Raw genomic sequence first — 72,089 nt, 5'->3', positions numbered from 1 at the left:
CACAAAAAAGAGGCGTGGCCTAAGCGCTCCTTGTTGGCACCGGAAACGCTCATGTAGTTATCACTCTAGGGGGAGATAACTCTATGATCCTACCTAACCCCCTAACTGTATGCTGATGATACAACTCTGTTCTTGGGTTCAAAAAACTTGAATGAGACTATTCATAAAGTGATATTTGATCTGAATAAACTAAGTGTTTGGTGCCACAATAACAAATTAACTATCAACACAGAAAAAACGTATTACACCATTTTTAAAACCTATCAAAACAAATCAACTTTCAATCTGAATATCACTTTAAATAACATGCCAATTAAAGCAGTAGATAAAATCAAATTCCTTGGAATCACAATTGATAAGAACTTGAGCTGGTCCTCCCACATTCGTAAACTTTTATAAAATTTTCGACCTATCTCAGGAATTTTTTATCATTTGAGTGGGTACGTCCCAAAAAGAATTTTAGTTATGCTCTATTATTAATTTATTCATTCAAAATTATGTTACTCAATTGAAACGTGGGGGAATGTACCGCAGATATATCTAAAAAGATTAACCATATTTCAAAAGTAACTATTGCGTATAATTAACCTTAAGCCTTTCGGGTTTCGAACAAAAGACCTATTTGTCAATTTAGATATCTTCACTGTAGATAAACTTTATAAGTATAAATTACTAATTTAAGCTCATAAACTGTTTCACACTAGTAGCTCTGTATCACTATCACATTACCGTACTCGTCATCAATTACTATCACTTCCTGTTCCCAAACATCTAACATCTGCTGGTCAAAGATCCTATAATTTTGCTACACCTGCGCTGTGGAATAAGCTGCCAACGGTTTTAAGGCAAATAAAATCCCTAGGAAAATTTAAGGTGGAGCTGAGGCTCTATCTTCACTCTGTCGGGTGATCGTTGTTGTCTTGTTTTGTGCTGCGAACTCGGGCTCGTGGACTGCTAGCTTTGCCATTTCGCAATGGGCCCCATCATCATCTCTTCGGGTTATCTCTTTTTACACACCTGACTATATGTTTTCTGCTCTTTATTATTATAACTTTAATCTGTGAATATTTTTTGTCTGCTTGATGAAATACACACACACACACGCATGCACGCATGCGCGCACACACACACACACTTTTGAAACAAAATTTTTTTAATAATAATCAAACCAGCTGAAAGAAAGTCACCGGATAGTAATTATAAGTATTAAAATTATAATTAAAGTCTTTTTTTGTATTCCACCTAATGAACTTCAAACAGTGCATAGATGATTAGTCCTGTGAGAGCATTTGGTTACTCGAAAACTTTGTGATGTCTATTGTTAAACAACATAGATGAAAGCTTCTAAAATAGCAACCTGTTAGATGCAACATATAAGTTTATTATTGATGGTTGGCTAGTACAACCCAATATAATAGCAACATGATAAATGTAAATCATATTATTTTGCATCATGACAAAAAATTTCAGATTAGCGAACTGTTATGTTTTCATTTTTTGCAACTGAGTAGCATCCTGTTACATGTAAATCATATGTATCTATTTAGCAGCACCAATAAAAAAACACTTAAGAAGAGCAAACGCTAATTAAAAAAAGTTGCATTAAGAGCTGTAAAGGTATAAAACAAGTTGTGGTAAATGTCTAAAATAAACCCAGTTAGTTACAGCCACAAATAATTATACAAGGAAAAAAGTTGGTGAAGAGATTTATACTGTTTTAGAGACCAGTTCTCTGTGCTCAACCTTATCACGTATCACAGCAATAATAATTGCTTTAAAATATGTTCTAGGCACAAGCAATCAACACGCCTAAGAGGTTCATAACATTTCAAACTTCATTATTTGTGTACGCATATCAACTCACCTTAATCAGATTTCAATAACAATTTTAGTTATGCTAACACATAATGTTGTGAGAGCATTTTATACTGTAAGCTTTTATAAGCCTGTAGCTTGTCAAAAGCTTTCATTTTGGCTTACAACTGGCTATATTGATTTATCAGTTGTTTGTATATAATAATTCTATGTGAGACCAATATTTGGTTCTTCTAGGTCAAGCTTTTAAATCATGTCTTTCAAGTTTAGCATAAAAAAGTAGAAAATGTCTCATAATAGCTGTCAGGCATGCTCAGGTCTCCCAAAGAGCTAACAAAAGTTGTATGGCATCATAGAAAGAACGAAAAAAAATATTATGATCTAAATAAAAGTTCTGGTCTTAGTTAAATCGCTGTGGGCTCCTTGACTAATTGGAAACGTGATAGCTACAAGGTGTTTGAGGTAACCCGACTCTACCATTGTATATAAGCAGCAAATAAAACGTTTATAAGAGGTTTCTAAACATGATATTGTTGATGTTTACTATGGATGTTCAGTTGTGGACATTTTTTGAAACATCAGCTCTCATTGTTTCAGATCACACCTTAGCAGAACTGCAAAAACTAGATCACATAATACCAGTTCTTATAATGTCAGTTTTATAATTTGACTCTAATTAGAGCTGTGTCTACCTCTCTGTCTAAAGACACTCACAACATTTTGGTGAGATATTGTACCATACAAGGATTAAACCAAGAAATTCAGATTTGCTGTTAAGCACATTACCAACTGTGCTACTACACTACCTTGCACCATCACAGAATAATTTTGGAGATAACAGTTACACATGACCAAGATATCACGGCACACGAGACTGCCAGCATACTAGTATCATATAATAAAATATCATCATTCGTAATATCAAAATAGTTTACAAAATACTAGATCTCATATTATCAAATCAAAAAAATCAGATCACAGAATATTACTTCACAGAATATCAGATCGCAGATTATGTGATCACATAGTATCAGATCACAAAATATCGAATTGCAGAATATGGGATCACATAGTATCAGATCGCAAAATATCAGGTCACAGAAAATTGCTTCACAGACAATCAGATGAAAAATTATCAGATCACAAAGTACCAAATTACAGAATATCAGATCACAAAATATCTGATCCTATAGTGTCAGATCACGGAATATCAGATCGGAGAATATCTGATCACATAGTATCAGATCACAGAATATCAGGTCCCAGAGTATTAGATCACAAAAAGATCAGATCACAGAATATCAGATCACAAAATGTCAGGTCCCAGAGTACCAGATCACAGAATATCAGTTCACAGAGTATCAGATTACTGAATACCAGCTTATAGAATATCAGCACACATAATGTCAGCTCTGGTTATACACTCTCTGATAAGCTTAACTCTCTTATTAATTGTCATTGTATGACAGTTTTAAGCATATCCTACACCTACCTCTTTCCCAGAATTCATTATTGTATGTTATCTCAGTATTCTTCAACTTTTATACCCTGTTGTCACAAATAACTAACTTAAATCAGATAATGTCAAGTAAAGTGCAGTACATGTCAAATAATCGTTATACAATCATGAAACCTTTATCAAACCACAGCTAAATCTTTCGGTTCTACAAACAAAGAAGTTAACCTTATATCATAGCGCCAAGTCTATTATTTTCTCCTGTTTATGAAGCCATTAAAGTCTATATTTGCAAAATGCTTTTTCCTCAACTATCAACTCACCTAGCTGGTTGCTTAGTATTTTACTTACTCAAGTTTCTAAATTTTGTAACTAATTTTAATTTTTAGTGAAGGCAGAACCAACAGCTTACATTAAGTTTGCATAATTTAACTTTAATAAATCAAGGTTACTAAACCGAGCAAATCCTCAGTTTCACTTATTAAATCTTAATTTGAAAGGCTATTTGCAGAGCTTGATTTAGATGAAAAACTAAACAACTCACGAAATAAAATATGTGAACTTCTACCTGGTAGATAAGCCATTGTAGTAAACCTAATAGAATCGCTAACTATTCTAGCGAGCAAATTATAAAATGGGTGATCATCTTACAAAGAGCCATAAGAACACAACTCTAAAATACTTTAGTTATAATAGATGGAAGAAAAGACGATAGACGTCATTCACAGGATTTGTAGAAAGTTTGTACGCAATGAACATTTACCAAATTTATTTTTTTAATGTTTACATATTTGAAGGATTTATTTTAGTTCATAATTGTCTATGAGAATAATCTTTTTGTTCCAATCAAGCACTAGCGGTTAAAATCAGTAAAGTAATACTTTTTCATTTCGTTGTTACTTTTTCATGAGATAACCTTTTGTATTTAGTCTTTTTTGTTATTAACATGTGTCTTACTGTTTCTCAAGAATATGATTTTTACATAGTGTATGGAGAATTTTATTAGAGTTTAAATTTTGGACTGCAATGACTAGTTTTCCATCAATATTAGTTTTCACAACAATCGATGTGATTGGGGAGTTTGAATGATAATGTAATGTTGAGCCATTCTGCTAAGAAGGGGTACTAGTAGATTTTGGTTGAAGAAGTCAGTCGGTGTTTTGCTCTTAAAAGCGACATAATATTATTACTGTTATAAAATTATTTATTCGTTGGAGGAAAATCAATTCTAATGAATATTAAAAGACTAGCAGCAAGCTCAGAGAAGACTTCAACAAATAATTACATGTAGATAACAAGTGAGTTGGTTTCAGCTTTTTCCTGTTGAGTTCAGCAGGCTGTATTGTTGTCAGTTTTTTTGTAAAATTGATTAAAATCAACAAACCATATTTGCCAGTCAGTTGCACACACAATTTCCAAGCATTTTAAACGTTTCCATAAACAATTTTCTCCTTTTGCGTGGCTAGAAGCCTATTGCTTTTTAGCCTTCTTTTGTGCACTACTATCTTTTCTTTGTTATTTAGGTTTTTCAGTTTATTCTGATTACTAAGATCAATCTCCAGATGCCATCATTATTAATAATAATTTAACGGACAAGCACAAACAAGCACGCCTTAAGCATCGATTGTTTATGCTAACTAAGCAACATTAAACAATGCAAGTTTAAACACTGTTTGATTGGTTAGCTGATGGACTTAGATGATCTTTCCATATTACGGCTTAGACATCTCCTGTTTATTCATTTGAACATACAATTTAAAACCAGATTTCCATTAGAAAATACTGGTTTCTACAATTCTACAGTGCCAAAACTACAGGTAGGTAGCAATAACTCCAAAAAACCCAATATATGAGAACAATGGTTTTTCCATTGTAGTCTTCATATATATATTAGTACCCAGGCAATCTAGTTCGCAGTTAGTGATCGTCAGCTGTGACGAAAATATACAGAAAATAACCAATGGCAGCAATTCAGCACTTAATTGCATTGAAATTGGTTGCAGACAATATCTTAGTAATCATGATACAAATATAGTACATATAACGTCTGGCCATAATTCAGCATGCATTGAACAATACGAAACTCTGAAGTGACTGTATGAAACTAGTTTGAACTAAAGGTTTGATGCAAACTCGTCATATCAACGCCAGATAATTGCTGAGCTGAAAGTCACATGTTATACATCCGTCTAAAGAGACAAAAAAAAATTGGCATAATGTAGAAGTTGTGTCGTACCCATAAAACAATCACAGTACAGTACTGAACAAACTCCATAATACAAAAACCACGACGTTGTCAGCAGAGGTTAGTTCATGATCTAAAAGATCAATTTTTCATCAATTTCTTGGTGAACGCGCCACAATTTCAGCTTTGTTTACCTGCCCTATTAGCCAAGTCAGAGTCATTTAAAGGTCATTTTTGACAATGTAAAACACTGGTACATCATAAGCAAATATGGAACAAAATGGTGTTAATTGTTGAAATTCATTGCTAGCTGCTAATATGGTATTAGGAAAGCAATCAGTAGGTATAACAAAATTGAACAAATTTTTCGTAAACAAATGTTTTTTTACTGGTCGTGATTAAATAATCTGTTAAATATTTACAATGGAAAAAACCATCCCCATTCATGTGTTACTATAGAAAATCTTACTAACTTATAGAAAAGGGCATATGAATTACCAGATACATATTGCGTACAAAAGTAATATATCAAAATAACAGCGAATAACAACTGATGGCAATTTTTTCAAATACAAAAATATACAACCAGAGCATTTATTCATGGTATGGCAAAATGGTATAACAACTGCTTCGACAGGTAAACAACAAATCTGCAAAAACAATACAAAACACCCTCATTTAATTAATAATTTAGTTATGGGTACTCTCATTTATTTGTCTCAGATCAAGGAAGTTTGAAAATCGGAAGCACATGACTTATATTTGTAAAAAATTTAGCTTCTGATAAGCATAACAATTGAAAATTAGTAATTCCCACATTATGCTTTATTTAGTTTGAGAGCTATGAATGCCTTAATCTAAATAGAAATACTCTAGTTTTTCTTTGAGATGAAATTACCCAAATTTTCAGTAAATTTTATCCTAAATTATCGGTATTTTTTATGATTTCTGATTGTTTTTGATGTTTGAGGTGATATGACTGCCAGGATGTTTCAAGATTCAACTCGATGGCGGTTAAAACACTCAGATCAAGTGAAAATGCGATTATAATATCTATAGTTGCAAATATAGCGACAGAATAGAGACACGGCATGCTGCAACTTGAATGCAATAGCTAATATCAACTAGAGCAATAGCAATTTGTAGCTACGTCATTTCACACGTTTTTCTTCTGAGCATTTAAAATCACGATGAAGTTTTGTAGAATTTAGTCTTGAAACATCCTGACTGTCAGATTACCTCAAGCATCAAAACAAATCGTAAATGTACGTGATAGAAAAACACCAATGCTTTCTGATAAAATCAGCTAAAATTTTTTGGAAGTTTACTTTCAAGCGTGTGTCTAAGTTCATAACACAGCACAGAAAAACCTAAAGACAGACGTTTCACGGCTTGACTCACGCAAAGCTGTGATCTAGGTTCAATATATGAAATGCTAAAATAGGCCCCTTCTTCCTTTAGTGTTAGCTTCTTTTTGACAGCATCGAATAGCTTTTTACCAGTAGCACTTTTCTAGAATATAACGAAAGGAGACAATTTTCCTTGGCAGAAAGCATACCAAGCATGTCAACAAAGGTTTTGTGACATTTCCTCAACCTACAGAGCAAAGCTTTAGACTAAATTTTCCTTGGACAGAGAGGACTGTATAACTGAAAGGGGTTTACGTGGATGGAAATAACATATTGATCGGAGTGAATATTCCATGTGAAGTCACTTTGTGTCATAGGTTATTTGTAGGTTATGAAAGAGCACAGTAATGTGCTTTCGTACACAGACTGGCCATGATAAATCAACAAGCAAAATGTTTCTATGCTAGTTGGTTACTTATTCTTCATGCATTTTGGCTACCCACCTAGTCATAGCTATCGAATCAGTCATAAATTCATAGAAACATAGCAACGGGCAGCACTAAGTTCTACATTGTCAGTTTATTTCCTTGACTGGATTAATTCATAACCCGATGCAACGGCAGCGTTTAGGATTCGAGGTCATCAAAACACACATAACTAAGGCTTGTGACTACAGATCAGCACAAGCCATTAAACACAAAAGAAAATAGCAAAGCAAATAATAACTTAACCAGATCTGCTCAAATGTGTACCATGACTAGAAAGAATACTTGGGAGGGAAAACCAGCAGACTTGCAACTGAGCCATTGTTATCCCTTTGAACCCTACTCGTTATTCTCAATGCTGGTCAGTAACACTGGGCAACTTGTCCAATGATCTGAAGTTTTAAATTTTTAATAAATATATCTAAATATGCTTATAATACAGTGATATTCATTGAAAAACTAGTGAAGTAGTTCGGTAACCCACAGCAAATCTCATCAAACAGAAGAAAACAGTACTTCACCATTATTCATGCTAAAATTAAACAAATTTGTCTGACTTTAAAACCTCATAAAACATTAACAGTCATATCATATTCATCACGCACATGTTCATCGTCATTTCGCAACTCAACATTTACTAAAAAATTGCACATGTACCTAGTATTATAATTTTTTTATTTCTTCACAATCATTAATAACATACCAACAAACAACCTGCATCAAATTTTTGTGATATTGTTCTAATACAAATTTGTTATTACAACGGAGGAAGTAGATAAAGATATATGAGAGCTGTTAAGAATGAAAGTGAAACTTCTGGTCTAACGTTCTGTGCAAGATTTAATTCGATTGGACTAGGCTGCTACTTATAATCTGTTTTTGTAAACAGAGTCGTGTGAATGCTGGAACTCCGGCTGTTAGAGATTCTGACACACCTTACGCGATGCCAGAAAACTGGCCGTTAGGGTTCAAAGGATAAATAAACACCAATATAGCGTGAGCAAGGCTTGCAGGGTTCACTCAAACAAAGGATCTCAAAGATTTGAGTTGCCGACATACGGAAATGAGTAGGTGTGTCAAACTTCCATTGGTCTGATGTATTGCATTATCCTTCATTTCTGGTACATGGGTGAACCACTGTTTTGATCTACTAGTCCCAACAGAATCACAACACTTTGGGTCTGTATAGGACTCTCATAGAGAGAGAAGCATAAAGGAATCAAATACTACGCGCCATGTGAGAAATACTGAAAATACTAAAACAATAAAATGATAATTGAAGAATCTGCTTTGATTAGGATGCCGTTGTTATAATAGTTAAAACATATAATGTTAGCACAAGATCGTTCTCTAGTAGTTGTCCACTATTAGTGATAAACAGACATGATGTTTGCAAAATATTTTCCTCTCTGTAGTAATGCAGTTTTATGCAAATAATTAGCAAACTTGCTAAAAACGTTTATGCGAAACATTGTAAGAAACAGTTAACAAAATGCACAGCATGATTGAGTAAAAACATATCAGGTAAAGCTATTGGACCCTGCCAATGAAAACTGGCAAAATTGCCCGTTCTTAGCCTAGTGTAAACAAAAAGATCTGGCAGATAGCTCCTATAAAACCGTTCAGAGGTTGGCCATAAAAACTCAGTTTGCAAATCTGCTGCTGTAAATGCAGCTTGAGACAAATAAAGCGCTTGTCTCCATTCAGAAACAAAATTGATAAGAAGTCCTGAATTTATTTAACAACAAGTGAAATAAGTCAAATTCCAACTATTGACAGAAACTACATCTGCAGCTTTTTATCACCTGCACGATTGAAAAGTAAAAACTTTAGATGTAATGCAACCCACTTCACTTGTATAGCTCAATATGAGTATAGCTAACCTCACATATAACCGAATTAAACTACTCCCTGTCAGTCAATCATATTGGCATCTATTTCAGGCTGTGCTAACTCTCGCCCAAATAGAAGGGCAAAAGATAGGAGATAAGAGCAAATATATCAACCCAATTGCGACTGATCTAATAGTTAACTAAGCCATCACCAAAGGTCTGACTCAGATGATAATAAACCGAGTAAGGCAAAGTGGCCTTTTGCTACTTGAGATGGCAACTTAAAACAAATAGTTTGTTTGAATACTGACCATAATAGATAAAGTCCACCCATCAGTGACAACCTGCTCTAAAATGCAAGATATTTGGCGATCGACTGCCTTAAAACAAGGAAAATGCAACATACTTTATAAATGTTGCAACTGAATTGCACAATTATAAAATCTCACGCTTACTTGACCAACACTACATCTATAAAATGTGTTTGTTACGACAAACTTTGCTAAAACTTCACAAGACGATGTAGGACAGAAATTATATGAAAATTATTTGAGAAACCAGAAATAGGAAGAACCTACCCACACTAAAATTGCCTGCATGAGTTAAATTAGGATGAATTTCGGGTTTATGGGTTTAATTAAGTGTGGAATATTGATTAATATCTAGTTTGATTGGTTTTGGTATTTTTAAAGTATTAACTTACTTTTATTTTTAAAATAGATTTGATAATCAGGAAAATGTAATTTTAATATTACATTTGGTTAAAAGAAGCAAGGAAGTTGTATCCAACCACACCAATTTTTCTCAATTAGTTGACTAACCTTGTGATCACGGTTTTTACTTGCTTACCACCTCCATGGTCATGAAATGAAGTGGTGAACAAGGTATAGAATTTCATGATCAGGAGCTAACAATGGGAAGTTAAAGAAATCCTCATCATGGACATGGTGTAGTGCTATGTTTAACCATCAGTAAAATGTTATTTTGTAATTACAGATTGTGCAATTTACTCCAAGTAATAAGGTCATGCAGTTTCAGAGTGATACAATGATGTAGTGAGTGCCATAATTAAAATATTTTTACTGTATAACATTTTGTCTCCACTTAGCAAAATATCATATCAAAAACATGCTATTGGTCAATGAATTGGTAGACTATAGTTTAAAAAGGACATTTGCCATATGCTGCAAACAAGCTTTATAATGCATACACTTGATTTGTAAATGTGAATAACTAAAAAAATGTCATGAGTAAAAGCAGTGTATCCCCACATTGATACCACTTATAAAGCGGTATGAATAATATGGCTTGTCCAGTGGTGTGAGGGTGATCATTTTAAAAACACTCATGCAGTGGTCTTAATTAGCACCCCTGGTAGTGTGAAATTAGCTAATACCACAGTATGAGTGGTAAAAAATAAATATTTGCATTTTGGACAAATACCGGTGATTGGCCGACAGATATTCATATTACCCAATATTCATAACACTTGTGGAGTGATAGAAGGTACTACCACATTATGAGTGGTATAAAAAGCTATGAACAAAAATTTATTTCCTTCATAAGCAGCCGACAGTCTCCACAAGCAGCCTTATTGAGTGGATAGAAAATCTCATTATGTAGAGCTTTTGTCTGAGAAATCCGGTCTACTCATGATAGTGTGTTATTATTGGCTAATGGTCATAGCTGTAGTGTTGACAAGTAGCATTAACTCTTTCGCAGGCGAGCTTTTTGGGCTATTTGAGACCCCCTGGCCAAATTAATTTTTCAAATCAATTTAAAAAAAAATCTTTGAGACACTCTTATTTACAATATTGTATATGTGTATTATATTCTATGATGCATGTAATTACTAATAGACATTTTCAATTCAATTCCTCATATAACTGTTTCTCTAGCTATGGTACTTTGGAGGCATTTGCCCTTGCAGAGGTCTACACCAGTCTTGACACCATGTGCTTATGCTTGTTCCTCTATAGCCTTGCCTTTGCCTATAGCCTTTAGAGGATGCCATGACAGTAAAAGAAAGTTGTTGCACACTGGGAAAGCATTCACAAAGCAGAAAAAGCTACACTCAAAATTCCTAATTTTATTTTAATACGTTTTTATTTCGAAAATTTATTCATATAGTATTGCAAAGGGGATAGTTTTTTCTTCTTCAAACGACATATTTTTTGTTGCTAGCAGATTGCTAGCATGTTGCTATCTATTGTAGTTTGTTATTGGCAAAAAGGTTTTTTAAAAAGCAGTTTAACCTAACCAAAAATAAAATTATATGTGGCTATGCCTACCAAAAGGGTTAACATTTTGGCCAGCAGAGCAACATGGGCAGCCAATAAGTAAGTAAACTTGTTTTAACTTTTTACAGACATTTCATAACACCTACCAAGCAAATGTATGCATTGTACCACAATTATAGCCCCGTCATGGCTTTTTCCGGTGACAATAAGATCGTTTTGATGATGATGTTGCTCCGTTTAGCTAGATCAAGTTATTTTTTTCTGCGCACTGTGCCTGTTCGGTCTATCAAATCAAAGTGAGAATGATATGATGCTTTATTTCATGTAGACCTTTGCTCTCACGCACCAAAAAGTTTACAAACACAAAATGTATCAGGCTCCAATGATTCTGGAGTAAAGATGATGGAAAATCATTGGAATGGTGGTCAGTTAGTCATTTTGTACAGCTTACCCCTCAATTTTTCAATTTTTCTTTGGCTGAGATTTTACAGAGAAATGTGTTGTTTGTAAGAATAGTTTCATGACATCAAAAGAGAAAAAGTTTTCATGCTGTGGTAGGTTTATTCAATAATGAATGCAAAGCAAAATTTGCAAAGCACCAGCATAACTCGACATCCTGATCAAATTGAAAGCTGCCGATCGTGGTGACCCATGTTCCACCCTGTGATCTGCTAATGACATGAGTTCTATTTTCATCTTTCTTGCTTACTTATTCACTTACATGTAGTTACCTACTTCATTGACATCACCAACTGATATCAATGGTATATTGATTGTTGATATTCTAATAATTAAGGTGGAGTGGCAATCAATCATTTCGATTTCATAGTAAATTTTGATAACTTTAGTCAATGACCGAGATTAATACCATTGCTTCAGTGCAAAATAAATGACCTAATATCATAAATAGTGTTCAGTAAAGGGGTATCTTTGATCAATTTTGATCAATTATTTTGTTTTTTAGCATCATGAGCACAATGCATTCGCTGATTAGGCACATGATTAGCCTTGATTGATTAGTTAGGAGCTTACCTAAAGTTTAAGTGGTTACTTGGTTAAACAAGTCTGCAAAGAAATGCAAGACCTTGATCACAATGAGTAAGCAATCATTCTGAATTTATCCACAGCATGGCAAGTGCATTGCTTGTTTGAAAAAACTAGTAGTAATACCTGCAAAATGACCAATTTTGCAGGTATTACAGGTATTGTGATACAGGTAATTCCTGGTGATACAGGTATTACCTGTATCACCAGGTATTACCAATACCTGGTGATTATCAATATTGCAATATTTATATTGCAATATTATTATTGCAATATTATTATAAATATTGCAATAATAATATTGCAAATTGATAATAATTATTATAGCAATATTGCAATATTATTATCGATATTGCAGGTGATACCAGCAATATTGATTCAGGTATTACCTGTATCAATATTGCAGGTATTTTTGGTGCTCTGAGATATGGTTTAATATAGTTTCATATTTTAGAACCCATCTATTTAAATATGGTATAGATTAATTTGGTGTGTTAATTTATTCATTTATTGTGGTGCAGGCTTTAAAAAAGCAGTGCCAAGGTTGCTGTAATCTGGTTGGCATAGCAACCAAAGTTTGTAGGACATGCAGTAAGTTCATACACTACTTTAATTCCTTGCCAACAATAGTTATTAGCCCGCAATATTCTTGACCTTTGAAATGAATAAGTGAAACCCCACATGCTTTGCCAGAATTACACACACACGCACGCACACACACACACATTCACGCACACGCACACACAGGTGCACATGCACACTCAACCCTTTTCCTTTCCTTTGCTAACTGGGATTGCTAGTTGACTAATGGCATGCCAACCTTTGGGAATAATAAGAGCTTATATGATTTATCATGACTGACACCGGTGAGCCATCTCCTTGCCACCGGGATCACTTGTTGACTCAAGTCAGCACTACTGCAATAATCATTAGACAAACACCTAACATTCATTTCTTATTATTTTAGCTCATAAATTCCCTTCAAGTAAAGAAATTGAAAAAAAAGATAAGAAGAGCGGAAAGTTTATCACGGAGAAAATAACAACTTTAGATGAGGCCCTTAGACACCTCCAAGAGGCGGCTAGTTAGTTGTCATTATTTACTTTCTATCCAAAGTCAAACATGACAATATTTTGGAGCAATAATAGCTTTTGCTTATTATTACTGATACCCTAAAATAGAAAAAAAGCCTAGGCATGTTTCAACAGTAAATACCTCACTAAGGAAATAATACTCGTCTAGTAGAAAAGATTCTTTGTGCATGTCAATGATTTATCAAATGACTGACTACAATTTTCTTTTATAGGAGTTTTTAGTGCCATGTCTGCAATTTATCTTGTGCAATTTTGTTTACTGATGGCTTTCTACTCATAGTTGATACTTGCTCATGGTTCTGGCCTGGTGGTAAGCCTCTGTGTGTTCAAGACAGGGGAAAAAGGTCAGAGACTCAAAGCCAAGTCCCTGAAGAAGGGGAATTAAAAGCACCATTCAATGGGAAGCCCATGATAAGTTGGTTCAGTCTACAATACGTAAGTCACGTTTTAGCCAATGCTAAACTGAGTTGGTTTTTGATATCAGACTTGCCACAATTTTCACTAGCTGCTGACATAGCATGGTTTATCACTGCTCAACTCAATGATATAATAATGAACCATGTAATGTGTGATCTTATCTGAGACTGCCAATAGGCAATATTTAGCCTGATTGTAAATGAACAGAATTCATGCGACTAAATAACATACAGTGACACGGATACACATACTAGTCAATTCAATCCCTCATTTTATCTCAGGCCTGCATTGGTAGTATGTGAAAGAGTCAGCTGTTCAGGAAGTCTTCACTAGATCCATCAGGATATGAAGATTCACGAGCAGATAACTCTTTCACATGAAGGTGTAAGTGAGCTTTATAAGAGAAAGAGAAAAAAGCAGAGTTAAGGCTAGCCGGAAATGTGTGTTATGATTGACACAATAGTTTAATAGTGCTACAAAACATACTATCAAGTATTTCATTGTTTCAGTATTTATGGCTCACACGTATCATCTTTTCATATTTACTCTCAACAAACACACTTATTTTTTGTAAAATTTTCATTTAGATAGGTGTTGTAGTGAGTGATCAGGTGTATAGATTTGAGTAGGCTTTTGTGGTTGCTATCTAACACCTAACTTATGATTTTTAATACTTGAACTACTGTGTTACTACATTGCAGTTATTCTTCGGGTAACATTCATAGATATAAATTCATGTATAAAATTGAGGCATATGAAATGAAAGTGTTTCATCAAGCTATCATGGTCTTTGGTATACTCTAATTGTTGCTTGTGGTTAGGATAAATTGTTTTACATTACATATTGCAAATTCAATCCAGCCTCTGCCTTCATAATACAGCGGTTCACAGCAGAACAACTCCACTGCTTAACATCAACTAGTGTTTGATTTATTTACTTGAGTTTTCTTTTAAATTAACTTTCCAACTTGCTATCATTCGTATTTGCTTGGATATTTTTGTTTTAAACGCAAATCGTGCCTCTTATCTTCCACTAGCTGAAGAAATTATTCTAAAGAATTTTGAAACAATATCTGCCCCACCACCAAAAACTCAAACTCCTGCCACCACATTCACCACTGCCCCTTCCTCCCTGCCTCAGCTTCGGTTGCTGCCCATGTAAACCGTCATGCTGCCTTTACCAATTCTTTTGCGTCGACGCTAATTGCTGACCCTTCCCATTTCTATGCTACCATTTCAAATGCTGCCCCTTCCTTCTCTACTACTGCCATGCAGTTTGTGACTGCTCCTGCCACCAAATACTCAATGCCCGTAACCCAGCAAAAGCCTCTGATGGCATCTGAACCATCAACTTCTAATGATCTGAGCCCACCCATAACACAGGGATGTAATTTTGAAGGTAAGCAATTATTATATTCTACACTTAATTTTGAGAAATAATTTATAAGAGTTGAGTTTCTGTGGTCAAAATATTGATTTGAAATGTAGGTGGTCTATTTTAAGTTTAATATCACAAATAGTATCTAATTATAATTAGTTTTTTCATTCTTATAGAACTATTCAACGTTGTCAGGATAAGGAAACAATAGCAGGTATGTGAAGCATAGAGTTATCTCTTTGATGTGAAGTCACTAAAATTTTTCTTTCTGGTCATTCCCCTTTGTGATCAAAATAGTTCAGCTAGTGTTGTTTCTTAATGATCTCTTCATCAAATAATCAATGCTCTTAATGCTACAATGTTCTCTTTGCTTCTGTTTCTTTGAGTTTCATTACAGGCATAGCTCGAATGGGAGGGAAAACATCAGAAGTAAATGTGACATGTATATAATCATGCATACATATTGCAATGATTTCCAATTTATTACAGTGAAAGAAGATATGGTATGTGGAGGTGAAGTTGGAGGGAGGAGAGGTCGATGAACAGCCGCTGGACCAAATTAAGCATACTACATGTATTACTTACAAGAGGTGGAAAGAAGAACAGGTAAGATGACACAGAATAGTGTCTGCATAAGTTGCCTAGAACTTATTTCAACACTGAGCAACTTACATGTAGATTTAAACAGACCTAACAAAACATAATGGTGTAGAAGCGATGTCTCAAACAACTCAAATAATTTTTAACCACAATATTGTATATCTATGACTTCATTAAACCAATTTTTTTAGTTTTTCATAGACAAAAATCCTTCATGAGAGTTGCTTATATAGCCTTCTGTTAAATGCTGACTTCTGCTGTGCTGTCATAGACAATATCCCCTATGGTTTAAGGCATTTCACAAGTAGCATAGTGAGTGTATTCAGTGACACGTTAAGTCCAGCCCAGTCAAAGTGTGCAGCTGACAGCAATTACTTTTGCCAATTCACATATTACATAATGATTTAAAGTTTTGGTAGCTGGTATGCTAGGGGTAAAAGTAGTGAACTCGTGAAAAAATGTTCAATATTTTGTTATGTATTTGCTGCAATCTGATGTGAACAACATCCTAAATTTCCAAAGAGTTTTGCTTTCAACTTTCCTCTCTAAAGGATAGACGAAAAAGGTTTTAGTGGTGTTTTGGTGGCCTGAAACTCTAGAGTGTTTTCATAATAAAAGGGTATGTTTTTTTAGCTTGGTACATGAATACCCATTTCCACACATTGGAAAGGAATATTCATGAACAAAAAAAGGGGCAACTAGTCTGTGATGATGATATGATAAGGGGTAGTTTTCTATTAATGTGTAAATCAGTGGAAAGGGTGCATTTTATAACATCTCAGACTAGCCCTTGGGGATGAATAGACGAGAGCGACCCCTTAGGCCTAAATCCTTAAAACAATTTCCGCGATAGCTAAGCTTTCAGTGCTGAGAAGACACCCTCACATGTTATTGTTTAAATTCACTCGTTTCAATTTAGAGGCGAGCAAAAGAGTTTGGTATGGGGTGACACATGAATTTTGTTTTGATTGGCAACCATCGATTGAGTTTAGTCAGCATTTTAGTGATATTCTAAAAGTTATTCTTTCAGCACCCAATTCAAGTTACCTTTATCGATGTCTTTTAAGTGGAATATTTTGTGGTGAGCTGTTATAACCAACAATGATAAAGGATTATTTAAATTTTATTTATTTTATTTGGTAATAAATAACACTCCGCCAAACGACACTTTTATGGGGATTAGAAAAAAACTAGCTAAAAATAAACGACATTTAAGTTCAAGAATTTAACAAATACAAAATAATGCAAAACTTCTAATTCAAATGACAAAATACTAAATCATGCTGTCAAGCAAATTGCCCCACTTTGTGTTTTGAAGTTGTCTTGTATGTAAAAGCTACTCCCGTTTTCAGTTTTATTGCCTTTAGGAAGTTAGCAGAATTCCGAAAGTGTACAATTTGCTGTCAGTTAACTAATACCTTCCGACATCAGCTAAACGCTGTGCCTAAATTCCTACTTTTTTGCTGGTAGCCTATGTGATCATTTATTTCACACCTTTGCATCTACATGTAGTATCAAAATTGATCACCAAGCAAATACCGCTATACAATCAAGTGAGTGATTTGTTCAGTTGATCTCATCGCACCACTGTTGCTTATAATGCTTATATATTTATCTAATTATAGTTACTGTAGGTTTAATTTTGTTAGTTTGTGTAACATGGACAATGCAGCCTCAATTTGATATAGCAGTTATATCTTACTAGTCATGTAGATGACAAATATATTCTTAAATTACATTAACAACTACGATGCCAACCATTGAACAACGCCCTGTACTATTATCGTTTTCTCAGTCAGTATCAGTAAAATTAGTTACCAGTAGTTGCATCTACATGTATTTTGAATTGACCTCTGTTTAGAATTTATAGTATTATTTTAATATAGGCTATGACATTTCCTGCCAGACCCGCCATGTTCAAGGAAGTCCTGGCACTAATGAAAAGTTATGGCAGACTAGTTCATGTACTGACATACTTAAGCAATCATACATGGCAACACCACAGTTATATACATCTAGCTACTTTTTGTTTTGCAATTATGTAGTGCCATATCGTTTACTTGCATACACCGGAGCAATAAAAAGCACTGTTACTAGTCTACAAGCAAGTTCGATAGTTGTTGAAACTGGCGTTTTTTTTGGAGGCTCTACTTTTACTCATGACATTTTTGAATTATCCACATTTACAAATCAAATTTATATTACATTGTACATGCATTAACTTACATGCATTAACTTGTATAACTTACATGCACTATAAAGCTTGTTTGCAGCATATGGCAAATGTCCTTTTTAGGCTATAGGCTACCATTTCATTGACCAATAGCATGTTTGTGATATGACACTTTGCTAAATGGAAACAAAATACTATACACTGAAAATATTTTGATTATGGCACTCACTACATCGTTGTGTAACTCTGAAACTGCATGACCTTATTAATTGGAGTAACTTGCGAAATCTGGAAATACAAAATTGCATTTCACTGATGCTTAAGCCGAGCACTACGCCATGTCCTTGACGAGGATTGTTTTAACTTCACATTGTTAACCCTGATCATGAAATTTTATACCTTGTTTACCACTTCTTTTCATGACCGTGAAGTCGGTAAGCAAGTAAAAACAGTAATCACAAGCTTAGTCAACTACTTGAGCATAATTGTTGTGGTTGGATACAAATTCCTTGATTCTTTGATCCAAATGTAATATTACTAGAAATTCCAGTCATACAGCCCACGACCAAAGAGATATTGGAAAAAAAGAAAGGGTACTGATGATTGAGAAATGCAATATTAACAGTCAAATGGCACTGCAGTGCAATAGGATAACTGCAATGGTACCTGTAATGTAATGGGTGTGGGTGTTATTATATACAACAAATAGCAATAATGAAAGGAAAATATTATGTTTATATATCTCCCCCTGAAATAGGAGAAACGCAATATTGGCCAATATTAGAAGTAAAATGCACTGATATTATTAGATTAACCTGTATTAATAATATAGTAATAATATGAAACTAATACACAATTTTGTTTACATTTAAAAACGTCATAGTTTTAATAATCTCATAAGTATAATCTCATAATCTTAAAATCTCATATGAATGGTTAGAAAAAATATCATCGTCATTTTCTTTACTTACACTGCGTTGTACATCAGTTAGAATACCGCAGCACTCAAGAGTCTAAAATGTCAGTTACTTTGAAATCGGCAAAAAGAAATGATTTCAGTACTCCTACGTTAATATAGAAACCTTTGACAATGCTATAGACTGGTGAACTTTGCACGTTATTTTTTCGCGAAATGCGCACGACTTTATCGTTCTATTCACTGTTGCTCGGCATTTCAATTTCCAGTCTTAACTTTTATTAAACTGAGCTTTTCAAGCGTTTTGTGGCGATTTTCATCCAAATTAATCTGTTTATTTGTGAATAATCCGATCAGATGGGTAAGTTTTAAAATAATCCCGACGGTTTACAAAGACTTGGTAACATATTTAAATAGGCTTAAATGTGTTTTGCATCGTTATTATACTTTAATGACTCTACAAAACGATGGTGGAATTTTTTGATGAAATTTTTAGACAAGGGTTCATCTCATTGTTGATGATTAATTTCTGTAAGTTGTGTGCACATGCATTTATCATAAAAACTCTCATACTTTGCTTCCGCTATTTTGTTCGTGGGAAAATTGCATTTTCTCGATTGTCAAATATATTTTAAATACAAATGTAGGTTCATTTTTGAGAAATGCCAAAACCAATCAGACTAAATATCAATCAATGTTCCAGACTCAATTAAACCTATGAACCCAAAACGCCTCCTATTTAACTCATGCAGGCAATTTTACGGTAGGTAGATTCTTCCTATTTATTGTTCATTAAGGATTTTTTATATACTTTCTGTCCTACATTGTCTTGTGAAGTTTTAGCAAAGTTTGTCGTGACAAACAAAACACATTTCATAAATGTAGTGGTGGTTGAGTAAGCGTGAGATTCTCTAATTGTGCAATTCACTGTGCAGCATTTATGAAGTATGTTGCATTTTCTTTGTTTTATGGCGATCAATCGCCAAATATCTTGCATAATGAAGCAGGTTGTCACTGATGTGTGGACTTTATCTATTATGGTCAGTATTCAAACAAACTATTGGTTCTAAGTTGCCATCTCAACTAGCAAATGGGCACTTTGCCTTATCCAGTTTATTATCATCTGAGTCAGGCCTTTGGTGATGACCTAGTTAACTATTAGATCAGTCGCAAATGGATTGATATCTTTGCTTTTAACTCCTATCTTTTGCCATTATATTTGGGCTAGAGTTAGTACAGACTGTAAAATTTGCCAATATGATTGACTGAAAGGGAGTAGTTTAATTTGGTTATGTGTGAAGCTAGCTATACTCATATTGAGCTATACAAGTGAAGCGGGTTGCATTACATCTAAAGCTTCTACTTTTCAATCATGCAGGTGATAAAAAGCTGCAGATTTGGTTTCTGTCGATAGTTAGAATTTGACTTATTTCACTTGTTGTTAAGTAAATTCAGGACTTCTTATCTATTTTGTTTCTGAATGGAGACAAGCGCTTTATTAGTCTCAAGCTGCATTTACACCAGCGGATTTGCAAACTGAGTTTTTGTGGCCAAACTCTGAACGGTTTCATAGAAGCTATCTGCCAGATCTTTTTGTTTACGCTAGGCTGAGAACGAGCAATTTTGCCAGTTTTCATTGGCAGGGTCCAATAGCTTTAGCTGATATGTTTTTACTCAATCATGATGTGCATTTTGTTAACTGTTTCTTACCATGTTTCGCATAAACGTTTTTAGCAAGTTTGCTAATTATTCTGCTTAAAACTGCATTACTATAAAGAGGAAAATATTTTGCTAACATCATGTCTGTTCATCACTAATAGTGGACAACTACTGGAGAAGGATCTTGCGCTAACATTATATGTTTTAACTATTATAGCAACGGCATCATAATCAAAGCAGATGCTTCAATTATCATGCTGTTGCTATAGTATTATAGCCTGAGCAATTATTCTGTTGATAACACCTTTCAGTGGTGCTATCAATGGAATTATTACCTGATGGTAACAATATGACAAAAACATGCTCAAATGTGAAGAAAAATTTTGTGTTCATTTTTAATGACAATGTGTGACTTGGTCTGCAAATGATTTTATTGGTAACTCAAATTCGAAATCAGCCATCGATCGGGCACTGCCAAATAAAATTTATTTCTGTGCAAAACCGGGCTTATTTGCTCTGTTCACACAATGCGATTCTTAGTCAGTGGGAAAATCGGACTGACATCGACTGGTTTAAACAGAGTTTTATGGTTCCAAGTAGCTGAGATTCTGACATTTGCTTGTACTTTACTCAATTATTATGCCGAAGGCCTAAGTAGTGCATAATTTAGATGAAAAACGCAATCTAATATGTTGTAATCTGTTCGTCTTTCTCTTGTGTCAGAGAAAACTGTGTTGTATTTAATTGCATAAGGTCTATGCTCTCAATAGTGGCTGTGGATTGTTCTTTATGGCTATGCGTGTTTCCGTTAGCTTAATACAAGTTGTCTGTCCTTTGGTTGCCTCGGAAAGTGTTTAATCAGTCAGTCATGTATACTTAAGCACCTTAAAACGCATAGTTGATAGCGGAGAGGGGAGGAATTTCAATGATATACTTGTTACATTATTTATGAGCGGAAGGTGCTTGCTAGCTAAAAAAGGGTTTATATATGGAGTCGCTTCACTTCACATCTAGTCTTCTACTGTCGCTGTATAGTTCTCGATTCTTTCACAAATCTACAAACGCTATTTTCATGGTTACCACACATTTTAAGAGGTATTTTGGTCTACTGCTGTTGCAGCCAAAGCGTGTAACTGCGCTATTGCGACATGATTGTGTGCTAGATCTTTTAATTGCAGTTTACTATTTTGACATGATACGATCTGTGCCCCTTGCATCTTTACCTCTTTAGCCTGTCTGTAATAGTATACTTATATGGCTATTTCTTGAATCTAGACATCAACACAGCAGAGAAAGACATGGTGAAACTTTTGGTACCAAATAACTGTAATCTGAATTTTGTTGCAACTTTGAAAGAAAAATGGGTGCGACATAAACATTTACCTCGGTGGAGGGAGAAACGTATAAAATTTAATTGTTGGCAAATTTTTGTTTGCAATTCATAACATTGTTTTGAACTGATACTAGGGGAACAATTGTTTCACTGCAACACCCTTTAGAACAATTTAAAACAAATAGGTTACCAAGGAAGCTGTAGTTGGCAGGTCTGCTATTTTATGTAACTAATCAGTTTCAACAAATACCAAAGGATTTTAGTATCCTTCCAACTGATTATATCCCTTATAGTTGACTAGGACTATGAGTATATGACAGAACAGATTCTAAGTTGTTGCAACCAGCCTGAAATTGTAGTCTGCATGGAGGAGTACGTTCTATATTTTACACCAAGTAATGGAGCAAGTCATAGTTTGTAGTCCAAAGGATGGAGCAAGTCCTGATTGGTACTTCAAATGACAAAAATAGTTCTACTTTGTTTAAAATGAGGGAAATAATCCTAAGTTGTTGAAAAGTACGTGAAAAAGGCCTATAATGTAGCTAAAGAGAAGGAACTGTGTCTAGTTGCTCTTATGTAGGCATTTTATGTGATTATACATTAATATCAGATTCATCTAGCAAGCATGGTTAACAGATGAGCCGCCCCATTACAAACAAGTTGTTTATGATTTCATTTCACTTTGGATCATGGCACCAGCCGTATGAATCAAACATGAGAGTTGAAACATATCAGTCTGTTTGCTTTATGGCCAGGGACCCTATTTGAATAGGGTAGCAGGATTGGAATACCCTTGCTCTAATTACGTCTTGTAGCACATGATCACGGGCGGCGCTTGTTATGCCAGAATCAAATAGGATTGGTTGTTTTTACTGCTTGATTGAGTTTGTGTAGCCAAGTTTTCAACTTGTCCTGCAGTTTGGAATGCATTGTTTAGCTTCAGTTAGTTCACAATGCTTGCTCATGGTTGAGACACCAATTTTGTGAGTTTAACGAATTTTGTTGCAGCTTAGGATAGGGTTGATTACTTAATATGGTTGTCAATCAGTTTGCCAGAGAGTGACACGCATCTCGAGAGTACATGTATATTCAAGTTTTCACTACTTTCTCTCTGGCCTAAATCCTTATAGCTGGCTCAAATGTTTATTGAGGCCAAGAGTAGCACTACTATTTCCTTGTGATTAATGATTAATCACTAGATTAGCACAATCTAGTGATTGTGCTACTACTAGTTAGTACTGCCACTAGTTAGTTCTACTAGCGTGAAAATTCTTAATGTTGGAAGTAGGGTTCATTTTTGTTCTGTTCCCTAATTTTTCTCACTGAAAGCATACTGGAACTTTCTTTATTATAAACATTTTGTAACCTTGAAGTTGTCACACTATAAAGGCTTGTTTGGTTACTTACATGCATTTCAGTATAAAATTGCTTACCGCTTTGAGTCGTGGCTCCAATCCTATTTACAAACGCATAAATTATATACTGAATGCTGGTTCACATGTGTCTTAACCCAAAGCTCATGAATATGTTTATTTATGAGCTGACCCAATTTATTTACAATACCCAATTTATTTACAATTTGAAAAACCTGAAATTGAACGCTTTACAAAACCCCCATATTCAAACAGGTGACTATCGAAGTGTTACTAAAATAGGTATTACTGCAGGAATTCATACTACCATCGCGATACTTAAAGTTATTCCGTTCATACTGTTCCAATATAACTAGTCTATACCTAGTGTCATAAACATGTTTGCATCTATTGACTTGTTTACTATAGAGTTGAAATCATTCTTTTGGTTTAAGTCATATTGTAGAGTTCCCTTTAATAGATAGCTTAAGCAATTTAATAATTTAGGAAATATACAGAAGTAGATATGTAGAAGATGAGGTAGTGATTTCAAACCGCATTTAGAATTTGGCTAAATTTTATGTAACCTTTATAAAAACTGCCTTTCCATCAATAAAATTATTGGGAGACCTAACTTAACAGCTTTAGATCAATTTTTTACACGTTATAAATTCAACATTGTATACCAAGAATTATGCAACTCAACACTTTAGAAATTGTTAAGAGGCTATGAGAATTGTTACATGAATTGCCTGAAGTTATCCAGATTAGAGCGAGCCATCGTGTTCTATGTGTAAGAAGCAACTTTTTTGGAATGTTTTATGAGTCACCTGCTAGCTCATTTGCCTATGTGAGATAGTTAGAATGTCCTGCTGCTATTTAAATGATAAGAAATTCTTGACTATCGACCTTCATCTGATTTTTTTTGTATGGCCAATTTTAATTGACTAAAATGCATCATGTTTTCAATTAGCAGCATTGCCTCACACTTAATTTTGGTGAATCCTCATTGTGGAACAATCATGGAGTTAACACTATTTTTGCTGATAGTGTCGTAATATAACATGAATAAGCTATTTAATTAATTAACCGACTCAAACTATCTGGAATATAAATTTCCTTTTAGTTTATTGATGTCGCTTTCAGCACCAACTTGAATCCAAACCTATGATGGAAAGTTGAAACATTTAATTAGTTTGTGAGCCAAATAATAAAATTAGCATCTAGTGATAAAAAGTTATCTTCCAAAGATTCACTCCTGCAACTGTAAATTTATCATGCCCATTCGAAAATTCTTAATCGACACTCGATATAAATTTCACCGTCGGTCTTGGGATGAAACATTAACAATTCTAATCAATTTAAGTAGAGGTGGAACGAGTCACGAGACATCTCGAGTATCGACCTGTCTTGTCTCGTATCGGTCTCGTCTTGACCTAACTATTTCCAAACTCAAGACAGGAAATAGAACTAAAGCACCTGCACATGGCTGTTAAAACATGGCTTCTCGCGGTAACAACAACTCCATATATTGTAAAGCATTGCGGGCAACTGCCTTTAAAGTTAGACCCGGTCCGTTACTACTTGTCGTTATTGATTATGTTGGCCACCTGTCTAATCCTGTAGTTCGGACCATTGAACTCAAAACCCCTGGAATGGCAGAGGTCATTCGCGCGTACAGAAATCCGGCCGACACCATGTTCAATTAGCGTTTGAGTTAATTTTATTGTGTTCAATGTGAGAAAGAAATCTAATTTCAGATTTAAAAGTTATGGAAGATCACGAATACATTGCTAAATCAAAGGAACAGACTACTGAAATTACCACTAATAATGTATGTAAGAGACAGACGGGTGTTGGTGCACAGTGCTATTGCTATTCCATGAACTACAAAAACCGCAGGAATGAACTTTCAAAGAACAGGGCATGACATTTCACAAGGGAGTCACTTCTACTACTAGTTCTATTACTATTGCTAAAGTCTACAACTACTACTAGTTGTGCTACTACTAGTTAGTACTGCCACTAGTTAGTTCTACTACACTAGTCACAGGGTGGGTGAGAGTCGATCAGTGTCACTACTGAGTGTACGAGTTTGACTGTAGGTTGTCGGTAATTAGATAAATTTATAAGCTAGTGAGTGACATTTTTCATCCTTCAGAACAAAGGTTTTTTACTATTTAACTTTGAAATTTTTTATTATATTAATATTTTGGAACTAAAAACCATTAGGTTATTTCTTTATATAGATATTTGAAAAAATGTTTGTAGTGCCTATAATATTATTTATTGTTGTACCTGGATATAGCTAGCAGTAAGGAGATAAGAGTAATGATGCTATTGTTATTACTACTGATGCTAACTAACTACTACAGTTTCATTTTCATTTTTAGATTTCCAAGCAAAGCAACTGATAACTCTCGTGGTTTACAATGGTATCGCAACTGCAGAAGAGTGAATGAGCCTGAACTTTGGGCACTTATCTGCAACGAACATTTCAATGATCCATTTTTTGACAGAACAGGTTAAAATGTTCGACTGACATCATTTAAAGGTTTTATTTTTCAATGTTGAATGGTGCTTTTTTATGATTGAGTTCAAAACAATATTGTCAAGCACAGTGCTGCAAGGTTGTCCAACTTAAAGTAGATATATCTAAAAAAATTCAGAGACCTCAAACACCACGCAAAACGGAGACAGCTGCCACAGCAAGTGCTTATGAATATGTCTGCAGTTTAAAAGATGTATGTGAATTTCTTTAGTAATGCATTTGTGGCAATGGTTAGTACATCTTTGCAGTATTTTTGCAATTTATTTTTTGTCATTTCTATTGAAATAATCTCATGGATGCAAAGCATTTTTGAGTCATGCTTGATTAAAACATTTCCATTAAGCTTTATGTCTAAGATGTGTGTGAATGACTTCCCGTGAAAATTGCCACCTTTTCATTTTACATAGCGATATAGTAGCATTTTGACCTGTTTTACTCTCGGTTATTTTATTAGTTGTACTGTTGTGTCGTAAGGGTACTATGTTTATGCGAATAAGACATTCATTGTTGATTTTATGTAATTGTTATAATTGATGCTTTTGTTTAGGTGGTTGGAACAATAAAACTACTGTTGTTCAGTTTAAAGCTACCTTTTGCAAACTTATCAGGAAATGTGGTGCAAAATCAGATGCTGGTAGACAGGTAATGTTACTGCACAAAACGAGATTCTCATCATACAGGCTACTCCGGAAGTTGATCAGTTTGTGGAGCTCACAATGATTTCAGATGTCAAATTTCAGTTATAGGTAAAATTATAGTCTATATAGCTGGCTACATTGTGCATAAGCTACCTAAAATGCTGTCGCAATTTCTAATTTGATTTAGTTCTAAGAAACTCTGATGCACCTTGGCTCAATATTCCGTGGTATACAAATCTCCTTAAACACATTTTCTGTAGTGTGTATGTTTAAGTTTAATCATCTGATTACACTAATGCTTGTATTTCCTTGTTTGCATTATTTTGATTATCTTCTATAACAACTGTTTTTAATTTCAGTTTAGTTCTTGCAGTGGTTTATTCCATCTTTTGCAGATACTGTATTATACATATCATACATTCATAAGCTATTATCACTTGAATCTTAAAAACGGTTTCTGTTTTGGCAACATATGTGTTGTTTTTATCAAAATACTTCACGTGCTAAGTTTCTCCATTATGGTTTATGCATATGTAATATAATACTTAATATAATGGAACAGTTGTTATTTGCCTGAATAAATCATTTGCTGGGTTTATGCATCCGTAATACAACAGTTTGTATGACTAAAATGGTTCCCGAAAATCTATTTAACATCTACTTATCATTTATGATATCCCACTCCATATGTTATAAATAGGTTTTCTTTTATCAGGGCACTCTAAACCTTGTGTAAGAAGAGTTTTTGTTAGGAAGAGTTTCCCAGCTAGAAAATAACTATTCAACATGTATGTTTCTCTCATTTTTTACCGTTTGTTCACAAACGGAACTAGTTTATGATTAGCTCTCCAATATGGCGCATGCATTACGTATCACTATCAATGTCAACGTCATGTGATTTCCATTCCAAGAGTTTTAAGTTCAATGGTCCAAACCTTTGAACTCAAAACCCCTGTAATGGCAGAGGTCATTCGCGAGTACGGAAATCCAGCCGACGCCATGTTCAGTGAGCGTTTGAGTTAATTTCCTTGTGTTCAATGTGAGAAAGAAATCTAATTTCAGATTTACCAGCTATGGAAAAACACTAATGCACCGCTAAATCAAAGGCACAGATTACTGAGAATACTACTAACAGTTTATGTAAGAGACAAAAAGCTGTAGGTGCACAGTGCTATTGCTATTCCATAAACTGCAAAAACCGCAGAAATGGACTTTCAAAGGAAAGGGCATGACATTTCACTAGTGGGTCACTTCTACCATTAGTTCTATTACTATTGCTAAGGTCTACGACTACTACCAGTTGTGCTACTACTAGTTAGTACTGCCACTAGTTAGTTCTGCTACACAAGTCACTGGGTGAGTGAGAGTTGATCAGTGTCACCAATGATATACAGCCCCTACATACAGGCCCCCTTAGGGGTGTATATAATTGGTGTCACTATACTGAGTGTACGAGATTGACTTTATGTTGTCGGTGATTACATAAATTTATAAGCTAGTGAGTGAACTTTTTCTTCCTTCAGAATGAAGGCTTTTTAATATTCAAGTTTGAAATTTTTTATTAGATTAATATTTAGGAACTACAATCCATTACGTTATTTTACATAGCGATATGGTAGCATTTTGATCTAATTTTTCTCACTTATGTTATTAGTTGTATTGTTGTATTTTAAGGTTACTATGTTTATGTGACTAAGACATTAAGTTTTGTTGATATTATGTAATTGTTATAACTGATGCTTTTGTTTAGGTGGTTGGAACAGTAATCCTACTGTTACTCAGTTTAAGGCTACCTTTCGCAAACTTATCAGCAAATGTGGTGCAAAATCAGATGCTGATAAGACAGTTAATGTTACTGCTCAAAACAATATTCTCATCATACAGGCTACTCCAGAAGTTGAACAGTTTGTGGAGCTCACATTGATTTCAGATGTCAAATTTCAGTTATAGGTAACAGTAAAGTCTATATAGCTGGCTGCATTGTGCAAAGGCTAATTAAAGTGCCTTCGTGACATTGGTCATCAGCTGCAGGTTACCACTAAGTCAAGTATCCAGTGCTGACATCTCTATACTCTACTCGAGCTATAAAACAATGAAGGATTGTTGCGCCCATCAGACGGTGTCATCAGGATCTTGTTAGTTGCAGATCGATACTTTTGTATTAATGCAAAGCCAAATCCACTTCATTGTGTGGTGTATGTTATCAGTAGTGAAGGATCTAGTGATGTGCTATGCCTTGGGAAACACTTTACGGACACAGCAGATGGCATATCTAACCACTGCGTCATTGATGAAAAACCTTATTCCATCGTTTTATGATCTCCGACAGCATTATTATGCTAAAATCCTACATTCAAACTACAATGTGCATCTTTGTGGCATACAATACTAAAGCAGTACTTATCAAAGGCCAGTAACAATGTAGTCACTGTAATATTCATTTGTAGCTATTTTTGTGTCGTGATTTTTAATCTGATTCAGTTCTAAAAAACTCTGATGCACCTTGGCTCAATATTCAGTGGTATAAAAATCTCCTTTCACACAGTTTCTGTAACGTGTATGTTTAAGTTTAATCATCTGATTACACTAATTTCTGCATTTCCTTATTTGCATTATTTTGATTATCCTCTATTACAACTGATTTTAATTTCCGTTTAGTGTTTGCAGTAGTTTTTTCCATCGTTTACAGATACTGTATTATACATATCATACATTCATGAGCTATTAGCACTTAAATCTTAAAAACGGTTTCTGTTTTGGCAGCATGTGTTGTTTTTATGGATATACTTCATGTGCTAAGTTTATCCATTATGGTTTATGCATATGTGATATAATTTTTATATAAAGGAAAAGTTGTTCTTTGCCTGAATATATCATTTCCTGAGTTTATGCATCTGTAATACAACAGTTTGTATGACTAATATGGTCTACGAAAATCTATTTTACATCTACTAATCATTTATTATATCCCACTCCATATGTTATAAATAGGTTTTCTTCTATCAGGGCACGCTAAACGTTGTGTAGGAGGAGTTTTCATTAACACTCAGCTGAAAAATAACTATTCAACATGTATGTTTCTGTCATTTTTTACTGTTTGTTTACCAACGGAACTAGTATACGATTAGCTCTCCAATATGGCGCATGCATTTCGTATCACAATAAATGTTATAGTCACGTGATTGCCATTCCAGGGGTTTTAAATTCAATGGTCTGGACGCGAGAGGAGATTAGCTCCCCCAAAAACTCTCGCGGGAGAAGTGAAGAAAGCGTGATTGTGCCGCGATATATGACATTATCACAACCAAAGCAGTATAGCTTCAGAACCCTGCTTTCAGAACTGGAAACAGCAATGCTGTTTCCAAACAAACCCGATCGACATACTGATCTCTAATGGAATATTCTTACCTCGCTCTCAACATCTCATTGTTGCATTTAATTCATTTCTTTACAAAAAAAGTAGTTTCTTGTAGAAAATTTTGTCCTTTCAAATGGTGTATGATACAACAATCAACTTTAAAGCAACTGCCAATGAGATTAATACTTGTTGGTTAATGTTGCAGCCTCTCCATTATAAATTATATAAAAATAGAGCTCCCATAAATGCTTCCGCTGGCCACAACACTCTGTGAAACTATACGGCTATGATCAAAACAAAGAAGTAGCTTTGTTGATATTTGGTACTCTGTCTTCCAAGCTTCAGTCCATGATTGAGCAGTTGTTTACAGACAAATGCAATCTCGCTGCAGATTATGTAAATTTTGGGAACTGATCATCTTTTTTCTCAACGCCAAGAACAAAAGTTAACTCAGTTTTTGTGTGTTCACTACCATTGAATAGAGTGAACTTATACTCTCACTTTGGGTGGTAAGCTATAAAAACTCATTTGGCTTTTCTGAACTAATAAGGATTTATTTACAGTGATGAATAGCACTGCTGCTACACAACTGGTGCATTATTTTAACATGCCACAACTCACTTACACATCCGCATTTCACCATGTGACTTGAAACAGATCAGTTGTAATAGTAAGTAACAATATCAAACCAATTATTCTTGATCAAATCGAGTCAGCTGTGACCTATATAGACAATTCTTAGCGCAAATGCAGGCATCAACTCATCAAGAGGCTCAGTTTTATCATCAAGCTGTATTAATAAATGTAAGTAGGACAATTGGTCAGGCTGTGCCTTTATATCTTTTTACAAATCCCAAAAGTGTTGTAATCCTCAGTATTACTACAGCGTAAATTAGTAGAGTTTGATTAACAATGTCTGGTGTTAACCATTAAAAAGACTCATGTTTGTGCCTCATCCAGGAATCATGTCCGCTTTATGATGTGGCGGATTAGGTGATAAAATGTGAGATTAAGTTTGAAAATACTTACAATGTATATCCAGAATGTTCATTGTATTCTTTCAATAAGTTTTAATATATAAAGACCTCATTTGGAAATACTCAGTAAGATGCTATTCAAACTGTACGAGGATGAAGTCTCACACCTAACACACCTAAAATAATAAAACAAAATAATGCAAAGGGGTGAGCTTCCATGTCATATATGGGAGATGCTGGAACATTTTCCGATGTAGTAATGGTATCTTCTTGAGCCACTGGCAACTGATCATCATTCAGTGTGTCATAAGATTTACTACAATAATAACAAAAGAAAGTGTTACTAACAGAAAGTATCTAAAAGTGTTAACTAACAAATGAGACTTGAGATGTACTCACATGCATTTTATCAACAATAATGAAAAGTAATTCCAAAAACTGATCAATAAAATTGATTGAATGATAAAAGATTTAAGGAGATGGTTTTTTAGATTTATAATATTTTACACCTATGTTCCATTCAAACATGTGGATCGGACAGCTGTGAATAAAAATGCATGGCCTGCTGACATTCTCACAGAGCTTTAGACGTGTAAACAAGAAACCATTATCATTCATAAGACATCATTTATAAATTTTGGTGTGTACAGTTAATTAAAATCGCAAGTCGCAGCCATAGACTATTATATACCTATAAACATACCAGTATCATGTCTTGGAGTGAGTTTTGCCTAAAGAAATGGTTCTTTCCACACAGAATGATAAACTATGTGGGGCAGGATAGTTCTTCTTGGTTTTTTTTCCATAGGCATGTTCAGCAGCCTTCCTACGGAAACCTCTACGTTGGCTCTTTGTTGTGTTGAGTGGCCTTTTTCTTCTGGCCACTGCTGAAGGCTGCACTCCAAATTTAGTCCTGTAATTATTATGGTATTTGTTCTTTTTCATGTGAAATATGTTTTGCGTTATGTCTTACATGGTATAAATCTGATGATAACTCGATTAATCACAAAAATTTATCCAAAATATCTGATGAGGAGTGTCTGACACCAGCCAAAGTATTAGTCCCAAAACCGCTGGGGGGTGGGCCTAATAGTTAGGCATGTATCAAACAGCTATCAATATTAAATACCATGTGAGGCATGCTTGTACATTAATGTATAATTGACTGACTTGTTACCCAAACTATGGTAATACTACACCCTGCCAATTCACCCTAAAATTCACCTCTTTTGCGTAAAACTATCTTTCTCCTAAAGACAATGGCGTGTTCAGGAGGGTGATTTTCTGACTCGCTGTATGGGCCTTTCACCGTTCAACGAAGGTCTCAAAGGCCGAACCATACATAGCCGCCTTATAGTAGTTTTCAAGTTTATCCGACATGTCCTTGTGGAATGCATCAATAGCCTCTTGCCTTAAAAAAACTCCATAATATATACATGATGTGCATATTATAAACAGCAATATCTCCCAGTGTTATGTAATCTTGTCTTTTAACTATTGAATCACCATTGTTCACACAGAGGATGTACTTCGGCATGAATCATAAAACGTACAATCATTTGAGAAGCAAAAATCATTACTGAATAAACTGAGCAGGAGAGTAAACACAACACTGGAGTAATGAAGCAAGAAGCTGAAGGTGGTAAGTTTGTTGAACAGAGAACATAGGACAAGGGGCTTCTGACGAGATTTTATCAAATCAATCCCCACAGTGGCAAATAATAACCATCAGGTATGTTATGCCATGATGATTGCTGACATGTCATAACAGGCATGTGTGACAAAATAGCTTATACATGAAAAACATGAATAAATATGATGATCAAGTGCCTTGTCTCGAGACCTACCATTTCTGGTGCTGTAGTTCAGAAACCATTGGTATCACTTCCACTTCTGAATAACTGTTCTCGCTATAATGATAAAAGCAAAACATTTGTTCACAAAATGTAACATATCAAGCCACCTAAAGAATTTTAGTGTTTGAGTAATCATACTCACATATGACCAAACTTTATATTGTATAACACAAGTAGGTTCTAGTTGAAAAAGATTATTTATACTTTCGTACTGCAAATGGTTCGAATGAATTCTTGGTCTCAAAAAATTCCAATCTTTAGTAATAGTAAGCTTTATGGCTGGCTTTTGTTAGTCATACATGACCACTCCATTTTACGAAGCGTTGATGGTTAATACTAGGCCAGTACCTTTTAACAATCTCTTCATATTCAAGATGTTCTTCTACTTTTCCTTCTGTATTAATCGTTTTATTATCTACAAATGTATTGTGGTGGAGTGGCTCCAACCGCCTTTTCTGTGCTTTCTGACCTGTAAAATAGTTTAGGATGTTTTATGAGAGTTCACTGTGAATAGTCAAACTTTGCATCTAACAAGGCTAAGTAAACTAGTTGACTTCTTATCATTTTAAACAGTAATTAGTCCTATGGTATTACCTGTTGAAAGCCAAAACAAATCCTCCCCTTGGTGCTGGAGTGGCTTGTAGGGGTGTTCATTTGTTCCACGTTCAAATGCACTCACCACCACAGCCTACAGGTGCTTACAGAGGTTTCCTGTGTTGCCATAAGTGCAGCTACACAAACCTAGGTCAGCTTGGACGAGTCTCTTGGTCTTCCCTATGACAACCTCATACTGGTCACCCAACTTCTGCAAAGACCAAGTAAGTTATAAATACATAAAAAACCGTAAGGTCCTTATTGCAGAACTTACTATACTTGAGGAACGTTTAATGGGAATATCTGGATTTAAAATTGCACTCCAGTTATTCTGGGAGGCTTCAATTGTGATCTACTGCCCACTGCCTCAGACTAAAGCAAGAGTAAAAAGATGTTGCAACTTTTAGAATGACTGAATTTAAGACAAATTATCCCAAGCCCCACGAGGATAGCCCTCACTGGCAAAAATCTCTTGACACCATCATCACACGTAAGAACCTGTCCCCACTGAAGGCAGATGTTATCCCAAACAGCATCAGCGATCACGACATAGTTTTTATAGAGATAAACTTATCCCTGCATTGCTCCACGAAAAACTTCAACCAAGAGAATTTCTTGAATGATCTCTATCTAAGCAATAGGACTGCATGCCTTCAAGAAATCCGACACAAGACATCTCCCATGCAACTCAACTTACCCTACTTTAAAATTACGTCCAATAAATGAAATTGAACTACTCCACCTATACCTGCCAACTCTCACGCATTGGGCGTAAGACTCACGCAATCACCCCAAAGAAAAAATGAGAATGCGTGAGAAATGCGTGAGATTTTTGCCCCAATTTCCACAATTTTATACATACCATTATTGATACATCAATTGCCCCACAACCAAATCTCACGCATAGCCCCACTCTTGGGTTGGCAGGTCTGACTCCACCTCATGTACCACTTGCTACTCACATGCTTTATTATTGCTGATGAAGTTGCAGGTCGTTTCCTTCTGTGTTCTAATTCAATCTCGCTGAAAGAATATTTTCTCCAAGATGGGGAAGATCCAAGTTTAGTGAACTAGTTTAGAACGCGTAGTTTAGAGCGCGATAACTAGCGTACTTGGCAGGTAAACCAAACAACCCATTATTCTTACCTCCGGCGCGCGTTCTCATTTGGGGTGCTGATTTCCTCTCACGGTCCAGACCACGGCCCTGTTAATATATTTTAGTCCGGTTCGGGGTCTTTAAAACAGATACCAGATCGTATTCAGTTACGCTCCGGATAATCCGATTTAAAAAATAAGACTGTTGCGTGTAAGACTTCCGTATTTTATCGTTTCGTGCCCAAACACCAACTAACCTTCATAAAATTCGGGCCTTTTTTTAGATATCACCAATTGCGAGTAAAACTTGCCCGGGCACGGAGAAACGAACTAAAGGCTGTGTCGACCATTGTCCGTGTTCGGATAACAATTATACTTTTGTTAATTCAATATAAGAATATACGTGGTGCAGTGATTCATCTATTTTCATGAGTATAATTTATATATAATTCACATACTACAGCTAATACACAAACAAAACCTAATATAAATGAAACAATAAGCATGAAAGTGTTATCGTGAGTTCTTTTAGTTTCGGTACTTCTTTGTTGATCGATGGCTATCGGTTTCAATACTATGGCGCCTTACAGTACCTCACGTTGCGTGTTCACACCTGAGTTGCACAACTCGAGTTGTGAACAGACTTGCCAACCCAAGAGTGGAGCAATGCGTGAGATTTGGTTTTGGGGCAGTTGATGTATCAATGATAGTATTGTCAGGGTTGGAAAGTTTGAAAGCTTGCAGAAAGCAGCAATCACGCTACAATTGGCATTGTGGATATTTTAATGCTAAAACAAACGGTGATAATCTGCCAAGTTGGGACTGCATCAGCATTGGAAGCTCTGACAAGTCAGCATGTCAGACTGCAGAGATAGGATTGCATCAGTGAAAGAAGTGATGACAGGGCGGCATGAAAAATCTGCATCCGTGTTGAAAGCCTTGCTATGTACAACACCCGTTGCTTGGCAAAACAATTTATAAGTAAATTGTTTGACAGGTAACGCCGGCATAGGAAACTTGGAAAAACTAAGACTAACGGCAATCTCTCTCCACTGCTACAAACAGTGTAATAATTGGTGCTTTACCCCTATGCTCTCATTATCAAGCATATTACCGTCTAACCATTACAGTTAAATGAAGAGATATTTACAAGCCTGACTATATATGATGTCACCACTACACATGAAGAAGATGTATAGCCATACGCTAATCAATTACAGGGACAAGCACAAACAAGGACATACATACATCGAACCGTCGACCAGTCGTAAACGAAATTGAACATTTACAACACTTTTATAGATATAGCTTATAATAGCATTCATTATAGATAGTATGACTTTGTAAAAATATAGCTATGCATGAATTTTAATGTTTAAAAAAAATAGAATTGATGTAATGAATGTAGAAAAGCACGAAATATGAATATACCTTTTACTTTATGTAAGATAAATTATTATAACTGTCTCAGAATGAATATTATAGCAAAATCCATTTCATATGAATCAGCTATTGATGGTTTTTCAGGTTATGGCCAATTTTGTAAAAGTTATAGACTTAGTTTATTTCACGAATGTATCGCAGCGTCATGGAATCCCATAAAGTGCCAACTGTCAAGACATCAGATATCAAATGTCAGAAAAAAAGAATGTTGGCTGACATGGAAGACAAGCCTTGTACAAATTATTAGTTTAATTCACGGGGTATCACATCGTCATGGAATCCCATAAAATGTCAACTGTCAAGGCGTCAGATACCAAATGTCAGAAAGGACTGCTGGCTGACATCGGAGACACTAGAAACAGACATTACAAAGTTGTAAGAATCCAGTGACATTTGACACTTATCCGAGAATAAGTATATAAGGAGGAGCTGGCAACAAGCCAAGGCAGATGATCTGGCAGCGAGCCAGAGCGCATCTGGCAGCGAGCCAGAGCGCATCTGGCAGCGAGCCAGAGCGCATCTGGCAGCGAGCCAGAGCGCATCTGGCAGCGAGCCAGAGAAGAGTAGAGATCATCTGGCAGCGAGCCAGAGACAGTAACTTGGCAGCGAGCCAAGCAGCAAAAGAGGGCGCAGAGAGAGGCTAATATAAGCCATAACCTGCAGCAGATAGCCTGCAGAGGAGCATCCCATTGAGGAGGAAACATACAGCAGATACAATCTACCCAAAGGGCCAGGAAGCCACAAAGCCCTGAGAGAATAGAATTCGTTCAGCCCCCTGCCAGCAGAAGGAGCCGTCATTACATGCCTCGTCACTTCACGCCTCGTCACTACACGCCTCGTCACTACACGCCTCGTCACTACACGCCTCGTCACTACACACCTCGTCACTACACGCCTCGCAGACACACGTAACTATTAAACCTAGAAAGGTCATAACCAATAGGGCTAATCACATATATACAAGCGTATTGTTATTTTTGCTTGCTTTGGCTAGTAGCATTGACAGAATTACTGTTATTTTTTTGTTCTTCTAAAGGAAATAGATTTACAGACACTTGAAAAACAAACCACTGGTGCATTCTTGTTGTCTATTACAATAATTGCCAACAAGTACTAGTAGGCCTATCAGTACTACTTGCTGTGAACTTTGATACTTAGGCTCATCATTGCAATAACGAGCTGCTGTCAAACAAGTTGCAAGGAGAATTATAGGCGTGCCCATATCCATTGATTGAGTTGTTATTTCAATGTGGGCTTATAGCAGCAGTCGGATTTTGTGGGCAGAAGTGCCACTTTGTCTGCAGTCAAAATTTGTTTTGGGAGAAATTGAACTCAAGGTCCAGAGGCTAACCATTACACATAGAACCATAGAAACATAGAACCATAGAACCATGGAACCATAATATTATTACACTCAGAGAAAACACAAAAACAATACACTTTTCATTATTATTTCTAAAATTAGAAATTTAAAATATTCAAATATTATCAACTATTATTATTACTACTGCTAACAATTAAAAATATTATTAATTATTATTAAATATTATAACAATCTTATATTTCTTAAATTTCTCCCTTGACAGTATGTATAAAATTGTGGAAATTGGGGCAAAAATCTCACGCATTTCTCACGCATTCTCATTTTTTCTTTGGGGGGACTGCGTGAGTCTCACGCCCAATGCGTGAGAGTTGGCAGGTATGGTTGTGAACAGGCAAAAAGACTTTGTAAAAGTAAGGTGCAATATATTGGTATTACGGTAGCATAACCGGTAGCATAACCGTAACTGTTTATATCAACAATGGTACACAGACCTGCCAACCCAAGAGTGGGGCAATGCGTAAGATTTGGTTGTGGGGCAATTGATGTATCAATAATAGTATATATAAATTTGTGGAAATTGGTGCAAAAATCTCACGCATTTCTCACACATTTTCATTTTTTCTTTGGGGCGATTGCGTGAGTCTCACGCCCAATGCGTGAGTCTCACGCCCAATGCATGAGAGTTGGCAGGTATGATGGTACATCATTAGGCACCCGTTGGTTAATAGAAATTAAACTATGTATGTGCTGTAAAACTAGAGCTAAGGCGAATTATAGTGTGCCAAGTTTGCAACTCGAGTTATACAACTCGAGTTATATTTACCAACTCGAATTTGTAAACTTAACTCGAGTTTGTAAACATAACTCGAGTTGTACAACTCGAGTTACACAACTCGAGTTCATCAAAAATCCAGGCCTACTTCTTTTAACAGCAACTCGAGTTCAACAACTCGGCTTGAGAACATGGAATGCGAAGCACTGTAAGGCACCATACTAAACAACTCATCATTTCATTTTTTCTAGCTATATTTTCTATATGGAATTTATTTTGGGGCATCATTAAATGCCGTTGAAATTATTTCTATGTTCATTTTCGGTGTTCATTCAGTTTCTTGTCAGGTTCTAGAGAGATAACTCTTTTTCCATTTGAAAAAGAAGTGGCCCGGCTCCCACATAGATTGTTTTTTAGTATGTTTTTTTACATTCTACAATTGTTTTTGTTTTGTTATATTTATAGAAATAAATATGGGCAAGTATCGCCAATATATATAATTTGAATGTGTATATATTTAAATAATTATTATTCAATTTCTGTTAATGTTTTGTAAATGAAACACCCGGCCAAGTTGTACAACTCGGCAACTCGAGTTGTATAACTCGAGTTGCAAACACGCAACACGAGACACTGTACGGCGCCATACATTACACATTTTATTACATGAAAAAGTAAGACCTATTCAATAGATGGTAAAAATACACACGTACAAAGCAATATGTTAATAATAATTACTATCAATCAAGCTTGAATTTCTTAGAAATAGATAACTTAGCTATTTTAGAGCTGTTTGCATCACTTTTGTTTACAAAAAATACATGCATATCGCTATTGAAATGTTGTATTTAAATTGTTTATAACAGGTGAAAGTTCAATTTAAAAAACGATTTATCAATGTTATATATCAAGTACGCTAGTTCTTGTGTAGTGAAATCATCACCAAATACTCATTACTTTACTGTCTCGTGTCTCGAGTCTCGAATTTTTACAAGACAGTGTCTCGAGTCTTGTCTTGAACTTAATAAAAAACCTGTCTCGTTCCACTTCTAAATTTGAGGGGCTTCACTGTGGAGCAGTGAAACCAGAAATCAATCTATAATGTGCCAGCCTGCTAAATATGATATTAGCTATATGCATTATTTTATTGCTGTTTTATTGTTATTTCCTTTTAATCACATGAAGCGCCCCATGTTAGATTTTACTAATTTTGTGGACCACTCATGATGGGCTTCCTTAACTGGTACAAGCAAACATTGTATTTTCTGTTTGCTTATGAATAAACCTCTCTGGTTGCCATAAATATTGTTATTGTTAGTTGGATATAAATATAACTATCTCTACAAACTACATTACTTGGCTTGCTCATTCATCATTAAACATCTAGCATATACTATAGTTTTTTTTAGATATTCCCTCAATTGGCTCACTCTGCTCTGAATAATTCTCTAATTCAACCACAGTAGGTGATTTTACTAGTGTTTAAACCTCAATTGTTAAGTGTTCTGCAAGTGAAAACAAAAATAATACCAGGTCAATTTAATGAGTATAAAATATATTTAATATCATAATCCTTCAGAAAAACGGTTGCCAACCCTGTTTAATAATATCTACAGAGATTTTAAGTGAATTTGGCATTTATTTTCAATGGCATGGTTAATGCCTAATCTAGTACTTTGACAAGCGATCTGACGATTTATCTGATGTTTTTCTGCTAACAATTCCTAGTTAAAGGCTGGCTAACACTATATCACCGTATCTTGGTGTTGATGCCACAATACTTTGATGATCGTCGATAGTCACATAGTTAACATTATCACAAACCCATCCGCGTTTGCATCAGTGATGTAGTGCTCTCATTTTTTTTAGCAAAGAAACCTGTTTGTTTTCACGTTACTGAAATTTAATACTAGTCCTGCAGCAACAATCATAAACGGAAATAAAGAAATCATGAAAATGGCGACCACGAGTTATCATCACATTTGAAAGGTGATCGTCGATGCTCGGCGAAAGATCGAGAAAGTTTGACAGCTGCAAACTTCCCGGAAGTGTCCGCGTAGCTTCATTGATGCCATTGGTTTATGGTTGATATAATTAACACCAAAAAGAAAATGCTGACATACGATGATATAGTGTAAATCAGTCTTTAGTAGTATGCATTATTTAGTATGTAGTATTAGTCTTCAGTCTTTACTCTTTAGTAGTATGCAATTAATTAATTTGTCAAACACGCATGATATAAATTTAGGCCACATATCTTTAGATCACAGCTTCCACACTTCTTTTTTGCATTTTTGTTGAGTAGAATAATAATGTGGCTTTCATATCACCTTCACAGAATCCATACATAAACATAGTCAATATATATTCCTCAGTAGTGCAGATAACTGCAGTTTTGTAAGTATTCAATGGATAAAATTTCTCTGAGAGGGTTTGTTAATATCAAGTATTGAATACCATCATTATGACATTAGGAAAACACTGGCTCATGGAAAAGCATTGTTTACGACTGAGGGTCAATGTTATGTTCTATTACCACGTTGGCAGTCAATTGGGCAGTGAGAGATTGTCAGGTGTGTGGATAAAGCTCAGAGAATAGTTGTGTGCACAATTATTCAGCTACATATAATTCAGCCAACTGTCGGGGATGTTACTGTATTGGGCTATTAGTTGCTATTGGCTAATTTGAGTAAGCTAGTATCCGTTTAGCTAAACTTACTAATAAGAATTGTGCGAGCAAATTTTAGTGACGCTCCGTGTAACGCTATATCTCTATGCGTATTTTAATCCACACAATGACCCACATGGTTCAATAAATCTATTGTATTCTGTGTAACTTAATGGGGTAGCTTGTCGTCTTGTATTCAGGAGATTTTGAGATCAAAACTTTCGCGATACAGATTTTTCATTGCTAAATTTTATTCGCTATAGCTGACCAGATACCGTAAGACAGCAGACGATGACAAACTTTGAGATTTATATATATAAATGTAGATTGGCAAAAAATTCTACAGATATACATTGATCAAATGGTCCACAGCTATACATTGAATAAATTGGTTAATAGTTAGAAGCAATTAAAGTTAAACTTCTGAAACTATTTTTCATTTAGTAATTTTGTATCAATTCAAAAAATTTTGGTAATTGATGTGGACTGTTCACTTTTAAAAAGAATCAGCATTGTGTATGGACTGCTCTAGACATACGTAGGGTAGCGATATTTACCAGTTTGATAAAAGCTTGTGCTACCATTGTAGAGAGACGAAAACTGGCATAACCACAGGGTGTCCATGGCAAAGCAATGGTGGAGTGTCTGGTACATCTCCTCGATGGAGAAAAATTTTAGGCACAAGTATGAGTGAGGATCAATGAATCTTAGCAGGTCATCATTCTTAGCCATCTGTGAATTAGAAAGCTTGGGTAAGTGCAGAAATTATTGACTTACAAGTCAGCCGAGTGTAGAAAATGGAGGCATTTCGCCTATGCAGCTGGTGATCCAATGCTGGTAATAGCTTGAAAAACCTTTCTTGCAGCCACTCTAATGCATATTAACACTGAATAGTGTCTCCATCTGAATCGTTTATGATGTGAAATTGCTTGACCCAATGTGAAATTGCTTGACCCGTGTAGAGTTATATTTTGACCAGCCTTTGAGGATAGCTATGGATCACTACAACTAGATTTCATGCGCTATATATTCATAACTAGCTGCATTACCCGCCTACAGTAACAGATTCACATGCAGCATAAGGTTTATTGAGAGTTGGCTTTCATACTGTAAAACAACTCCAAATATGCAGTTACATCTCCATCTCTCCCTCTTTCCCCTCTCTCCCTCTCTCCGTCTCTCCCCTCTCCCTCTCTCCCTCCCTCTCCCTCCCTCTCCCTCTTCCTCTCCCTCTCTCTCCTTCTGTCTCTCCCCCTCTCCCTCTCTCTCCCCTTCTTTCCCTCCCTCTCCCTTCATCTCTCTCTCTCCCTCTCCCCTCTCTCCTCTCTCCCCCTCTCCCTCCCTCTTCCCCCTCTCCCTCCCTCTTCCCCCTCTTTCTCTCCCTCTCTCTCCGTCTCTCCCCTTTCTCTCTCTCCCTCTTTCCATCTCTCCCCTCTCTCTCCCTCTCACCCCTCTCTCTCTCCCTCTCTCTCCCCCCTCTCCTCCTCGCTCTCCCTCTCTCTCCCCCCTCTCCTCCTCGCTCTCCCTTTCTCTCCCCTTCTCTTTCTCCCTCCCCCCTCTCTCTCTCCCCCTCTCCTCCTCGCTCTCCCTTTCTCTCTCTCTCCCTTAGTTCAACGCAACACTTGTGGATAGGCAACATTTTTGGTTTTTCTGTCGGGCGTATGAAGGAATAGTTTTCGGCGTGTGCCTACTTTTGAGCAGGCGACGTATAGCTGGTCATGGCTGATGCAGGGTGACAGTAAGCCGATAGCAGCTGCTCTCTTTCTTTTCACATTTGCGTATCGCAACCCTCGGAGTACTCGTGAAAGTTCTGTAATAGTAAGTTACAGTAGGCCTACTTGTAGCTGGAAAAAATTAGTAACTCGGCTGCTGAAAGAAATGAACATGACCCACTATCACGAACAGCGGCAAATCCAACGTTATTAAGTAGTAGAGATGTGGCAATTCATAGACAATACAACATCGTATAAGAAACACTTACCTTTTTGATGTGGAAATTTAGTAGGTGAGAACTGCGTTTTTCTAGTGGCTCCAAGAAACAAACGTTTACGTGACCTTCTCGGTACACGTTGGCAGTAAATATTAATTGCATGTAAATAACTACTCGTTAATTTATTTTATTTAAAGAATAGTACATTTGTATAGCTGTATAGACACCTTTGTATAGGCCGCAGAACTCAGGAAAGGTGCTTTTTAACACGGCAAAAAATTTGCCGTTTAAAAAGCGTGTTAACCGGGGATTTCGGTTAATGCGCCCGAGCGGTGAAAGAAAAACAACAGAATCGCCACACCTTTATATAAGCCGTTTGGCTCAAATCGTCAGAGAAAAGTAGCGGCTAATAGTCCATATTACGAAATTACGATAATTAGTACTCATATTAATTCAGTTGGCTTCGTTCGACCGAAAGGAAAAAGAAAGACCGCTCTATAATTTATTTACCGTTACTACACATATTAATTCAGTTCGCTTCGTACGACCAAAATTCGTACGACGATTATACTGCTCATATTTGGGAGTTATCGGTCACTCAATATATCGAGAAGACAACTCATGCTATTAGCATATCAGTATTTATCGTCCATCCCTACGATGAATAGCAGGTTACGTATTATAATAGAGGCGTGTACTAACCGGAGATTCCCGTTAATGCGCCCTAGCGGTGAAAAAACCACAGAATAGACACGCCCTTATATAAAAGTAGCGGTTAATAGTCCGAAAAGTACGGTACTCTATAAAGCGGACAGACAGATACACAGATAGATATATAGACAGACAACGATTGCCGTTTATATAGTAAATATACTGATTGCTATTCATATCATGTGTGGGAACTACTGTAGTTAGACCATTTTGAACTGTCACTTTTACAAAGAAACGAAGCAATTGACGGATTGCTTTGCTTCAAAGATACTGGTGTAGTTAAACAAGTCTATTTTCTGTAGTAGTCGAACTAATCATGTTGTTGTCTTCATTTAAATGTTGGTTTTTTGTCCTGACCTTTCATCCCAAAGCCTGTTATCACAGGTTATGCGTAAATGACTTAGCTCTTGGCTAGTAGACTTGCGATTGACCAAGGTAGTGTGTAAACATTGCTGACTGCCGCAAGCTATGGATAGATAATCTTGCAATCTAGATTGTATAACGTAGTTGTGTAGGCTATCTGTTATGTATCTCAGGACTTTGCTACACGCTGGCAAAGTTCATAGCTACATTTACGTTATCTAGCATGTAGTCACAGTAGTTGCATACTGATACTACTAGATGTGTCGTGTTAACAAACAGATTAACTAACGAAAACAGGCTTCATCATTGTCAGAAGGTCATGGTGTCTCTGCCAGATTTTGCATACCATTATTGAAGTATCATCAGCAATGGTGAAGTGTCTGGTACATCTCCTCGATGGAGAAAGCTTTGAGACGCAAGTACGGGTAAGGATCAATTAATCTTAGCTTGCCATCATTCTCAGCCATCTGTGAGTTGGAGAGCTTGTGTAAGCGCAGAAGTTATTGACCTACATGTCAGCTGAGTGTAGATAATGGTGAAATCAGTCAATAAATCAATTATGAAAATAAGTCACGAGTACAAAATAATTTTGGTCCGTAGAAATGTCATAATAGAGTGAAACCTTGGGTGGCCGCTGATTTAATTATTATATGGTTGACTTGCAACAAAATCCATATTACAGTTATTTAGTATGAAAGGATTCACCATGTCTCACTCAGCTGTGTTGTAGGTACAAAATATGTGGAAATGTGATTATAAGCTCTTAAAAGCTCAAAAGCGAATTGCTCCGTAGATTGGAATCAGTTTATTTCTCTGACGTGGTTATTAAATTTGGTAATTGTTTTGTCATGTGATGTTCTCACATGAATTGACAGGCCAATAAAAGGCTCAATATAAAACTTCTTGTAGCACTAGTTTATGACAATCACTTTGGGTTTTACTGAAGACCCCGTATGAACTATAGATGCTCGCTACTTTACAGCTTTGTTTAGACTCGGTCTAATCGTCTAGTGGTAATCTGATCTTGTGACCTATACTTTGTGAATAATTTCTGCAGCATTTTTTGATTATCACAAGTGACCAACAGGCTCATCATCTATATCAGGCAATGATATGTACTCCTTCGAGCTAAAGTTAAAATATTAAACAAATTTTCACAGTAGGTTATAAGGTGTCAGTGCTGAAAGTTACAGCATTACAATGACAATAGAATATACATGTAAGAAAAATAGACATAGTTTAATTGCATGCAGGAACTGTATTTGTGAAAATATTTCGATGAATGAGGTGGCATGAAACTGTAAACAAAAGCCATCTTGTACAACTACGTTCCATTTGAGCTGTTTGGGAAAAAGATTCCAATCTACAGCGGATTTGTGTTGGCTGCGATTAATTGTTCATTTTTTTAGCTTTTAGGCACTTGGAATCACATTTCCACAAATTTTGCATCTACAAGACAGCAGAGTAAGACATGGTGAATCTTTTGATACCAAATAACTATAATGTGAAGTTTGCTGGAAGTCAACCTTTAAGGAATCATCTATAAAGTTTCATGTCCAGTTCCATATTATACCAGCTGCCTTTATATGCCTGTTAAAAGTAAAAATATATGCGTCTGTGCGATGCCCTGTTGTCATTGTTCAGGAGTGACTCAAATGAAATCAGCTTGTGTTAAAATCAATACAGTGGACCCTTTCCATATGAATTTAGTTTGGTCCAGCGTTAGCATCGTAAGACGAAAATGTTGTATGGAGTGGTATAGAAACCCATAGTAAATATCTAATGCTAAAATTGGTGAAAATGTAAGCATTAGATAATTTACATAATTTTTCACCCTTGTGAAAATCATCCAAATTTTATCTACCTACTGCACATATTGAAATTTAGTAACAAAATATTATATTAATCTTAGTAATTATAGTTAACTACAGTAACTTTAATGTATTTAGTGGTCATGATTTGCATTAAAAGGTAACATTACAATGTAATATGTGCAGTACATAGGGAGTTCATACCTTCAATACAGACATATACATGTACATGTAACATAAACGTTGATTTTAACTTTAATGAATTTATCATACTAAAACACCCTTGAAGCTAAGTTTTATTAGATATTTTACAAAACTTCAACTTTGTCATTGGCTTAAATGTCATCACCAATCTTTTCCGGTTTAGTTTTCACAATAACTTTATAACAAATAACGCTGAACTTAGAGACAGCCAGCATTGTATATCTTTTATGCGTTAGCGGGGGATTTGCGCTAATAGCATATCAGCATCTTCATTATTCCAATGTATTCAGCATACCGAATGTCAAATTTGAATTTTGAGAAAAACTTTTTGTGGAAAATGACGTAAAGTTTTTGTATGGAAAAGCAAAAAAACATTTTGTTCAACGTCGTAAGGCAAAAAAATCTAACATTTTGTTTAACGTTGCAAGGCAAGAAAATCATATAACCATCATCGCAACCCTAGGGCACAATGTATAATGGACTGGAGATGGTTGGTTATTAAGAATTTTTTTCAGTTAATCACAGGTATATTGATCTCTTCACTACTGGCTGAAAGCACGACAGTGGTTTAGAATTGCAACTTCAACTATGCAAATGCTACACTTTGCCAGCTTTATCACACCATTAGGGCTACTAGAAATAGTACTGAGTAGGCCTATTACTAGTCATAATTTGTCATAACTTGTCATAACTTAGTCATAATAATTATGATTTACTGATGTTGCCTTGTCAATGAGGAGAATGTTCACTGTATTACCAGCAGGATACCCAAACTAGCATCGAATGCTTTATGAGGATATCTACTCTCTTAGTCTCCAGTGGTAATAAAAATAGCATCCAAAGATCATCGATAAGTAGAAGAAGTACAGCTTACTTAGTTTAGAAATCCGTCAGATATAAATGACGAAAAGACGAGTCTGCATTCTTGTTTTTACTTTTTTTTATCTTGCAAGACTATCTCTATTTATCTCTAAATACTTCTTTATGCCTTGATGACTTTAAACGGTGCTGACACTTGATTTTCACAAAGAAAATTTGTTTCCTTTGAACTTGGTCAGCAAAATAAGCAGTTTGACACCCACTGCCCCGTATAACTTAGAATGCAATTATAGATGTCTGGTAGAGAAGACATCTGCAACCTAGTATCATAGAGCGTACTAACATGTTACCAAATAACAGTTTCAGAGTTCCTATATTGATCTAAGAAACAACTTTTCAGAATGTAGGAACAAGGACCTTTGGTTTGATCACCAAACAAGCCTATTATTTGATATGTTCATATCATTTAAACACTGTATTGACTGTGTGCCATATTGTACCTTTTTGAACAGATTAGTAAGTTTTTGTGAGTAGTATGCTAGAGATCTTCAAAAATTGTGCCCATTTATTTGGTATGCTTGAAAAGTTTGATACTGTTGGAGGAGCTATGCAGTTACTGTCATAAGGTAGAATGTTCCTTGCTTGACTTTATCACGATTTAGTAAGTATATCACCGGTTACTAAAAAGAATTAAGCAATTTTGTTTCGCTAAAGAATCAGCTATGATGCATCGACTCACAAGACCGAAAATCTGCGCTAAAATTATGCTGATGATACATTAACATCAGATTCATCTAGAGAAGCATGGTCAACAGATGAGCCGCCCAATCACAAACAAGTTGTTGATGATTTCATTTTACTTTGACTCATTGCGCCAGCCGTATGAATCAAACATGAGAGTGGAGGCATATCAGTCTGTTTGCTTTATAGCCAGTGACCCTATTTGAATAGGGTAGCTAGAAAAAAATCCCTTGGTTTTAATTATGTCTTGTAGCACATGATCACACACTTGTTATGCCGTAGTCAGATAGGATGGTTTGCTTTTACTGCTTGATTGAGTTTGTGTAGCCAAGTTTTCAACTTTTCCTGTAGTTGGAATGCGTTGTTTGACTTCAGTTAGTTCACAACGCTTGCTTATGGTTGAGACCGTTTGCCGATTTTGTGAGTTTAAGGAATTTTGTTGCAGCCTAAGATTAGGTTGATTACTTGTTATGGTTGTCGATCGATTTGCCAGAGAGTGACATACATCTCGGGAGTATATTCAAGTTTGCATTACTTTCCCTTTGACATAAATCTTTATGACTGGCTCAAATATCTATTGAGGCCAAGCGTGAAAGTTCTGAATGTTGGAAGTAGGGTTCATTTTTGTTTTGTTCCCTAATTTGTCTCACCAAAAGCATGCTGGTACTTTCGGTATTACAAGCATTTTGTAACCTTGAAGTTGTCCTGTCATAAATGCTTGTTTGGTTACTTACATTTATTTCACAGTACAATTGTTTACCGCCTTGAGTCGGGGTTCCAATCCTTTTTACATACGTACACATTATATACAGAATGCTGGTTCACATGTGTCTAAACCCCAAGCTCATAAATATGCAATCACGCCCAATTTATTTACACTTTGAAAAACCTCAAATTGAATGCTTTACAAAAACCCCATATACAAACAGGTGTCTATCGGAGTGTTACTAAAATAAGTATTACTGCATACTTATTTTAGCCAGACTAATAGAGTACTAATTTCCTTTTAGGCGATAAAATTAAATAATAAGTGATTTATTCGAATCAGTAAAATTGTGGAATCAATTTCCAGACTCAATGTTTGCTGACATATACTGTCAAAGCTGTCCACTATAGATTGGTCTACTATTCCCTGAGTAAACTTGATATTAATATATCAGATGTTGTCGGTAATTCTCACATGGCACGCAGTATATGCCTCCATTTATGGCTCGCTATCTATGAAAGTCCATTACAGACCCAAAATATTGTGATTCTGTTGGGACTAGTAGATCAAAACGGTGGTTCACCCATGTACCAGAATTGAAGGATAATGCAAGACATCAGACCAATGGTAGTTTGACACACCAACTCATTTCTGTATGTCAGCAAACCAAATCTTAGAGATCCGTCGTTTGACTGAAACCTGCAAGCCTTGCTCACGTCATGTTGGTCTTTATTAATCCTTTGAATCCCAACGGCTGGTTTTCCGGTTTTGCGTAAGGTGGGTCAGAATCCCTAACAGCCGGAGTTCCGCCATTCACACGGCTATGTTTACAAAAGCTGTTTATAAGTAGCAGAATAAACCAATCGAATTAAATTTTGCACAGGATTTTATATTAGAAATTTCACTTTCATTTCTAACAGTTCTCATATATCTTTATCTACTTCCTTCGTTATAATAACAAATTTTATTAGAACAATATTTCAAAAAATCGATACAATTCGTTTGTAGGTATGTTATAAATGATTGTGAAGCAAATAAAAAGTTTTATGATACTAACTACATGTATAATTTTTCAATACACTCTGAGTCATGAAATGACGATGAACATGTGCTTGAAGAATATGATGCTACTGTAAATGTTTTTACGAGTTTTAAAATCAGAAAAACTTTTTTAGTTTTAGCCTGAAAATGGTGAAGTACTGTTTTTTTTCTGTTTGATGAGATTTGCTGTGGGTTGCCCGACTATTTCACTAAAGTTTCACTAAATATTACCATATTATGAGCACATTTGAATATATTTCATAAAAATTTTAAAACACCTTAAAATCTTTGGACAAGTTGACCAGGGTTACTGACACACATTGAGAATAACGGGTAGGGTTCAAAGGGATAACAATGGCTCAGTCGCAAGTCTGCTAGTTTTCCCTCCCGAGCATTCTTTCTAGTCATGGTACACATTTGAGCGAATCTGGTTAAGTTATTAATAGCCTTGTGGTTTTCTATGTTGTTTAATGGATTGCGCGGATCTGTAGTCACAAGCTTTGGTTATGTGTGTTTTGATGACCTACAATCCTAGACGCTGGCGTTGCATCTGGTTTATGAATCAATCCAGCCAATGAAATAAACTGAAAATATAAAACTTAGTACTGCCCGCTTCTATGCTTCCATAAATGTATGAATGATTTGGTAGCTTCGACTATGTGGCTAGTCAAAATGTGTGAAGAATAGGTCACCGAGAAGCATCAAAAAATCTCGTTTGTCAATTTATCGTAGTCAGTCTGTATACAAAAGCAAGGTATTGAGCTTTTTCATAATCTCCAAATAACCTATGACACAAAGTGACTTTACATAGAATATTCACTCCGATTAATATGTGATTTCCTTCCTCGTAAATTCCTCTTTCAGTTATACTATTCTCCCTGTCCAAACAATCTTTAGTCTGAAGCTTTGCCCTGTAGCTTGAAGCATCGTCCAAAAACCTTTGTTGACACGCTTTTGATGCTTTCTGCCAAAGAACATTGTCTCCTGTCGTTGTATTCTAGAAAGGTACCACTGGTAAAGAGTTATTCAATGCTGTCAAAGATAAACTAGGACTAAAGGAGGAAGGGGACTATTTTAGCATTTCATATATTGAACCAAGATCACAGCTTCGGGTGAGTGAAACCGTGAAACGTCTTTCTTTGGGTTTTTCTGTGCTGTGTTATGAATTTGGACACACACTTAAAAGTAAACTTCCAAAAATTTTAGTTGATTTCATCAGAAAGTATCCGTATTTTTTTACCATTTACGATTGTTTTTGATGTTTGAGGTGATCTGACTGTCAGGATGTTTCAAGACTAAATTCTGCAAAACGCTCAAAACGCTCAGAAGAAAAATGTGTGGAATGACATCACTACAATTTGCTATTGCTCTTGTTGATATTAGCTATTGCATTCAAGTTGCAGCATGCTGTGTCTTTATTCTGTCGCTATATTTGCAACTATAGTTATTATAATCGAATTTTCACTTGATCTGAATGTTTTAACTACTATCGAGTTTAATCTTGAAACATCTTGGTAGTCAGATCACCTCAAACATCTATAACAATCAGAAATGATTGAAAATTACCGATACTTTCAGATGAAAATGACTGAAATTTTGAGTAAGTTCATCTCAAAGACAAACTAAAGTATTTCTATGTATATTAAGGCATTCGAAGCTCCCAAACTAAATAAAGCATAATGTCAGGATTACCAACTTTGAATTTTTATGCCTATCAGAAGCTAAATTTTAACAAATGAAAGTCATATGCTTCCGATTTTCAAATCCACTTGATCTGAGAAAGTAAATGGGAGGAATCACAACTAAAAGATGCACCTGAGACCATCCAGCACATCATCAGTGGATGCAAGCAGCTAGCAGGAAACGCATACACTGAGCGGCATAATCATGTCACAGGTGTTGTATATAGAAGTCTATGTGATGAGTATGGCCTTAATAAACCACAACACTGGTGGGAAGCTCCTGGTAATGTCAATGAAAATGACCATGCTAAGATCCTCTGGGACTTCTACAACTGAACTGACATGCATGTCCTAGCAAACCAACCAGATATAGTGGTGGTAGACAAGGAGAACAAGAGGGCTATTATAATAGATATAGCAGTACCCAATGACTACAATATAGCCAGCAAAGAAAAAGAAAAGGTAGAGAAATATCTCCCTCTTGGAGAAGAGATTGAAAAATGCTGGAATGTAAGAACAACTGTAATCCCAGTAGTCATTGGAACACTGGGCGCAATAACACCGACGCATAAAATGTGACTTGCCCAAATACCAACAACAATCAACTCAGGTGAGTTGCAGAAAAGTGCGCTATTGGGAACAGCTAAGATCTTGAGGCGAGTTCTCAAACTCCCAGGTCTTTGGTAGGAGACCCGAGTTAGAGCAGATTTTACCACCCATACGGGGTATCCGGGGTGAGGAAACAATTTTATATATATATATATATATGTATATATATACAGAACTATCTATATATATATATATATATATATATATCTATATTTTATATATATAATGTATATATATTGTATGTATTACAGAGAGCCCTATACAATATATATAATCTTTTAAAGGCGGCGAAAGATATCAATATTTTTAAGGCTAACTATAGAGATTCTCGCTATTCAAATTGAATTTGACAATTTGCACTGAGTTGACTCATACATTATATATAGAATTATTTACCTCGCATAAGCACAAACTTGACATAAACTCTTTGTTATGTGGAATTAGGAGCATATACGACTACTGTATAGTAAATCATTTATTTCCGCACTCTTTCAAAGATGTAATGTTTTAGGGGTTTTCAGAAAACATAATGGTTGGTGTAAACTGAACCAGATAGAGTGTGTACGAATAGAAAAATGAATAGTTTTAGTGTAAAACTCTCGTTGCTGAAAAGAAGCTTTTAAGTTTGCTTTTTAGATAGCTTGCTTATTTGGTATCTTCATTGCTAAAAAACTGTCATTAGAAACTAATGTCCTGTCGGCAGCAATTTATCATTTATTTGCTGGTTAGAAGCGACTTTCGTATTTCAGCACTTTTTTCAGAACTATATAATCTAATCGGCTTAAAACTTGAATTATGTTAACAATATATATTATATATATATTATACATATATATATATATAACAAATATATAATATATGCCTCATGAAGCGACCAAAATTTGGTAATACTATGTGAACAGCAAGTACAAAGAGAACTCATGTTCTGTCAGCTGGGCTGCCATGTCTCATTTCTTGGTTCAGGAAACTCCTTTCTTATTTTGGCAATATCTCCAAGAATACTCATCCAACAACCTGAAACCCTTGAATTTTGCTGAAAAAATTTGCTGCACAAAGCGATCAAAGTTTCGTAACTCTACATAAACCGGAAGTCTCGAAGTGCAAACATAACTAATGTTCTGCCAACAGTCATTTTTCATTTCTTATTCAGATAGAAGTGTTTTCGGTGTTTTGGCTATATTTGAAGAACTAGTACTCCTATCGACTTGCAAACTCAGAATTATACAGAAATCTTATACCGCACAAAGCCACCATAATTTTGCAACGTTTCGTACACTGGAAGTACAACACGGAACTAACATATGATCAGGTAGAACGGGCATATGATCAGTTGGAACAGGCATATTATCAGGTGAAAAGGGCATATGATCAGGTTAAAAGGAAATATGATCAGGTGAAAAAGGCATATGATCAGGTGAAAAGGGCATATGATCAGGTGAAAAAATATTTCTTGGTTATCCCATGGTCATGCTTTAAAGTGTTAACATGTACAAATCTATATAAATATAATTTTACTACAATTCTGATGAAATTACAACTTTTTATAACATATTCAAGTATTTCAATGGCCATTTCAACAGCGTCCCATAAATTTAGGGCACAACCATTGTACCTAATTCACAGAATTAGGTAAAACAGAGTTTAAAAGTTTAAATTAGATAGTTAATGTTCTTCTTGAAACAGTTCAAATACTTGTTCGATAAGCTTCCAAATGTTCAGAATGTATTATACATCTGCTAACTTATTATATATATCATTATATATAAACTATAACAATATAACTATAACTAATAAACTATAACAATATATAAATGCAGTTGCTATTTATAAAACACTAACTGTTAACAACCGAATTGCTAACCAATCTGCAAAAATTGTAATGCTCCTTAAATTTGCCACTGATTATTGATAAATTTTTGCATTGACTTTGAAACATTCAAGGTGTTGTATTTTTGGCTAGAGCAAATTACAGAAAGCCTTTCAAAAACAAAAAGACAGACAGCAGCGTGATTTTAATCAGTAGTGAGACAAATTATAATTGCTTTTGAGTACCTGTGAGCAGTGGCATAGATCAATGACTAATGCTAATTATAGTCATTGTAGTTAGGTGACCAACTGAATATCTACTCGAATATGATGCACCCACACTATACGATTTCAATTCTTTCCAGTGTTGGCATCGTTAAGGAAAAATGTCGTATATAGGGATATAGAAACCCATAGTGATTATCTAAAACAAACACCCCTTGGTAAAATCATCAAAATTATATATACATACTATTAAAAATAAGTAACAAAATAATATGGTAATTTTAAGAACTATAGTTGCAGTAACTTTAGTATATTTAGCTATTATGATCTGCAATTAAATGTACATTACAAATTACTATGTGCAGTACGCATCATAGGGAGTTCTTACCTTCGATACAGATGTATAACATAAACATTGAATTTAACTTAGATAAATTTAGCTTACTAAACGAATATTTAAAGCCAAGTTTTAGTATGTGTTTTAATAAACTAAACTTCAACTTTGTCATTGGCTAACATTTTATCACCTACCTGTTCCCGGTTGCGTTTTCACTACCACAAATATTGTTGAACTGAGAGAGAGAGAGAGAGAGAGAGATTGAGCGAGCATTGTATCTCTTTTATGCATTGTGCGAGAGATTTTGAACAAGAGCATAATGGAATCTTCATTATTCCGACGCATTCAGCACACCGACTGCCAAATTTGAATTTTGAGAGAAATCTTTGTTGAAAACGTATGGCGAAAAACAACCTATGTTTAGGGTGAAAAACCATCGTGTTCTACATCGATGGGTAAAAAAAATTGTATATTTTGGTCATCGTAACCCGAGGGCGCATTCTAATTAAAAAAATCTGGTAGTACATTTAAAGTTTTGGTTGGTTAATAAATAAATCTTTTTGTCAGAAAATTTTGTAGAGTATTACTTAAAGCAATATAATATTTGTCATGATAACACGTTTTCTTACAACTATTTTTGTTGCAATATTGTGGAAGTCACACAGTTTATTTGTTTCAAATTTAAATAAGTATTCTATAGGTATCATATTGGTGTCTAACTTTTAGCTCGGCTAGAAATGTAGAAACTGTCAGCTAATTCTCTCAGGGTTTTGCTGAATTAAATTACACAAAGTTTTTATAAGCGGCAATGAACATGTGAAAACACCGCACGTTGAGGAAGACAAACCAAAATTTGTTTTAAAATAACTCAACATATAATAGCAATTTTTAGGTGAAGTTCGTAAGTCTGATGTTGTACTTCAAGTATACAGTCGAACCTTACCGCCTCTACATACAAATTTTGCAACAAAATGAAAATTTTGTGGTGCATGAACTGTGTATGATCATTTTTCGCTGTGTAAGGAAGCCAGCCTTTAACTGACACTTAGAGTAAATATCTGGCGATTGTAAAACAACATTGACTTTGCCTGCTATTCAGCGATGAGTCAGATTTGAGCTATGGCATTGATTCACTGCAATAGTTGGTTTATCATCAGAATCTGTTGCAATCAAACATATTATACACAGCTCATGGTTGACTAACTTTTCTAGAGCCAGTAAATAATACCATGGCTGAAATATATTCACCAAGCTTAAGCAGTTAAGCTAGCAGCTTTCCTTTTGTTTGCATCGTATTTTTATGCCGATTTTTGTAGAGCTCGTGCATTTGACCAGCACATATAAAAAATGTTGTATTCCAAACAGCTGGTTGTCTCTAATAAACTGAATTGTCTCAAAAACACTGAAAGATAACTTTGAGTATAAAAAATGTAACGCGGTTCACACAATTTTAGCAAGAGTTGTTCTATTTGGGTCAGTCTTTGCACTGAGCCGGTCTCCTGATTGACTGTTGCATCAACTTGTTGCGGCAGCCTCTTCCTGAGTCTCTATTCTGGTCAGCGATGTTGTAGCCAATCTAATTGTGACAATGCCTCTATCAGCCATCTATAGTTACTTATCTGTATGCATAGCTCATAATCTCACGACTAAACACAAGTGAAGCAATGGTTTGGATGCTTTATGTTAAATGCATATGGGCACACAACTCTTGAAAATTATTCATGTACGACCATTCCAAACCTTTTTGCGCAAACCGTATCAACAAATTTAACTTAATCATTTTTCATGGAGTTGTTTAAGTATAATAACAATACGAAACACATGTAAACTTATTTAGATGTGTTACCAAGTCTTTGAAATTTTCAGACAATATCCTAAAACTATCCCATCTGATTGGATTATACATAAATAAACATGTTAGTTTGGCCTAAAATTGCCATTAAAATTTGACAGGCATTTTTTAATCAAAATTAAGACTCAGGCCAACGAAATGCTAATAAAGCCGTGCAAAAAAGAGTAGAACCATTAAGTTGTGCCCATTTCACGAAAAAAACGTGCACATTTTACCAGTCTATGGCATTGTCCAATTATTGAAGGTCTCTGTAATTCAGGTAGAATTACTGAAAAGTAATTATTTCTCTTTTGCCAATTTCAAAGTAACTGACATTTTTGACACTTATAATGAGTACTTTGGTATCCCAACTGATGTACAGATTGGTGAAAGTAGAGGAAGTGTCCATGATATTTTTCTAATGAGTCTTATAAGATTATTGCAAGATTTAATTGTAAGAATAATTATTCGATTTTATAAGATTATCATAAGATTTGATTATAAAAATAATCATTTGAACTTACAAGATCAAAGTATATAGTTGCCAATGTTGGACAATATGTTACTGTTATGATTTTTCTGAAGATTTTGTTGATGATACGACGGCTGTGCCCAATATTGCGGTACTGCCAAGCCATTTTTAACATCTACAAAATTAAGTTATAGGCCTACACTCTCTTATAGATTTACAGCTAACTATATGACAACCAACTAAAATCTGTTAAAATTTTTAGATTCAGTATAATTTTTAGCATATAAATACAAAAATTAGATAAATATCACAACTTCTTGATATTGGTTGCTATATGAAACGTAAACAAAACCGTGCATTGGTTTTCGTTTCTCAAACTTTAACACCAGTTTTCTACGAACTATGTTTTCGCACTAATAGTAAACATGCATTCAGTTTATTGACCATAAAATCTGATGTAACTAAGCTGAAATTAAATTTTTTTCTCAAAATAACTGAGAATTTTCTCCTTCTGCTAATGTAGAGAACTCTAAACCTTACACACTCGACTCAACTATGTTTCTGTGATCATGACCCAAGTTTTTACTTTGGTTACAGATCGCTGTCAAAACACATCTGCATTCAACACCACCAACTTTCAAGCTGTGTATATTACACAGCAGCTTGCCATTTTACTTCTAATATTGCATTTTTCCTAATGCAGGGGAGAGATATAAATATAAAATCTTTTCCTTTCATTATTACTGTTTGTTTTACATAATAACACACAGTACATTACAGCTACCATTGCAGCTACCATTGCAGTCATCCTATTGCACTGCAGTGCCATTTGACTGCTAATATTGCATTTTTCAACCGGCAGTACCCTTTCTTTTTTCCAATATCACTTTGGTCTTGGGCTGTACGACCGGTGAATTTCTAGTGGTAATTTTCATGGCCATTGAATCATGCGCACTGAGTGAGATGTTAGCGTGAAAGGGAGACAAAACATCCGTGAATAGTTACTTGATACTGCCATTAGGCGCTCTATTGATGACTATTATGTGTTTAGTACTACATGTAACTTCGTAAGTAACTGCCTGTCAATTCGCTGTGCTATCTGTATATCCTAACCAAATTCTCTGCCGACCTGCTTCGTTTCTCTTTGCCATACCAAACTGAGCGAGCTGAGAATGCAACTTTTGTAGTCTACTAACACGAGTAAAAGGTGATGACAGTGATTTTGTAATGTATCGCCGTCTCATCGCAACTTCCACATGTACTTAACACTGATTTGCTGTTAATTTCAAACTCTTTTGAGTCAAATGCTTCTTTTTGGTTCTCTGGATTTACGGGTTGTTTAAAAAGGTCGTCGTTTTTAGGAGAATGATATTTAATGAGGTAAAATGGAGCGATAAATCTTTCGTGAAAATGCTCACAAAGAAAAGATACATCTTACATTTGTTGTTTTATTTGCCTCAATAGAAGCTGACCGATTGTTTTTCTCCAGTTCCAATGCCAAATGCCATACGCAGTCATCTAATTCATTCTGAAGTCTATGTGTACTTCTTATGCTACAATCATTGAATGTTGGCATACATTAATAAATTATGCTTTAATTTTTTCCACTTTCTCGATAGTTCGCAAACCTGAAAGAACTTTAACGCTTTAATAACTACTAAAAGAAATAAGTGCATCATAGAGATGAGTTACAAGTCGTATAATAATATTTTAATAACTAAGTAACTGATGAAAAGACGTTTGTTGTTGATTAACACACAAAAGCAAAACAAATGGCAGAGTAGGCTTTGTGAAGTGATTTTATAGATACCCGACATGGCTTGCTATTCTAGCTTGAACTAGTTGGTTAAAATTAAATTAGCATGTTTATTATATAATTGCTTTTATATCTTTACACCTAATGCTTAACATCCATCAACAGCCTCTCTTCCTTTACTTACGAAACTACGATGTTTTAAGAAATTCTGATCATCTCCTCTCGTAGATTACTTTGTGTGCAGATTTAAACAGTTGAACTAGCTTTGCACTAAGATGTCAATACAACTGTTATTTAAGGCTTGGTTGTACTCTAGTTTGATGGCGCGCACCCATCTTTACATCCCTGGGTGTTCTTCCTTAGGTACCTTCTCTGGGTATTATTTAGCGATGGCTGGACATGGAGAAACGAATAGACAGACAGATGGAAGGCAGTCAGGGTAAGTCGCTGCGGTCCTATGGATGTAATGTTGAAATCGATCAGCTTTTATCCCCCTTTGCCAATGGAATGTGAAGCACAGCCAAGTTAGTATGCTGTTTTACACGGGGAAATCATGTGGAATGCTTGATGAACAGAGGCAGCTAAGCATGTCACTGACAAGTTTACGTGTGTTAATATGTATATAATTAACATTTTTTTATCACTCTTTGGTGCTGGAGTCATTCCAGCGTGCCATTGTGCATTTCACTTTCTTGGTTTTATTACAGCGCAAGCGCATGAGTTCTCATTTGAACTGAAGTTCTATCCTCCTGTTCCAGAGAATCTAAGTGAAGACATTGCCAGGTATCTTTGGCTTTCAAGTGAGATTGGTTCAGCGGCAGCTGTTATTTACTGTAGGAATAGTTTGATAACCTGCAGGATATTGTCAGGAAGAAGGTCGTATGACAAGGATCTTCTGACATTGTGGAGAAAGAGTAGCTTACATGGGTTGAATAAAATGGCTCTTGCTCTCACGAGCTTGTGATTGTCTACGGCGTCTTAAAAAACCTTTTTTCCTGTTTGGTAAGAAACAATAGTTTTTTTTCAAGTTCTGCTATTCTGTCCTATTCAGCTGTTTTCTTTTTATCGATTGCTCACTCTATCGACTGTGTGTAATCTTAATTGCGTTTTCAAGTGTTCACTTTCATGCTTTGGCACAATTTTTTTATCACGGTTGTGGCTAGGGCAACTCACAAGCACACTAATCACAAGCACTAATGTTGGTAATTTTGCACAAAAGAATCACTCGCAGTGTCCTCTTTGTTTAACGTGCATTTTTTCTCAAAAATATGTGGTTACCCTTTTTGTGTAAGTCAGTTATCTGTAAACTGAGCTCAATTTGGTTACACAAAACCGGCATCATCATAATTCTTATTATTCTATTGCTATTTTCCGTTGTAGATATTTCATAGTTCTACAGATTCGTAAGGATCTCAGGACAGGTTCGCTGCCGGCTTCGTTCTACACACTCGCCATGCTTGGCTCATATACAGTGCAGAGCGAGCTCGGTGACTACGACAGGAAAGAGCACCAAGGCATCGAATACTTGCGTCCTTTTACCTTTGTTCCCAAGTCTACCGAGGAGCTCCTTAGTAGAATAGCCGACTTACATCAATCACACAGGTGTCAACTACTTGCAAAAATAACTCACTATTGTCACTCCTTGAATTCTTGAAGCTGTGTTCTCAAACTTGGCAAGCTGTCGATTATCTGCTGCTCTAGTGTATTGATGCAAAATCATTATTTTCATGTTACAATTGAATGGTCAAGTGGATTTTTATTTGATGAATGACAGACTGCCTATGTATTGACTTACCTTCTTTCCTTGCTTCCTGTAGAGTGCATGTTACTCAACAGGCCTGTTCTAGTTCTTGCTATCGCTAGTTATTAGTGTAGAATTTCTATATTAGCACAAGGCATGCCAAGGTAGGCAACTCAAGCCTAAACATGGCTTAATATAAATCAGAAAAATATAAGTTAGTGTGACTTAAAAATTTGTAAAATAATGGTTTTTGCCAGATTTGCAAATGTTACCCTAGTTATCTACTGTCAGTATTACACCAGAGCTTTGTGTTGCATCCTGATTTATCTCATCTTTATGTTCATCATCAATTTGGTTGTATTGAAATTCTTTCTTGTCTTTTGCACACGACGTCAAAGTAAAAGGCTACTGCTGATCTAAACTGCGCAGTTCTGTTGATTTTCTAATTTTTATTAAGTCGCTCACAGACTTTCCTCTTTTAACTTTATTTGGATGAAGTTCTTCATTTCCTCCCATTTGTATGTTGAGTTCACGTTTTGAGCCATTTATCATAAATACTGGCTTGTAAGTCGACCCGGCGTATGTCAAGGTCTAATTTTGGGTTTAAAAATCTTGGTTTTGATGTGTGCCTTCTGTATAAGCCGACCATCTTTTTTGGCTTAAATTGTTTGATTGGTAATAAATCAGTCGGCGTCAGAGGCAGGCAATGCGTTAATGAGGAAATTGCATTAAACTTCGACATTAGCAAAAAATGCCCATGTTTTTGTTGCGTCGGCAATACCCAAAGCACTTAACAAAAGAATGAGAGATGACAGTTTTAGTGAAGACCACAAGGCACGGAAAACAATACTTCACTCTTGCATAGGCCTGTCTCGCCGATAGAGCAAAACTGCTGCCTTCGATAATGCATAAGTTTTTGTTTAACAGGAATCTATTTAACAAGCATTCTATCAGGAACTGTGATTCATGAACAAGAAAAAGAATGGATGGATGATAGTGGACATGTCCAATGGATTACTAATGTGTCGGTGTCTAGGCAAATACTACGCAAAAAAGCATTAAATTTGAAGAAAAAAAGAGTTAGTCCAGAAGAGAATCATAGCAATGACAATTTGAATGGTGAAGAAATGAAATTTTGTTCATCCATTTCATCTTTAGTAGGATTACTAGTATTTCACTATTTTATCAATAAGTGCATACATGGCATATTGTTTAATTTTGATTTGCAATGGTTTTTTCAAGTTGAATTTTTGTAGAAGCCGTTTCATGAAAATGTACCCACTCTATAAGCTAACGATGGTTTTTAAAGCTTAAAATTTGGTATCAATTTTTTGACTTATACACCGGAAATTACGGTAAACTTTGCATGTGGTTAGGATGTGCGCGACTGCAATTTTACTGGCTTGCTTAGTACTGCTTAAAGGGCAGGAACAGGTCAAGCACAAGCACTTGGCATGTCTTCTGTGATAAATTATGTAGTCTGCTTGGCGATTGTTGGTTTTATTGAATGATACCATTCTTCGGTTAATCTTTGAACTATACTCTGATTGACAGAACGATTGGTTTATGATTTGTTTCTATCGATTGTTCACTTTCCTTTGTTACAGGCATCTTAATCTATTGTTTGGTTGTTAAAGTAGGTGTGACACGAGAATGTACATACTTTCTACAGTAACCACTTCTTTATAGTTGATTTCTGTCTAAGTCGATTTTAGTTTTGCCTTCTTCGGTCATTCTTTCTAGCACTGTCAACCACATTCTCAAAGCTCTATTTTGACTAAAAAGCAAAAGAATAGAAATCTATTTTCGTGTTTTTTAGTGTAGCTAAAATGAAACATCGTGCATGATTGAGGTTTAAAGACAGTTAAACAAGCCTAACAAAAACAAATTTGAAAAATTAGTGATGGTTGACTTTGCTAACTTTTGAACTATCTCTATGCCTATAGACTACGATGCATAATGATTGACAGAGGCGCAGAAGCGACTTTTCCGACTGCTGCCTACTTCAAGGAATTGAGCTCGATAACCAAGAGATCACACTTACATCGACAACGGAATTGTTTTTTTGGCTAATTTATTTTAATTACATGTAAATTGTACATCGTATAAAAATGGTGGTGCAGTTATATGCTTCTTACATAGGCTTCCCTAAGTGCTGTGCCTAGGGCAGCATGTAGTTGGCTTTACTAAGCTACAGCAACTATACTACTGACTTCTTGTGGGTGAACATCTCGAGTGATTGACAAATATTTGATGAAAAAATGTTTCCAAAAGTATCGATTACATAGACAATTTTGTTTCATAAACAAGTTTGGAATCAACAACATAAGTTGTTGATTACTAAACTTTGTTACTCTTCAAACTCTTAGATTTATTTTAAATCGGCAACTTTTAGTTAATACTAGCTAAATAGGTTTTGTTATTAAAATCTCATAAATATTACAAAAACATCACAAGCAGTATTTCCTATTTTGGCTGCATCAGAACTTGATTGCTTCCCACTTTTCGTTGTATATGCTTATATGAGGCATTGCGTAAGTGGCAGTATTTGAATGTATCGCGTAAAGCAAAAATAAATCAAAACATGAAAAACTGACTATAATATACCGTTTATAAAATTTACAAGGGCACACCTTCTATAAGAAATTGAAAGTGTATAATCATGTTTTACCTCAGGTTATGGATTTGCTTTTAACAGTATAATAGTGTTTATGTAGGGGAATGACTCCGGAAGAGGCGGATATCCACTTTTTGCAGAACGCCAAGCGTATGGCCATGTATGGCATGGAATTGCACGAAGTCAAGGATGACAAAGGAAAAAGTGTTTCATTGAGCATTTCTGCAAGTGGCCTTTACCTATATGAGGGCTATCTCAGAATGGACAAGTTTAAGTGGCACCGTATGCTCCAGATATCCTACATAAGGGAACATTTTGTCATTAAAGTCGGACCAGCCGTGGTAAGGCTGTTTTCTTCTTGTTTGCTTATCTTTGATTAGAACTTTTCGTGGCACCATTACCGTTGCCCATCTTTAACAGTAGTGAATGGTAATATGTAGCTTGGTAAAGTATTTCTTATGGTGGCTGCGATTGTTTGCTATCTTTGCTATAATAGGCAGGCATACATTTTGTCGGAGAAGGTAAATCAGTATTTAGGATAAGTTATTAAATTCTGCAAGGGGTTGAGAATTGTTCTACGTTGGTTGGAACTTTATAAAGCCAGGTTTTCTTACACATTTTAAAATGAGCATGAAAACCCGGCTTTGTAAGCCAGCTTGCAAGTAAAACTACTCAAACTTGCAATCAGTTGGTAAATACTAATTATTTGCAAGTTTGAATAATTTTACTTGAAAGCTTGATCTGGGGTCCTTCTATCAGCCAATCACAAACGCAAATCATACTTTTAGCCAATCATGTGTGAAGTTCTCATTTGATCAGCCCTCACATCAAGCCTGGTTTACATATCGATTGCCAGACCCCGACAGTAACTTGCAAAGCAAAACGCTTGCGACGCTAAGTTCAGCGACTTGTGTTCACATATAAAGCTGCATCGCTAATAATCGCATAAAATTTTTGCTTGCCACTTCGTTTCGATAATGGCAACTATCACCTGTACAGTGCATTTTGGGAAGGTTTTCCATGCGGCTTTCACAAAATTTGAACTGCGCTAAACTCTTGCGTTGGCCTCTTGTGCTGACCTTTGGCGTACTTGAGCGGTACCCGGCGTGTAGATTCACATTTCACCGCAATAGCCTGCGGTGCTTTCGGAAGTGCTTTGCAGTGTATATGGGAACCAGGCTTTAGATGCATACCGAGATATATAGAAACAAAACGGATAACCTTTTTTGTGGCATCAATTTTGAGACATCAAATACCAATGGCATCGAGTCATGAATGTCAAACAGTCGTGTACATGGAGTCTTTATAGATATTACCAGCATTTTAGCCATTGTATCATGGCAAAACCAGTTCAAAAAATGCAAATCAAACAGTGGCCGTCTCTTCCTTCCCATTGGAAACGCAATCATACTCGTGATAATTGATGCTATATTTACTCTTCAAGAACAAGGGATCTAAAAAGAGACTTACGTTCCAGCTGCCTACCAGAAAGGAGGCCAAGCAGTTGTTGAAGCTAGCTGTCGAGCAGCACCAGTTTTTTCGATGTATTCAAAGTACTACCGGTTGACAGCGGCTCTGGTGGCTCGTAGCTCTGCTTCTGCCTAAATTGTATTGGCTTGAAATGTTTTTTATGAGAGCCTGCAGGTGCTTTTGATCTTACTCCATTTGTTTACGATGGCTGTTTCTGGTCTACAAATGATGTGACACTTAGTAAAGCATATACAACATTTCTTTGTTATGTTTGAATGATGTTTCTTCTTTTTTTCTTTTCAATCCTATGGCATGTTTTGTCAGTCATAGACTTCTAGATGCGATTACTGAGTACCGTGTTGGTCTGTTTGTTACTGGGCATAACTGAGGCTAAGTGGTTTCTATATCGGTATAGTACAATGTTTTCTCGAAGCTAACTGCTCAGTGGTGATAGCATGCATGGGCAAGCTAACTTGAATGTTTTCGTTCTATCAAAGCTACCCCGATTACATCAAAAGGCTTGTTGATAAAATATTTTTATATGTATATGTTATAAATGCAGGCAAATTGACTTTTTGCTATAATGATGTTTGGATTAAGCACACTAACCAATATTAATACGCTGAATAAATCTGTGATGCACCGTACCGAGTTTTTGTATTACACCTATGTTAACCAGTTTTTTAATATTATAATTGCAATTTCATACTAAACACTCCAACTACTTCATTGAGTTTATGTGTTAGTAATTGTTAAACAATAGTTGATTGTGCTGATGGAAATTTTTGCATAACCTGTCATAGTTTTAGTGTTTTCGGAGTTGTCTGCTATTACATTTTCATTTGTCTATCCAGCATGCAATGTTTTGTTCTTATGCTCATAAGTAGTAACACAGCATATGTTAAAAGTGCGCATATTAATAAATCTCAAACAAAATATTAACAACTTGCAACAATAAAAAGGCAATTGAAAAGGTAATAGTCTGCAATTTTTCATTTGGTATGTAATACTGTTCTGAAGGAGAGTAAACCTTGGAGCTATCTGATTTTGAGAATTTTTGCAAGGTTTGAAAGAAAATTATTTATTTGCTTTGAGGCTTACACTAATAGTAGATTTTATTGTAACACAACAGGAAAGCTATGGGAGTTATTTGGTCATTTAGTAGACTAAAATAGAAGTGTGTTACATGTTGCTTAAAGATAAGTCGGCATTTTGCACTAGAGAAGGCCTGTGGAGATGGAAAGTCTTGCCACTTGGTTTGACTGCAACTCCGGCAACATTTCAACAAATGATGAAGCAAATGTTACAAGGAATGCATTGGAAGACTTTGCTGCTATATCTAAACAATGCTATAGTCATGAGTAACAGCTTTGAAGCACATTACCTCAACCTTGAAGAAATCTTATCTCGGCTTCGACCGGCCAAACTCAAGGTTAAGCCATCCAAATGCCATTTTTAAGAAGAAGTGGCATATTTGAAACATAAATTAGTAGTAATGGTGTGGTAACAGATCCAAAGAAAATATCTGCTGTTGCTATTTGGCCATCTCCAAAGAATGTGACCCAGCTACAATATTTTCTTGGGACTGTTGGTTACTATTGTCAGCATGTCCCGGTCTTTGCCAACAAAGCCCGACCACTGAAAAAGCTAACCAGTGAAACAGCCAATTTCAGATGATCTGGGGAGTGACATGCTGCTTTTAACACATTGAAGCAGTCACTACTGGCGGCCCCAGTTCTCGGTTATCCAAACCCAGCTCTTGATTAAATCCTGGACACAGATGCTTCTCTTAATGGTGTTGGTGCCGTTTTGTCTCAAATCTAAGATGGCTAAGAACAGGTAATATCCTATTATAGTCGGGTTTGTCACCTGCTCAGCAAAACTATTGTGTGACTAGAAGAGAAATGTTAGCTGTTGGTAAAGCTGTTGCTCATTTTTGTCCATATTTGTATGGTAAAGATTTCAAAATTTGTACTGATCATGCTTCACTTTCATGGTTATACAAGATGACTGCTCCTTATGCCCTAGTTGCAAGATGGTTATAGATCTTGAGCAAACTCACCTTTACCATAGAGCATCAACCAGGAAGCAAAAATGGAAATGCTGATGGTTTGTCAAAGAGGACAAGCCACGACTGTACCAAATGTGACATGGTTACCAAGCAATGTGAAGAATCAAGCATGGGCAAAACCAAACATGAACTGTCAAAGAAGGCACAACATAAAAACTCTGTGTGTACTAGGATTGCTAGAGAGAAATGGATTGCACAGGAATGCACTGATGATTTTTACATAAAAATTGCATCCATTAAGTTGTTGGTACAGACTGCGAAGTATCAGTTAGGAGTGGACCAGAGTCCTCACAAGCCGCCAGCTTAATCATAACTAATGGTGACAGTTATTGCATGGTAGAAGATTCCAGCCCTAGTGATAACTGCAAAAATTATGAAGAGCAGACAACTTTAGATTACTCTTCTAATTAAGAAGAGGGTAGCAACCAACCTTCCCCAACATCACAGTCGAAATCCCCTATCTCTGATGAACTGTGTCAGACTCAGCTGCTCCCAAGTGGTATTGCGACTATCTACAATGCTGACAAAAATCAACAATCCCTGGATCCAGCTATAGTCAACCTTGAGAGTACGGAATTATGAAAGCTTAGCACCATGCTCTCTTTAATGTGAATAAGAGAGGATCAAGCGCTAGTAACTTGTACACTTGCTGGGAAAAGATCTGGGGAGGTGATACTTTGTCCTGGAACATGCGGAAACAGGTGGTGTGGACACGCATACCCTTTCTCATGCCGGGATAATGAGGACTTTCCGGAGACTTAGAATGACATGGTACTGGCCTGGAATGACTTGTAATGTTTGACGTATAGTGAACAGCTGCGAATTATGCCAGCGAGTGAAGTCTGGACTGTTTGATCATTCTTCGAGTCATAGACCTTTCTGGGTTGGCCGTCCTTAGCAAAAGGTTGCAATTGACTTAGTTGCACCGCTGCCTTTGACCCCTCAATGAAACAGAAGGATTTTAGTGTTGACAGATCATTTCACCCGCTGGCAAAATGTTGTACCTCTACTTGATGGTACAGCTTCTATAATTGCTGAAACTTTAGATAGCCATATCTTTTGCTACTTCAGATTACCCAAAGAGCTCCATAGTGACCAAGGAACACAGCTCGAAGGTAGCATTATGGCAGAACTTTGTGCCATGTGGAGGATCGGTAAAACTCTGACAACTGCCTCGCATCCCCAATCTAACGGGGTGGTGGAATGTGGAAATAGAACTTTGGGCGATTATACGCTGTATTCTACTTAATTAGATAGAAGTTCAAGAAAACTGGGACATGGTGCTACCGCAGATCATGAAGGCCTTTAGAGCAATCCCACATGCAGCATCAGACCAAAATGCAAACTATTTGATGCTATAACGGGAATGTAGGCTACCTGATCAGTTAATAGGTGGTACACATGATGTCTATGAGACTACACAAAGTGAATACGCCTCACATATGCAACATCAGTTAGATACTGCTTACCAGTTGATTCGCACTCAACAAACGCTACCTCCTTTATTACCTAATCAGGAAGATGCAATCTTCAAAAAAGAGATTTGGTGTTAGTGCAAAGTAAACGGAGGCGTAAAGGGTTTCACTCGAAAACTACTATTGAAGTTTATATGACCACTCATTGTAAAGAAGGCCTTCGACAACGGCACTTATAAAGTTTCTGGTCAAGCAACCATCAACGAATGTCGTCTCAAGCTGTTTACGCCGGCATCTGATCCAGCTGGACAACTGAAAAGCCCAAGGACTTGCTTGGATGTTGACCAGCCAAGGAACGATTGTCCTAGTGATATAGAAGAGCCCATCGGGGCTGATGAGATTCCAGCATCACCAAATGCTGCACTCGATCAGCATTTGGATGATCTCAACATGTCCTGGGAAGAAGAAGTTCCTCCTCCTGAACAGCCCAAGTGAGCTTTGAAAAAAGTTCTCTGGTTGAAGAATCATGTGTTAAATTGAGCTTCGAGGCTTTAAGAGAAGATATTGGTATGCCCAATGACACCGAGTTTGGAATCTCACTTGAGGAAACTCGGATGCCTTTATCTACGGTCTCAAGCCCTGCTATAGCATCAAACCTCACTCGAAACATTCAACTCCCTTTAACCAGCTGCATTGTCAACACAACTCAGCACTGTAACATAAGCTTTCCACAGAGTTGTCAACATTGGAGCTGGATTCCTAATTCATCCTTTATCGACGCTTGCGAGCCAATATTAGAATACTGGCACTGCATCTAGGGGTAGAGGATGTGATGGGTTTACTAAGCTGAGCTGCTTTAATTACCATAAGCATTCAGCTATTCTCAGATTAGCCCCATAATTTAAAAGTCAGCTTGCGTGGAAAGCCAATTGATTAGCACTCAACCTTTGCTATATAAGCAAAGGTGCTTCAGTGTTAAGGGGGAGAACAAAGAGCACAGAACAAGTGACACAGACTATGAACGACAAAACCAAGGACTGAGAATTACGTTATTAATCTTGATTAAGAACAGGGTGGTAACATTAACCTACCTTTGTGCAGCTTTGTATATCTTTGTAATATTTATATTTTAACATTTTCATAATAAGAGTGTAACTGTTTGATTATTTATTATATGTAACTCATTTCAGCATTACGGTTGCTTGTAACAAATTGTATCTATTTGTTCTATCTTTTCATGCTTCTAGAGCTTGTGTAAATGAATAGCCATTATTCACCAGAAACCTTGCTTGCAACAATTACAGTTGTGCATGAGAGCTATTACTCATTCAGTATAAAACAATTTGTACTAAGAACCCTTTTGCAAGTGGCTAGTCAGCGCTGACTTCCACAACAGGACAAACAAATGGGGATTATCTGTGGAATGTGACAGATCACCATGCATTCAGCAACTGTTTTTTTGTTTGTTTAGCTGTACATTGTGACAGCCCTGATGTCATGCCCTCTAACTTTACTCAACCAAATATACTCTCATACTAAAGCATTGCCCAAATACTACTTTGATTTTTTCATAAACTTTAAACCAATGATAGACCAGTTTGAACAGACTGGAGATTAGAATCATCTAACCAATCAATTTGATCAAATCAAATCAATCAATCAAAATGATTGAATTTGAACTTAAGAAAATTATCATTGTTGTGGATAAAGAAGGCTCTGCAAAAATTCAGGAAGAGGATAAGCCTATCAGATTTGAATCTATCGTTATAACTCGTTATGATAATCATCATTCATTTTCTGGAACATTATTAGGTAAGTATGTGTGAAGGTGTGTATTTATGTACACCTAAATTTGGTGACCATTTTTACCAACATCCTATTTATTGCAGCTTTGGTGCTAGCGCTGTTGATGTCTGTTATAGATCAATAGTAGTATTTAAGTTGTGGTTAAAGAACCATCATGCTTCTAATGTAAAAATCATGAGTTACTCTGTTTGCAGTTTGTTGAAAGCAGAGGACTCACTGATACAATTAACCCAGATTTGTCATATCCCAGTTAGAAGATCATTGAATATATTTTTAAAGTTACATCATTTGTTCATGTTTTATTGATCTTCTTTGTACTACTATTTTGTTCATAAACTAAGACTATATCTTAAATTGAGCTGCAATTAGCTCAATAACCCCAAAGACCTTTTAACTTCTAGTTTGTTGCAATAATCATCATAACTTTTGCTCCTATTTATGCAAGCTAGACTTCAAAGAAAGAGTTTTCAGTAAATTTAGTGAGTTTCATTGATTAGTTGAAACTAAAGTTGTATGAGATATACAACAGATGGTAATAATGATAACATTTGAAATAAGTTATATTCAGCACACAATGTGATAAGTCTTAGCATTAAATCACTGCAATCAGGAAAGCGGTTAATTCATAAACTCATTAAATGTATAAATTTGAAAGCGCGAAGGAAATAATTCATTGCTTTAAAGCTTGGTGGTAACCTTAAGATAAAATGTTATTCATGCATATAAGAATTTTAATGTCAAACATGGAAATATTTGCCTACAAGTTTATTTGATGTCATAATGCATGAATATAAAGTTTTGTTACAAAATACTAAGTTGTCAGAATAAAAATCAAGCTGGCACTAGAGCCACTATATGAAGTTCCTTTCGTTTTATGTTCCTTTATGCGTCTGTACATCATTTACAGTATATATTGCACAGCAATACCAGTTAAAGACAGATATCATTCCCAAACTATTTTGTTATGATCACTTTAAGCACTGACTTGCACCAAACTTGCAGGTCACACAACGAGAGTCATGGATGCATATCAAAGTGTGAATGTTATATTTTATAAGGTAGAAAGTGGCTAGACCTGTTTAGTAATAAGTAATGATTGATTTACTTGACATACTTCCAAAACTTATGTAGTGGTTCATGTTTTCTCAGTTATTTGAAGCATGTCAACCGATGAGAAAACCTTTCAAAGAATCATTTAGATTTGATATTGTATTGTCTGAATTGCACGGAGTAGAGGTAGAAAAAGTATAATAATGACACAAAACGTCTATAAACATATTTAAATATGTTACCAAGCCTTTGAAAGGTTACCGCAAATTCCTAAAACTAATCCATCTGATCGGATTATACATAAATAGACAGATTTATTTGGCCGAAAATTGTTATTAAAACTTGCTAAGCTCCACTTTTATCAAAGTTAAGACCGAAAATTAAAATGCCGAGCGACAGAGAATGGAACGATTAAGTCATGCGCATTTCACGAAAAAAATAACGTGCACATTTTACCAGTCTATAGCATTGTCGAAGGTTTCTGTAATTAACGTAGGAGTACTGAAATCGTTTCTTTGTTGCCGATTTCAAAGTAACTGACATTTTAGACTCTTGAGTACTTCGGTATTCTATCTGATGTACAACGCAGCGTAAGTAAAGGAAATGGCGATGATATTTTTTAACGATTCTTATGAGATTTTACGATTATGAGATTATAAAAACTATGATGTTTTAAATGTAAAAAATTGTGTATTGGTTTTATATTATTACTATATTAATACTATTGGTTATTCTAATAATATCAGTGCATTTTACTTCTAATATTAGTCAATAATGCATTACTCCTATTGCAGAGGAGAGATATAAACATATAATCTTTTCCTTTTATTATTGCTATTTGTTGTATATTATAACACCCACACCCAGTACATTACAGCTACCGTTGCAGTTATCCTATTGCACTGCAGTGCCATTTGACTGCTAATATTGCATTTCTCAACCATCAATACCCTTTCTTTTTTTCCAATATTTCTTTGGTCGTGGGCTGTATGACAGTGGAATTTCTAATAGGTAGATTATGATTGTCACAGCTGACTGAAATGTGTTACAGGCTTTCTTCTTTATGGTATAATTTTTTCAAATCTTAATGTGTATTTAAATTTTGGTGTAATCGATAGGTAGTTTAGTTTATTCTATGGCTATAAATGCACCTTTTTAAATCATGAAAAGCATAGTTTAAAGCCACAAACCCCTTCAAAAAGTTTGTATACGCCATAAGACATATAATTTAATTTCAACCAATATCTAACACACTTCTATTTTTAGTCTACCAAAAGACCAATTAATGCCAATAGCCTTGCTGTTGCTTTACAATAAAACTACTGTTTGTATAATCATCAGAGCAATTAAATAATTATACTTCAAACCTCGCAACAATTGTCAAAATCAGATAGCACTAAGTTATACTTTCATTCAGAAAAGTAGTACTTACCAAATATAAAATTGCAGTACCTTTTTATTTGCTTTTTTATTGTCGCAAGTTGTTGATAGTTTGTTTGAGATTTATTAGTACATGCGCTTTAAACAAATGCTGTGTTACTACTGATGAGAAAATTAACAAAACATTGCATGCTGAATAGACAAACCAAAAAATGTAGTTGCAAAAAACTCCAAAAACACCAAAGCTGTGATGACTTATACAAAGATTTTCAACAGCATAATCAACTATTGTTTAACAATTACTAACACATTAACTCAATGAATTAGTTGGAGTGTTTAGTATGAAATTGCAACTATAATACCAAAAAACTGATTAAAGTAGGTATAAGGGAAACATTCGGAACATAGCACATCCATTTTATTTAGCGTATCAATATCATTCGCGTGCTTAATCTGAAAGTTATCATAGCTAAAAATGGGTTTACCTATATTTACAATACATATACACATAAAAATCTTTTATCAACAAGCCTTTTGAATTAATTTGGGAAAGGTTTTATAGAGCAGAAACATTCAAGTCGGTTTGCGCATGCATGCTATCACTAAGAACCAGCCAGCGCCAACAAAAATTGGACTATACAGATATAAAAACCACCAAGCCTCAGTCATGCCCAGTAACAAACCGACCAGCACGGTACTCAGTAATCACATCTAGAAGCCTATGACTGACAAAACATGCCATAAGTTTGAATAAAAAATTATGTTGAAAACTAATCCTTATTCAAGCGTAACCAAAAAACGCCGTCTGTGCTTCACTAAAAAGTGTCACATCATTTGCAGACTAGAAACAGCCATTGTAAACAAATAAAGTAGGATCAACAGCACTTGCAG

At 35.6% G+C, this 72,089-nt stretch overlaps 1 protein-coding gene across 1 annotated transcript; it reads left to right on the top strand.

Annotated features, from left to right (window-relative positions):
- The first annotated feature begins 36,641 nt into the window (after positions 1-36,641).
- Positions 36,642-64,266, top strand: LOC137398317 (band 4.1-like protein 3). The gene is made up of 9 exons (XM_068084425.1): positions 36,642-36,748; positions 41,194-41,294; positions 43,966-44,033; positions 49,932-50,042; positions 58,036-58,087; positions 58,356-58,431; positions 59,029-59,250; positions 62,107-62,347; positions 63,451-64,266. Exons 1-9 carry the CDS (start codon positions 36,642-36,644, stop codon positions 63,571-63,573), a joined length of 1,101 nt encoding a protein of 366 aa, XP_067940526.1. The 3' UTR covers positions 63,574-64,266.
- The last annotated feature ends 7,823 nt before the right edge of the window (positions 64,267-72,089 follow it).

This window comes from Watersipora subatra, chromosome 6 (genome assembly GCF_963576615.1).
Source record: "Watersipora subatra chromosome 6, tzWatSuba1.1, whole genome shotgun sequence".
In the NCBI taxonomy this organism is placed as follows: domain Eukaryota; kingdom Metazoa; phylum Bryozoa; class Gymnolaemata; order Cheilostomatida; family Watersiporidae; genus Watersipora; species Watersipora subatra.
Note: the sequence above shows the minus strand (reverse complement) of the source record. Positions and strands in the feature narration are given on the sequence as shown.

Coding starts and splice junctions, on each gene's coding strand:
- LOC137398317 (XM_068084425.1), top strand. CDS start 36,642: ATGCCTCGTCACTTCACGCCTCGTCACTACACGCCTCGTCACTACACG. Junction 41,295..43,965: donor AATTTTAGGCACAAGTATGA/GTGAGGATCAAT, acceptor CCATTATTGAAG/TATCATCAGCAATGGTGAAG. Junction 44,034..49,931: donor GCTTTGAGACGCAAGTACGG/GTAAGGATCAAT, acceptor GTTGTATTCTAG/AAAGGTACCACTGGTAAAGA.